The following is a 72,089-nucleotide window of genomic DNA, read 5'->3' on the forward strand; positions in this document are numbered from 1 at the left end:
AGAGATTGATATCGATGAAAAGGGTGGAGAGCATGCTCAACAGAGGCCTCTGACAATGAAATTTGAAAGCCCTGCATCCTATTTTTTTATAGTATCTTGAAGCCAATCACAATATTTTAGAGTTTACAGTAGTATCATCCCTATAGTTTCGTCTTTGTATATTTCAAAATACTGTTATGTTTAAATAAAGTTTGTGGCTGCAATAATATATCAGTCAGTCTTTTCATATTTTTATTTGTAAGGGCCCTCTCAATCTTGTAAAAAAAGTTGTAATTTTCGATATATGATTAGAGTTTGTGCAAATCTATGTTTTGATTAATCATGTCATTTTGAAATGTTATCATATTGTTGCAGTGATACTTTATGCCATAAAGTTATTTGTGGTTTTGTCTCATACAAACGATTCCCAATTGTATTCCCAAAATTTTAATTGTATATATTTTATTATATTATAAGATCAATTATTGATATCAACTAGGACAATTAAATTAAACTTCATTTAATATATTTTAGTCATGGGAATTTTGATTTTTATTCACATTCAAACCACCAATCATGATTCCTTCTGCCTAATTATTGGTAATCATAATTACCATAAAGCTGTATCACATCCAGCAAATATGCGTTCTTTTCGTATTTATCAGCAAATACCTAGTTTTAGGCTGATACCTTTAGTAGGTAATAAAGCAACAATCATGATTCCTTATGCAAAATTATTGGGAATGGTAATTACCATCGAACTGTATCACATCAAGAAAATACCTGTTTGCTCTATGTGTATGCATCACAAATACCTAGTTTTAAGCTGATCCCTTGGTGGTTATTATGGTACTTTAGATGCAAACATTCACATCCTTTAAAATCAAGTTGATACCTTAATAGCACATGAAATCATTTAAATGTAAATATTTAAATCTATTTATTTATGAAATCAAATTATATATATATATATATATATATATATATATATATATATATAAATCAATCTTATTTATAAATTTATCTAGTATTGATAGAGATCAAATTTCTCATTATGTAAATTTCATTTTGAGCAGAAAATATGAAAATATATTTGCATCTCAAGAAATTTTAGTTCTTAATAATATGATTGATATATATATATATATATATATATATATATATATATATATATATATATATAAAATTATAAGCTTGGCAAGGCCTTTTCATTCATTCATCTTTTAAAAAGCAGGTACCATCCATAAAAAGACATTCAGTGGCCTCAACCTGCCCATCAGGAAACCAGGTCTATTGGCCATTGAAACGCATTATATTTCATCTAAAATATCAATAATTTAATTCTATCAAACAAAGCATTATATGAATGAATGTATGGAAACCATTTATTATTTAAATGGCTATAATATAGACTACTAGCCAACATATACATCAAGAAAATTAAACAAAATTAGGTGCTACCATACCCATACTAACTACTACGCGTTAGAGGATTCCACACGAGTTGGGTCCTTAGCACTGGAGCCTAGTAGTTGAGACTGAGGAAGACATAGAATATGTTGCTCAATGCGGCCAAGAAGAACATTCTGCTGCTGGATTTGGAATTGGATAAGTTCAAGTTCTTTCTGAATTTCCTGAAAACCTGGATCAGATTTTCCAGAGCCTGCAAGAGAGGTCATGATAGCTCTGGCCATAATACTTTTCATTAGCCACTAGAGATGGACAATTTGTTTACATAAAGTAGTGTGGCCTCATGTATGTCCTGGGTCAGGAACTAGGACATGCCAGTCTTCGATCTAAACTTCTGCTTATACCCGTTGATTTAATTTTTCATCCCATGTTGACATCATTTGTTTAACCTGAGTTGGGGTGCTTGTATTATAATCCTAGGCTACCCTACTGATGATTTGAGCATCAGTCTTGCGACTGCTTCTCCTCAGTGGAGGGTTGAGGATATTCCTACTGCCACAGTTCCCTAATTGTCGACTACAACCTTGACCCACATTTCCGGACGAGCTAGCATCAAGGGATGGACACGCCATTTGAATTATCTAAAAAATAATAGAGTCACAAACTGCCAACTGAATAGGTCGAGCCACAGTCTAGAACAAGATTGTCTGCTTGCAGGAAGGGTGATTACATAAGTTTTGATAACCGACACAATAACATGAGAGAAAAGAAAGAGGCAAACTTTGTTAGGCTCGAACTAAGGGTTGAATTGGAAATCCACCTTCGACATACAATACTATGCTCCAATACCCTATGCTCAATTGAGTCAATATACAAAGAAAATCCAAGGTTAGTCCATCGCTTTAGGAAGAAGGCTCCACGGGCCGGCTCCTCGAGCCCAATAATAGTAAGGTCCACATGATAGATGTAATAAATCATATGGAGATAATTTAAGCTCATTCCCATGCTTAGGGCCAACAATTCAAAGATAAAATCAACCCTGACAAACATGTATTCCTCCAACAAAAGACTACAAACCAGAAAAATACCATACATGCCCATTCGAGATAGTAGAATGCTAAAGAAAATGGAGACCGACATAGAAACAATAGATATTACATATGACAAAACCATAAAAACTTTCCCATTTTCCAAACAATGAGTACCATTTCTCATGAGAATCGAATGGCTGAAATTATTATTATGATTTCGAGAGACATTAGAATATTGAGCAGGACACGATTGAAGGGGGTAGAAAAGGAGAACATACCTGACTACAAAATCCATGAACTGAAGAGGACTAGTCATGTCCTAGGAGAAGAATCACCTAACCTTCGTTATATACAAGAGAGTGATTTCCAACATCCTATTCTTACCTCCAAGAGTCGAACTCAAACACAAGGCAAATGCATGCATGGGACGTTGAGCCCTACCCACGTGGAGATTAAGAACCTCAAGGCTTGTCTCATCACCACTAGCACATCCCATGCATTCCACCCAACTCACCTCATCATGCATACAAGGGAGAGGGTTGTGCTACCCTCTGACACTTCCAACTATCATTTCACACATGATGAGAGTCCTGAGATGGAAAATGAGTTGTCTCACACCCCGATGAGGGAATATTTATATAAATATGAAACTTTTAAAATATTCTTTTTTTTAATTGTATTAAAATCTTAATCTCACTCTCACACACACTCATGGTGTTTATTGTAAATATTAAATTTTTATATACCTCTTAATTAATTTTAAATACAAAATTATGAAATATAATTGTTATGAAGAATCATTTTATTCATCTATATGGTTAAATCATGATTAATGTCCATTAAGAAAACTATTCTCTATCAAATTTTAAGAAACTAATAGAATAGTTGAGATTATTCCATACTTCTTTTCTATGATTGAAAATAATAATTTTCTAACTTAGTAAGTCAAGAAGATGTGTTTTATAATATATAAATCATACATATTTATCTATTTATTACCCATTTCTATATTTAAATATATATTTATTTTTAATTATGCATTTATTAAGTTTTTTATATGTTTGTTATTTTTTTTTAAATCCAAATCATTATGAATTAGCCTTGATGGTTAGCTCAGTTCATTGAGTTCCCATCATTAAAAGAACCTCTTATATTGAGAGGTCAAAGGCAATTATCTTGATGCTCTTGGAGTCAAGCATCATGGTTGAGCCAACAAGAAGTGATATTTTCAATGGTTAGATTTGTATGATAAAAATGTTCTCTAGAAATAATAGTCATCAATCGTTACGAGCCGTTAACCACATGGGAAAGAAATAAAGTAAATAAATAAATATGTACATATCGAATGCAATGGAACAAACGTTGGACAATGGGTATATCTAGCCCAAGTTATAACTCTGGGGAGTACCTATTTTATTCATGAAGAAGAATGAAGGCACCCTCAGGCTGTGTAATTATTAATGAAAATTGAATAAGTTATAATTAAGGACATATATGATCAAGCAAGGATTAATGATTTGTTTGATTGACTGAGGGGAGTTTCAGTCTTATCAAAGACTATTTTGAGGTCTGGGTACATTAGGTACACATCAAAGATGAAGGAATTCATAAAATTAAATTTAGAGCTAGGTACAAACACTGTGAATTTTTACTTGTGCCATTTGGGCTCACAAACATAGTAGCAACATTTAGATGTCTATTTTTTTTATTTTTTTTTAAGTTTGTATTTGGAAAAGTATGTATTGATTTTTTTCAAACACGTCTTGGTTTATTAAAAGACGAGAGGAGCATGAAAAACATTTAGTAGTAGTACTAAAATTATTAAGAAAGCATAAGCTCTACTCTAAACTCAATATGTGTGACTTCTTCCAGTCCCAAATTCAGTATTTTGGGCACATCATTTCCAAAGAGGGAGTAGTGGTATATTTAGAGAAAATTAGACCCATTATGGAGTGGCCCACTCCTAAGAACATGAGAAAAGTAAGATCCTTCATGGGATTGGCTAGTTATTATTGGGGTTCATTCACAACTTCTTGAAGATTAGGCATTCAATCATAGAGCTATAAATAAAAGGATTAAAATTTGTTGTGCATAAGTGCCTACATGGAGGGGCTTGATGGATTCCCAATGTAAGAAGAACATGTGGCATACTATGTATCTATAAATTTGAATGAACATGAGAGGAATTATGTCACATATGATTTGGAGTTGGGAACAATAGTCCACGCACTAAGGATGTAGAGGCGTTATCTCCTCGGAAGGAAATTTGTATTGATGTTCAATCATGGAGCGCTAATGTACTTATTTGATTATCTCAAGTTGAATGTGAGATAGGCAAGTTAGTTAGCCCTAATTAGTGAGACTGATTTTTAAATCTAGTACATCAAAGGAAATGAGAGTGAAGTAGCAAAAGCACTTACTCAATAATCTATAGATAGTTGAAGTGGAAGCTATAATTGCATATGAACTTAGCATCCATGAGAGTATTCACGAGGTTGTACATCAAGATAAACGCTACCATCAAATAATAGAATGCTTGCAGTAGGGACCAAAAGGAATATTGAGTAGGAATTACTCACTTATAGATGACGATTTGTTGAAAGTTAAATTAAAAGGCTATATACCATTTATGGGCGACTTGAAGTAGCCAATCTTGGATGAATTTCGTAAAATACCATATACTTGTTACCCTGGTTACCAAAAAATGATAACATCCATGAAAAGGATGTACTAATTAGCTAGTGATGATTAATGATGTGGCTGAATAGATTTCCAAGTGCATGGAATGCCATCAAGTGAAGGTAGAGTGCATCCCATGGGATTTCTTCAACCAATCCCCATTCTTGAGTGTAAGTGGGAAGTTATATCAATGGACTTCATCACTGGATTGGAAATAACATCTGGGAAGTGTGATGAAATAATGGTGGTGTTATATAAGTTGAGGAAGGTATATCAATTGATAGTCATTAATTCCACTGATAAGGAAAGTGACATTTCTTTGATTTTTAAGAGAAAGAGTGAGATTGCATGTACCCACAAATATCATCTCGAATAGGGATGCTTAGTTCACCTCTAATTTTTGGAAGACTCTATTTGGTGGCTTTGGGATAGAGTTGGACTTCAGCATAGACTCACATCCTCAAAGATAATGGTCAGAATATAAGAATAAATAAAGTGTTGGAAGACATGTGTACAATGTATCTCATGCATCAACCAAAGAGGTGGGAATAATTTATACCTCTTCTAGAGTTTTCCTAATACAATGGGTACCATGAGTCATTATTAATGAGTCCATTTGATGGTCATTATGGAAAAAAGTGTAATACACCTATCACTTAGGATGATCCTGTGAGTATAGTGTATATCAAGCCAAATATGCTAAAGAAAATGAACTAGAAGTAATTTCTATTGGGAAGAAATTGAAAATAACTCAGGATAAATATAAGAGCTATGCAGATCAATAGAGAATTCATGAGGAGTTTCGTGTGGGAGAACATGTTTATCTTTGAATTAGAAAAAGGAAGAATTCACTGAGAATTATGTCTTTTCGTAGCTAGAAACCAGATTCTATGGACCATTTCAAATAATTAAAAGGCTGGGGTTAGTGGCCTACATATTGAACTTGACAACTAAACTAAAGGCTCATGATTTCTTCCCTATGTTTTTTTTAAAAGGTATGTAAATTCTACTAATCATGTTGTTGATTGGTCTGTGATACACGTGGAATTTGGGAGAGAATTCTAACAAAAGCCACTTTTCATTTTGAATTAGAAGTAGATCATGCTATGATATTGCGTAATTGAGTAGGTTAATGTGTAGTGGAGGCACTTTGGACCAAGTCAAGCCAATTAGTAGATGCTAAGAAAATGAAGGTATATTATTCATTTTTTTTTATTATAGGAGAAAATATAAATGTAAAATAGTTGTTTCTATAAATCTCACTATAAATTTTGTGGTCATGTATAGAACACTGAGGATCTTGTTCCTCTATGTAGGTGGGGTCTATAATAACCCTTTTTCATTAGCCATCCTGTAAATATTTTCTGTATAATTGTAAATAAGTTGTGAACATGAAAATGACTTGACTGAGAGAGAGGTCACAAATTTGGAAGCTTTAGGACTAGTAGATTCTTGGGAATAGCTTAGGGAAGTAGCCATAATTTGAATCTAGTGACTAATGCTCATCAATATCACTTTTTCATCGTACAATATTTTACACTAATGTATGGATGTCACAGAAAAGGAAGAGATGGTTATGCGAAATGATGGACATTGGTCACATGCAAAGGAAGTCGCAAAATGAATTGGGGAAGAGGGGGGACACTCTCATGATGATGTAGTTCATGCATTATCCAAAAAGATGATAATAGAAAGTGACAACTAATGAGGAAGTTGATGATCATACCAAGGGACATGATTGTCCTACAACAAGAAGAAATTCATGGAAGCACTAGTCAAGGCTCAGTGTATTCTTAGGATTAGGATCTAGATAGGGAATCTTGTAGAAAGGCGATGCTAAAGTGTTAAGAAGGTATGGTGGTATTCGACTCTAGATTTCAACATAGTAAGTGGAGAGACTAACTATTATGGGAATTATATTTGTTCTCATAGGTGGAGACCTTAAAGGTAGTATATAGATTCCCATGAAAGTTATCAGATGGATGCATGGTGTGCTTTGATTCCTAACAGATTTCCAATGGAAGCATTGTGGGATCCTGTGGAGATCCTATAAGTTATTTTTGGGTGGACACATTCGATACTCTAGATTCTTGCCATATTGCAAGTGTAGACACTCTTGATTCTAAAATCTTGGAAGTGACTATTTGGGTGGAGGCATTGTCTGCCCTAGATTCTTACGAGAGTGCAAGTGCAAGTGAATGTGTTGTGTGCTTTGGATTCCCATGTGTTGTGAAATGTCAATATTAATTTTACTTAAGAAATTCACTCTCAAACTCTAAATGAAGCTTGAGGGTCATTAACTATTAGAAAGGATAGCGATGTAATGGGCCTACCATTGGGAGCAGAGTTGAAGTTCCTCTCTTAGTTTCCAATCATCTAATATCTAAGATAAGTTACTTATGACTTGTGCATTTTTATGAAATATGAATGATGATTACTATTATTCAATGGTAGTGGGTATATTAGCACAATCAATGAGGAATATGTATTGATGTGTGTTATAATGTGATGGTTGTGAATGGTTACACTAGTTATAAGGGACCTGCACATCCATATGATGTTGATATGACCTTGACTTTCAAGTTCTTCATATACTTATGTTTAGCTGTTGATATGACTAGTTGATTGTGGTTGTGATCAATTTCCATTATATGTTATGTGTGAATAAGTATTAATAAATCTCATTGAACTATTTGGTGTGCTTAAATCCATGTGTTGTAGGTTATGATGGAGTGGAAATATCCATGCCTTAGAGATGATGAGTTATTTTGATCAAATGTTTCTCAAGACATGATAAGATACCATCTAGGTTTATGTCATGTATGATGGAAACAATCTAATATTCGAATTTTAGGTTATAAAGTGTTGGAAAATGGGCATTTAATAGTGTTGACATTCTTATGACTTCAATCATGGGTCCTCGTACTAAAAAGACCCTGATGAATTTATAAGGAAGAATTGTGAAAGTTATTAAAGAACTAAGTTAACAAAGGGTGGGATGGGAAAGTTCCTATAACCACTACGAAATATTCATGTCACACCATACTAGTTATGGCACATAATTGTTTGTGGAAGGTGGCATGTTTGACTATGGGTGTGGTACGTGAAACTTCCCATCACCCATCGCCAATATTTTTGTTTTTTCATGGAGGTATGAATTGTGGATCTTCCACGATTTTGAATTTTTGTGTTATTGACAAAGGGAAGAACAAGGAGCTCCCTTTGTTCATGAATGGGAATCAATAGTTTACACAGAGGTTTGAGAAATTGGTGGGACCCAAGATCTAAGTTCAAGTGGAAGATGCCACACGGAGCATGAGTGAAATGTGCCTAAGATTTGAATAAATTGATAATGTGGCACGCTAATGGAATGACATGTGGCATGTAGATATGACCCTTTTAGGTCACTAAGTGACCATTGTTTGGGTGACACTTGACACCATTATGGAATTCCAAATGGTAGGATGAAGTTAACTTGGCATTGATGTGACATTAGCAAGAGGTTGTAGGAGTGGGTGACATGGAGGTTATTTTATGTGTCATCTACAAGACATATTATTTTTTATTGTGGTGAAACTTGGCATAATATTACCTTGCAACAATTGAAGGATGGCTCATGTGGATAAGGGTTATGTCATTGCAGATCGTGGGACCACAGAGAAAGGTATGCGGTGAATTTTTTCATATAACTTGTCATGGGATTGATAAAATACATGGAAGGGATAGAACTTGCAAGATGAAAGTATCTCAATTACATGACGAGAAGTAATTTACATCATATTGTGGGTAACAGTGTAGAAATTCTGCAAATTCTCTACAAATCTACCTCTAAGATCATGTAGAAAATCTGATTGTAGATTAACCTGATAATGTAATATACCAAAGCAAATACTATAATCTACTTCTACTATCAATTTTCTTTGTGAAAGATTAAAGAGCTAGCTGAATCAGAGCTGAACACATATAAGCGTAAGAAGAAGAATCAATGCACATGAAACATAGAAAATCCTCAGGGGAAAGCCTCAGCTAAAAACCCCATTATCTGTATTATCATACATTATGGAAATATATCAAGATTACACAAAACCTTAGCTCTCACATCTAGCCAGCTCTCAGTGCAATCCCTCACAGATGCTCATAGGCAAAATAGACTTCTCATAAGCCTTCCTCTTTGCTCTCCAAGCACTTATTTCCTTGAACAATTTCTCCTGGGTGATCCTCCTGTTACCAAGTGTAACACTGATCTTTCACATTGATCTCACATCCTGTCAGAACTTCGCAATCCTCAAGGAACCTTCTTCCTTCTGCATGCATGAGTTTCCTTGATAGGAGAAAACATGCAACTGATAGTGCACTGTCCTTGACTTTAATCTCCACTGGGTCTTTCTCATAATAGACATGCATGAGTTACTGATGAGAGAATCTTCAGTTATCTGGAGTACACTAGTTGAGTGCATGTATGGATCAACTGACTGATAACCCACAATTTGTTCCTCAAACAGTTTGGGACTAATTTTACTATACTTAACTCAGTTAACTGAGCTAACTAATTACAACTCAAATATAACTCAATCTTATCTCCTTAATTAAGGGATAATCTCCTTAATATAAGGGATTACTGTTGCATGACTTCAGAAAGACTTCCAACTTGAATTTCTCCAACTAATTAATCCATAATGAAGTAATTAATTATTTCCAAGTAGCTGGTGAGACTAAATTCGAATACTAATTCACAATTTTAATTCAAGGAAAAATTAAAAGTGGAATATTCTGGATTCTATTTTTATCATTTCTTGTTTCTTACCGATCCTAAACCTTTGAAATGTTATGCATGCAACACTTCTCCCTAGTGTTGTTTCTCCAACAACTCCAGAAACAAAAAAATATCCAACCTGAATTAGTATGATGCATCTGTCATCAAAGTCTCTGACTACTATTGCCTCTGTCAACTAAAAGCTTTGCGCTTCTATTGAATCTGCCTTACTGCACTATTGTCAATCCTTCTCTACACTCTTCAATATTTGACGTCTCTAGCCCATGTTACTTTGATCTTTGACTGCATCAATCCCACTTATTCCTCCCGCTACTCTGTACTTTGGGATCCTGTAGCAAGGTACGATCCATGAGATAAAACCTCTCAATTGAGCCTGCACGATTTCAGCCTTCTTGGGAATATCACTTCACATTGCCCCACCTCACACCTGGAGGTATGGTTGCATGTGATCCCTTTGCCCACTTGGCTCGAAATTTCCCCCTACTGGAGGTCTCTACATGAGTGGATGCCTCCACTCGGTCTCCTCTCAACATCTCCAATTGTGGCTCCTCCACAATTGTTTGAGACTTCTTCTGGGGCTGCATGTGGAGAGGTAATTTACTCTCCCTCTCAACCACCAAGTCTCGAACATTTTCCTTTCTCCTCAAGGCTTTGCATGCATCTTTAACGTCAAGAGCATACAGGTTCTTGACTGGTGAACCAATCTGTTTCACCTGTCCCATGGTGATGTGTCTGAGGAAAACCTTTCTCTTACTGAGGAAAACATCATAGCCTTTGTCCTCCAACATCGCGATCAATACCAATTTCGTCTTTAGTCCAGGAACATACTTCACATCTATCAAGGTGATAAGAGCTCCATGCTCCCTCTAAAAAGCAATCGTGCCCACTCCTGAAACACTATACCTTTCATCGTCACCCTTATCTATGTGCATCTTGAGGTCTTTCTCCTCCAAGGTACTGAATAAAATTTTATCGCTGATCATGTGGAATGAGGCTCCACTGTCAAGATACCAACCGAAACCCATCATCAATGAAACCGTGCATGTAATGAGGGTGAAGTCCATTTTGAACTGAGAGGCTAATGCCTCACCTTCAGATCCTTCTAAGGATCTGTTCTTGGACTTCCTTGATGGGAAATTAGTCACATAATGACCCATATCATGAAAATTAAAGCATCTCACATTATATTTGTCAACCTTCTTCCCCCCATGAGAATAATTCGATTTGGAATGGGAAGCCTTCCCCTTCCCTTTCCTTACCTTACCTGCTAAGGCCATATTTTCTTCATCATCATCCTTGGATGAAGAACCATCTCAAGTGCTCCTCCTAATCTCCTCCTGCATGAGATCCAACGACAATCATTCCGAATCTAGCAGTTTCTCCCTTCCATTCAGAGAGTCCTGGTAGCTATTCTAAATCTTTTGGAAGGCTGAGGAGAGCAAGGCTCACCATATCATCATTGGCAATAGTTATTCCCACATTTCTAAGCTCATCTCTGCAAGTGGTGAGCTTGTTTAGATATGTGGAAATAGTATCGCCATTCTCCATCTTGATTCTTCAAAGCTTATCCTTGAGTGCCAATTTCCTCTAGTCGCTACTATTCTGGTAGAGGTCCTTCAATGTCTTCCACATTGAATATGGAGTATCCTTCCCATGGAGACTTGAGAGAATATGATCTCGAACTCCCTTAAGGATGATCCGTCTTGCCTTTGACACACACTTCTTCCACTTAGCCAACTCTTGTGCATTAGTCGAAGTTGGCTTTAGGATTTCTTCATCAATGAAATCCTTCAAGCCATTGTCTTCTAATATAGCCTCCATGCGATCTTCCCATGCTATGTAATTCGAGCTACCTTCCAAGGCATACTCGTGTCTCAAGCCATAGAACGCCATTGGCCAACCTTGAAGTATGATATGAATTCGATTTGCACCTGCAACCCCGAATTTCAATCTTCAAATTCTCTTCTCTGTATATTGTTCATAGCTCCGATACCATGTGGAAATTCTGCAAATTATCTACAAATCTACCTCTAATATTATGTAGAAAATCTGACTGTAGATTAACCTGATAATGAAGTATAGTAAAGAAAAATACTATAATCTACTTCTACTATCAATTTTCTTTGTTGAAGCTTAAAGGTCTAGATGAATTAGAGCTGAAAACATATAACCATAAGAAGAAGAATCAATGCACATGAAACACATAAAATACTCAGGGGAAAGCCTCAGCTAAAAACCCCACTATCTATATTATCATACAATGTGGAAATATATCAGGATTACACAAAGCCTTAGCTCTCACAACTAGCCAACTCTCAATACAATTGCTCACAAATGATCAGAGGCAAAATATTTCTCATAAGCCTTCCTCTCTGCCCTCCAAGCTCCTATTTACTTTTTGCAATTTCACCTGGGTGATTCTCCTATTACCAAGTGTAACATTGATCTCTCACACTAATCTCACACCCTATCAGAACTGCGCAACCCTCAAGGAACCTTCTTCCTTCTGCATGCATGAGTTTCCTTTATAGGAGAAAACATGCAATTTATAGTACACTATCCTTGACTTTAATCCCAACTAGGTATTTCTCAGAATAGACATGCATGAGTTATTGATGAGAGAATATTTAGTTATCTGGAGTACACCAGTTAAGTGCATGCATGCATCAACTAACTAATAACTCACAATTTGTTCCTCGAATAGTTTGGAACTAATTTAGCTAGACTTAACTCAGTTAACTGAGCTAACTAATTACGACTCAAATATAACTCAATCTTATCTCCTTAATTAAGGGATAATCTCCTTAATTTAATGGATCACTGTTGCATGACTTCAGAAAGACTTCTAACTAGAATTTCTCCAACTAATTAATACATAATTAATTAATTAATTATTTCCAAGCAGTTCGTGAGACTAAATTTGAATTTTAATTCAAGGACAAATTAAAATTAGAATAATCTGGATTCTATTTTTATCATTTCTTGTTACTTATTTTCAATAAATAGAGTGGTGTACCCTTGTGGTGTGGTATATTGGCATGAAGTAAACATAGCTATAGGCTAGAGGTTGTTACCATAATTTGACATAAAAATGTGTGATGCACGAAAAAGGCTTGAATGTAGTGCCATTATTACGAAATGGCATTGACACTATTGCATGGAGGAATTGGCATGTGACATGGTGGATTTCACATGAGGAAGTGGTGCATGAAGGAATTTTGAATTGGAAAGTGGCATGGTGGATTTCACATGAGGAAGGGGTGCCATGTGGTTTCCATGTGTTGAATCCTTGTTAATGTGTTAAAGGTAACAATGGAAAGTCCAAATGGGCATAACATTCAATCTTGAGTTGGATTGAGGAAAAGAGTATGCCATTACAAAGATTTCAAAGACCTAAATGAAGTGATGTTATCCTAACTGAGTTTTGCATACATAGGGAGAGAAGGAATTTTGTAACCCCATCTTCCTAATGAAGCCATGGAGGCTAGGTTAGTTCAAAGTAGTATGTCCCATTCATCTAGGATTAATCCAAGGGGGTGGGACATAGTGCAGACTATTAAGAAATCTAGGACATAAATATTAAGTGATTTATCTTCTATGAGTAACTTCTTGTGTGTTATTTTTTCTTATTTAAATTAGGATCTTCTTTTACTTAGGTTATTAGTGTTCTTCTTCATCAAACAACTACTAATGCACAAGCCATAAAGAGACAAGAGACACAGAACATAGGTTATCAGCCAGGGAACAAGAAACTCTCACACTTTGAGTGGAAAACTCGAAAAAAATATTCTTATAGAGATTCCAGTTGATGAGTATCTAGACAAAGATCCTTGACATATCTTCCACTCCAAGACCAAGACACAAGATCTTTCGTCAATGATAGTCAACCTTCTACTCCTTCCTCCATCTCAACTTCTTCTTCAACCTTGGCTTTATTTTTCTTTAGACCTTCGACCTTCTTCCACTTCGGCTCCAAGGAGGATTGCAATTCTCCTTGGATTCCATTGTTGCAACAAACATCTTTGGCCTTCACTACTACAATAGACTTCTCCTTTCCTCAACATTTATTGCTGCAATATACTTCTTTTCATCCTTTACTATTGTAACAAAATATTAGCACGTATAAGGATTTTATACCCTTAAAATATTCCCATAAATTACCCTAAGAGCATCTCTCTTCTTGATCCAAGAGGATCCAAAAATAGATGTGGCCTTGAAAATAACTCAAAAATAAAATTAATTATATAGAAGTGAAACTAGGACTCGATCATATTGCTCATTGCCTCAATTCCAATGGTGTGAATGGAAATAAAATCTGAGTTCATATGCTCTAGTTATAGCTGGTCAGAGTTCGAATCAAACTTGGCCACTTGGCAGCGACCTTAATGAGGTAGAAAATTGGCAGAATCTCGATGCATGACATCCAGCCACTGAAAAGGTTTAATCTGTTGAATTGTTAATTTTTGTAATATAACCATTTCCCAAATTGCCAGCTCATTGGAATTTGACAACTCCAACCCACAGTTATATTTAAAATCCTTTTCATTTTCCCATACAACCAAACCAGTGTTGTAGGACAGGCATGGAACTCTGAGCAACCTAGATGCAACAAAGTCATGAGTAAGGAATACACAAGATGTTGAAAATATTCCCTTAGAGGGCCAAAGGTGTCACTGTTAGAATTTCATAAGTTTATAGTCATTTTTGCACATTTTCTTTCTAAGAGTCCAACTGTTTGGGTCATTTCCCCATGTGAGAAGAATAAATTCAGGAAACTAGTAACAAGGAATCTTGGCAAGATCTTGAGGAATCTAAAAGATTCCCTTGGAGGTTGATTTTTGAAAGAGTAGAATGATGCCAACTTTATAGTCATTTTTCATAGAATTTCATGTAGATCATAGTACTGTGCTGAGAATATTCATCTGAGTAGTGGATTTTCCGTTCCTCTTCAAGAAGAAATATTTGGGGGAATCTTTGACATTCCCGCAGGTTCATAATTTAGCGGTGCAAGAAAGGGAAAAAGTTTATATTCATTTGACACAATTTCTTGCCATGAATTCAACAGTGATGTTGGTTTCAGTAGCTAAGATTTGCATATTTTGTCCATCCCTGAAGGTGAAGGTATATGATGTAGTTATGCCATGTCTTTCTAGTGATTTGCTAAGATGATGTTTTCGTTGTCGATATCCTTGTTACCATTATGTTGAGGGATACTTGTATGCCACATCATGTGAGATTTTATTAGCTTGTCACATTGAAGGAGGGCCCATTTGAGTGAGTGTTCCTAAAGGGAGAACATCCCATGGAGAGACATACCTCTCTGATTGAAGACATTTATCCTTTAAATGACAAAGAATGTATTATGTACTCATTTAATGAATCGACCTCCCCATTCCTGACACCAAGGCCAAGAGATGTAACCCACACTGGGTGAACTCCATTATTAATGTGCATGTGTTCTTTTTTCCGATGGATGTCATTATGTTTCATCTTCCTTAAAGCATGCACATGTGGTTGTTTCATATTATTTCATATGAAATAATGCTAATATCATAGAATTAAAAGATTTTGGTTAATTCTGGTAGTTGAAGAGATCCAGATCAAGTTTGGTATCAGAGCAGTCTTCTCGATGATGTGAATTGTGAATGTGAATGATTAAACACACAATAAGAGGGGTAATGGAGAACACCAAATATATGTATGAGGACCTCGTTAGGATGGCAGGCATGGTGGAAATAATGCATGCAGATCATGAGGAGAATATGGAAAGAGAGGAACAGGAGAAAGAAAGGGAAGAGGTCAATGCTCCATCTACCCCTTTGAGTGAAAAGTATTCTTCTTCATCATCTTCTCATCATTCGGATGAGGAGATCAATTAGATCCTTCAAATAGAGAATGCTAGCTTGAGGAGACTTCTACGAGAAGAAAAAGAGGAGAAGCAGAGACTAAAACTTCAACTACAATCCGTGGAAGAGGCCTTGGAAAAACTGAAGCATAACGAAGGCTTAGGGAAGCCATCATCACCTGTTTCAAGATCAACAACTAAGGTAAATAGTGATTCGTCAATTTCATGTAGTTTTTATGATCATTATTTCATTGCTTTTGAGAAACATACTATAGGAATTGGACAAAAATTATTGAAGAAAATGGGGTATCAAGGAAAGGGCCTCAACATTAATGGCCAAGGCATTGTGAATCCCATCAAAGTGGAGTAATTGCCTCGTTATGCAGGACTTGGATATGTGAGAAAGGAGGTTGGGGAATGCTCCAAGACAACCAATGGACAACCAACAACAGATGATGTGATCACTTCATCATGTTCTAGTGATAGTGATGGCTCAATGGGTACTCCTCATAGGCGCACCAAGAATAAGAGTTTGAAGACGATCTCGAAATTTGGAGGAGAAAGATCTATTATAGTCACTGCAATGAGGGTCGACACCAAAGAGCCATGTGTGAGATGCTCCCAAAAGAACCTATGAAGAAAATAACGGGATATTTTTTTCATCAAGTGAATCAACTCGAGGATGATTTTACCTTCACTTTGTTGAGTAAGAGATGGTTTTACAAGATACAGTATCTTCTTATGGGCACATTTTATATATCATGTGTTGTGAATGATTGTAAAGGTGATGATGTGTTTTCCATCACTTATTAAAGCAACAATGATGTTTTTGGCCTTTTGTTGATAGTTGGCACCTTCATTTCTATTATTATGTAAAAATTTACCAACGAGTGTGTGTTATAAATGTTGACATTATGACACAGGTTTTGCACTATGGCACAAGTGTTGTCCTTGATAGAAACTCACTCAAATGGAAAATCACAGTTCAAGCTGTCAGAATGGAAGAAAAATACATATAAGTAGGTTCCTCTTGACAAGATCGTGCATACCCGTGGGATGGATGATCAAAAGTCGCGTATGCGTATGCACACACTTTCATGCACAGAAAAGCGCATACATGTGGGAAAGCTTATTTTTAGGTCCATGGTATTTGGACCTATGGTTTTGGACCTTGGTATTGCATCTAAAGTATTGAACCCAGGTATTGGGTTCCTAGTATTGGTTCTCTATGGTTTTGGACTATGGTTTGAGTAAGGCCTTAGACTATAAAATGGAGGAGATCATTTGGAAAAGGTATTGACTTAAGTATTGAATATCTTAGGAAAAGCAAGATCTGAAACACTAGTTATTGGTTTATGGTGCATAGATGAATCTGAATCAAGGAGGAACCTGAGTGCAAGAAGATGGATAAGTTCTATTGATGGGTCAAAACTCAAGTCTTGAATAGTAGTATCTTTGTGTGACTTTGATCCGTTATATTGGGCGCATGACTTGATCTATAAATATGATAATATGGGTATAACTGATGTTTGAATATTTGAAAGAGTGAATTATCCTTTATAGATCTTTACACAGGTTCGACACATCAGAGGCGCGTATACAGGCTGGTTCAGTGAGTCAAAACAGCGTATACGCTGGTTGGCCTTAATACAACAGTGTATGAACACAGGTTTCTACATATTGAAGTAGCATATGTCTCTTGAAATATGTTTTAGCTACTTTTGTTTATTGTTGCAGTGTTCTGGGTCAGAATTGGAGTCTGGTTTCTGTTACTATTTTCTTGGTACAATATTTAGAGAAGTGACTATTTGGTTCAGTTTTTCTGGTACAAAGGAGATTGGTTGGTGCATATATACTTGATATTTGATTGATGTTATTCATGGATTGAGTCTAAAAATTTATGAAACATGGTACCTGGAAGAAAAGAGAAGGTTGTAGCCTTCTGTAGGTCGGCACCTACGTACTAGTACCTCAACTATTACAAGAGCTAAGGGGGTTGTAGCTCCCTTCAAGGAGAATATGGAGAACGAGAGAAGGTTGTAGCCTTCTGTGGGTAGCAGCCTGTGTACTAGTATAAGACTGCACTAGTATAGAATCATTGTAAAAAGAAGTTTCTAATTAAAAGAGGATAAAGACAAATTGCAGCAGGTGGTTTAAACCCACATTGGGTTTCCACCTTACATCCTGGTGTTCATGTGTGTTGTAATTTGTTCTGCTTTACTGCTTTTTTTCACTATTCATATGGCTAATAATGTTCTGATGCACTCATTAAGAAGCCACTAACTGAATTATAAGTTTACTAGATATACGCTTGTTGCATTACACACTGTTTCATATACATGCAATTTTCCTTAACTGAAGTAGCGTATATGAATCTAAACTTGGAAATGAAAAATTTATATTGATTAAATAATACCGATTCACCCCCCCTCTCAGTATTATTTCCAACAATTGGAATCAGAGCAGGTCCTTCAGAAGAAGCTTGATCATTTGAAGGAAGATTTATCATCATGAGCAACTACGAGAAAGAAGCATCGATCAGGCCACCAATTTTTGATGGGAGCAACTTGGTCTATTGGAAGGTAAGAATCACAGCCTATCTTCAATCTCTTGGTACAAAAGTCTGGGATATTGTGGAAACAGGATACACATTTCCATTAACAACTCCTACAGATACGGCTGGTAAGAAGCAGTATGAAACAAATGCAAAGGAAAAGTGCGTACATGCGTAAATGCAAAGGAAAAGTGCATACATGTGGGAAAGCTTATTTTTGGGTCCATGGTATTTGGACCTATGGTTTTGGACATTGGTATTGCATCCGAAGTATTGAACCCAGGTATTGGGTTCGTAGTATCGGTTCTTCATGGTTTTGGACCATGGTTTGAGTAAAGCCTTAAACTATAAAATGGAGGATATCATTTGGCAAAGGTATTGACTTAAGTATTGAATATCTTAGGAAGAGAAAGATCTGAAATACTGGTGATTGGTTTATGGTGCATAGCTGAATTTGAATCAATGAGGAACCTGAGTGCAAGAAGATGGATAAGTTCTATTGATGGGTCAAAACTCAACTCTTGAATAGTAGTATCTTTGTGTGATTTTGATTTGTTATATTGGGTGCATGACTTGATATATAAATATGATAATCTGTGTATAACTGATGTCTAAATATTTGAAAGAGTGAATTGTCTTTTATAGATATGTATGCAAGTTCGACACATCAGAGGCGCGTATACAGGCTGGTTCAGTGAGTCAAAACAGAGTATACGCTGGTTGGACTTAATACAACAACATATGCATGTAGGTTTCTGCTTATTGAAGTAGTGTATGTCTCGTGAAATATGTTTTAGCTACTTTTGTTTGTTGTTGCAGTGTTCTGGGTTCAGAATTGGAGTCTGGTTACTGTTACTATTTTCTGGGTACAGCATTGAGAGAAGTGACTATTTGATTCAGTTTGTTTGGTGCAAAGGAGATTGGTTGATGTAGATATACTTGATGTTTGATTGATGTTATTCATGGATCCAGTCTGAAAATTTATGAAACATGGTCCCTGGAAGAAAAGAGAAGGTTGTAGCCTTCTGTAGGTCAGCACCTACGTACTAGTACCTCAACTAGTACAAGAGCTAAGGGGGTTGTAGCTGCCTTCCAAGAGAAGCTAGAGAACGAGAGAAGGTTGTAGCCTTCTGCAGGTAGTAGCCTAAGTACTGGTATAAGACTGCACCAGTACGGAATCATTGTAAAAAGAAGTTTCTAATTAAAAGAAGATAGAGACGAATTGCAGCAGGTGGTTTTCACCCACATTGGGTTTCCACCTTACATCCTGTTGTTCATGTGTGTTGTGATTTGTTTTGCTTTACTGCTCTTGTTCATTGTTCATATGGTTAATAATGTTCTAATGCACTCATTAAGAAGAAACTAATTGAATTATAAGTTTACTAGATATACGATTGTTGCATTACACACAGTTGCGTATACAAGCAGTTTTCCTTAACTGAAGTAGCGTATATGAATCTGAACTTGGAAATGAAAAATTTATATTGATTAAATAATACTGATTCACCCCCCCCCCCCCTCTTAGTATTATTTCCAACAATTGGAATTAGAGCAGGTCCTTCAGAAGAAGCTTGATCGTTTGAAGGAAGATCTATCATCATGAGCAACTACGAGAAAGAAGCATCGATCAGGCCACCAATTTTTGATGGGAGAAACTTCGTCTATTGGAAGGTAAGAATCACAACCTATCTTCAATCTGCTGTTACAAAAGTCTGGGATATCATGGAAACAGGATACACATTTCCATTATCAACTTCTACAGACACAACTGGTAAGAAGCAGTATGAAAAAAATGCAATGGAAAAGTGCGTACATGCGTAAATGCAAAGGAAAAGTGCGTACATGTGGAAAAGCTTATTTTTTGGTCCATGGTATTTGGACCTATGGTTTTGGACCTTGGTATTGCATTCGAATTATTGAACCCAGGTATTGGGTTCCTAGTATTGGTTCTCTATGGTTTTGGACCATGGTTTGAGTAAGGCCTTAAGCTATAAAATGGAGGAGATCATTTGGCAAAGGTATTGACTTAAATATTGAATATCTTAAGAAGAGCAAGATCTGAAATACCGGTGATTGGTTTATGGTGCATAGCGGAATCTGAATCAAGGAGGAACCTGAGCGCAAGAAGATGGATAAGTTTTATTGATGGGTCAAAACTCAAGTCTTGAATAGTAGTATCTTTGTGTGATTTTGATTTGTTATATTGGGTGCATGACTTGATCTATAAATATGATAATCTGGGTATAATTGATGTCTAAATATTTGAAAGAGTGAATTATCTTTTATAGATCTGTACGTAGGTTCGACACATTAGAGGCACGTATACAGGTTGGTTCAGTGAGTCAAAACAGCGTATACGCTGGTTGGCCTTAATACAACAGTGTATGCACGTAGATTTATGCATATTGAAGTAGTGTATGTCTCTTGAAATATGTTTTAGCTACTTTTGTTTATTGTTGCAATGTTTTGGGTTCAGAATTGGAGTCTGGTTTCTGTTACTATTTTCTGGCTACAACATTCAGAGAAGTGACTATTTGATTCGGTTTGTCTGGTACAAAGGAGATTGGTTGATGCAGATATACTTGATGTTTGATTGATGTTATTCATGGATCCAGTTTGAAAATTTATGAAACGTGGTCCCTGGAAGAAAAGAGAAGGTTGTAGACTTCTGTAGGTCAGCACCTACGTACTAGTACCTCAGCTAGTACAAGAGCTAAGGGGGTTGTAGCTCCATTCCAGGAGAACATGGAGAATAACAGAAGTTTGTAGCCTTCTGCAGGTAGCAGCTTGTGTACTGGTATAACACTACACTAGTACAAAATCATTGTAAAAATAAGTTTCTACTTAAAAGAATATAGAGACGAATTGCAGCAGGTGGTTTTCACCCACATTGGGTTTCCACCTTATATCCCGGTGTTCATGTGTGTTGTGATTTGTTCTGCTTTATTGCTCTTGTTCATTGTTCATATGGTTAATAATGTTCTGATGCACTCATTAAGAAGCAACTAACTGAATTATAAGTTTACTAGATATACGCTTGTTGCATTACACACAGTTGCGTATACACGGGGTTTTCCTTAACTGCAGTAGCGTATATGAATCTGAACTTGGAAATGAAAAAGTTATATTGATTAAATAATACTGATTCACCCCTCCCCCCTCAATATTATTTTCAACAATTGGAATCAGAGCAGGTTCTTCAGAAGAAGCTTGATCGCTTGAAGGAAGATCTATCATCCTGAACAACTACAAGAAAGAAGCATCGATCAGGCCACCAATTTTTTATGGGAGAAACTTCGTCTATTGGAAGGTAAGAACCATAGCCTATCTTCAATCTCTTGGTACAAAAGTCTGGGATATCGTGGAAACAGGATACACATTTCCATCAGCAACTCCTCCAGATACGGTTGGTAAGAAGCAGTATCAAACAAATGCAAAGGCTGTCAATACTCTATTAGGAAGTCTATCTCAATCAAAATTCGTCAAGGTTATGCAGCTCAAAACCGCAAAAGAAATATGGGACAAGATCATTCTGAGCTATGAAGGAGATGATCACGTAAAACTAGCAAAACTACAAACTCTCAGAATTCAATATGAAAATCTCAGAATGCACAATGATGAAAGCGTGGCTAACTATTTTCTACGTATAAATGAGATTGTTAATTGTATGAAAAAATTGGGTGAAGAAATAAAAGAAGTTGTTTTGGTTGAAAAGGTTCTAAGATCTTTGTCTTCTAAGTTTGAATCAAAAGTTTCTGCCATAGAAGAAAAACAGAATGTGCAGAGCATTACCATGTCACAGCTACACGGAATCCTAACTGCTTATGAAATGAGAAAAGGGGGACTATAAGACAAGAGAGAAGCAGCATTCAAAGCCTCAGGAAAAGGAGATTACAACGACTCAGGACATATGTCAGAAGAAGAGGAAGAATCAAATTTTGTCAAGAACCTTCAACGGGGTTTTGGAAGATTCAGAGGTAAGCTACCTTAAGTTTCCTCATAAAGATAACCTTGACAAAGGTAAGGAACCAGTTAGATGGAACAGAAAATAGAGTGTGAGTAAAAATATATATTAGACACATAAAGATAGTGATGGATTTTCAAATGGTGATGAAGATGAACAAGGTAATGATTATAGACTTTTGATGGCTTTTGAAGATGATGATTTCTTGGATGCTATAGATGAAGAAGGTCTTTATGAAGAAATTTCTAAACTCAAAATTTGTTTAGAAGAGAAGAATATGATTATAGATGCTCTGACATTCCAACTTTTTGAAAGGGAAAAACACAATGAAAATTTAGAATGTGAAATAGTGGGACTTAGAAAAGACATTGAGAAAACAAAAGCTCTTAATCTTAGATTTTCTAAAGAATCTGAAACTTTAGATGATATTATCGAAGTGCAGCATTCTCCTCTAATGAAGACTGGTCTTGGGTATACTGATGAAACATCTCAAGCACATAAGCCATCTTCCTCCAAAATTTATCTTGAAGCAGCATGGAGAAGTGAACAGTTTGACAATCGACAACAAAGGCACAATGAAGACCATCAGGTAAAATAGGGACAATTTACTTCAAGAAAGAAGCTACAACCAACCGTAGGTAAATCATTCTCAATTTGCCTCAAGAACGAATGGCTATTACAATCGCCTAGACGAAACATCTGATGATCATAGGAATTTCTTCAACGGCCAATGTTTCGCATGTCAAAACTTTGGACATAAAGCAGCTCAATGTGTTTCCTACATGACCATCATGACTAGAGAAGCAAAAAATCAAAGGAGTGTGACTGGAATCATGAAAAGAACCTACAATAACTTTTCTGCTATTGAAAATGAAATAGAACGTTCTATTTGTAACAACTTTGGTCATGAAGATTCTGAATGCAGGAGCAGGTTTCAGCAAACAACTCAGAAGGAGCAAGCTTCATTGAGTGCCAAAACATGGAGGAAGAAAGAACCACAACCAGAAAGATGTGGTATAGCCTTATATGTGGAAGGATAAGAAAATTAGTGGTACATCGATAGTGGATGCTCGAAACATATGAAAAGTGATCAAGAAAAACTTCAAACATATAGTGCCTTAGAAAAGGAAAAGAAGGTCTCATTTGGAAATGACACCCTTGCATTCATAAAAGGTAAGGGTTTTGTTCTTTTGAAAGAAAAGATCAAATTTGGGAATGTTATGTATGTTGATGGCTTAAATCATAATATATTAAGTGTCAGTCAAATTTGTGATCAAGGAAATGAGGTAATATTTCTATCAAATGGATGTATTTTTCGTGAGCTTGATACAGGAGAAACAGTGATCAAATGCATAAGAACAATAATAATTTATACGTACTTAAGGGAGGAAAACAACATTGCTATCTAAGCAAGAATGATGAACACTGGCTATGGCACAAAATATTGGGGCATCTAAGCTTCTCTCAGATAAGGAAACCATGCAAATATCAGGTGGTTCATGATCTCCCTGACATCAGAATTTGAGACAATACAATATGCAAATCATGTCAGTTTGGGAAGAAAACCAGAACTAATTTCCCTGAGAAGGAAGGATCAGCTAGTAGGCCACTTGAACTTGTCCATACTGATGTATGTGGTCCATCTAGGAAAAGGTCACCTTGAGGAGAAGAATACTTTATATTTTTCATTGATGACTTTTCCAGTATGTGTTGGATATGACTTATGAAGCATAAAGATGAAGCTTTCAAAAAGTTCAAAACCTTCAAAGCCTTCATTGAAAATGAATCAGGTCGCAGAATCAAATGTCTCAGGTCTGATAGAGGTGGGGAATTTACCTCGAATGAATTTTTTGATTTTTGTGAAGAACATGGAATTAGAAGGGAATTCTCTGCGGCAAGGACTCCTCAGAAAAATGGAGTAGTGGGAAGGATGAACTGAACAATTCAACAAAGGGCTCGTGCTATTCTTGTTGAGTCTAGAACTCCCGCAACCTTCAGGGGTGAAGCCGCATTTAGTGTAGTTACTATTCTCAACAAGACAAACGTCTGGGTAAACAACACTTAAACTCATCATGAACTTTGGTATGGTAAGACTCCCACAGTAAAGTACCTCAAAATTTTTGGAAGCAAATGTTACATCAAAAAGACTGATGAAAACCTTGGTAAGTTTGAACCTAGAGCAGATGAAAGCATTCTTCTTGGTTACTCTCCCCATAGAAAATCATATAAGTGTTACAATAAAAGACTTGGAAAAATTGTTGAAAGTATTGATGTAGTGGTTGATGAAGAAGGAAACATTCCTTGGCAAGTAAAAACTAAAGATTTCGAAGATGATGAGGACTATCCTTCAACATCAAATCAGAACTTTGATGAAGAAGAAACTCATGAGGCACCAGAAGAGCAGATAAGGATAGAAGAAAAGACTCCATCCAGATATGTTCAAAAGAATCATCCATAAACTCAAATTTTGGGGCAGAAAGAGGCAGGTGTATAGAAAAGAAGAATTATTTGAGAAGCTTCAAGCTATCTAGCATTGCTCTCCTCCATTGAACCATAAAATTTAAGTGAATCATGCAAAGATGAATGTTGGGTCAATGCCATGAATGAAGAACTTGAGCAGATTGAAAAGAATAACACTTGGGAGTTGGTTCCTCGACCAAATGATAAGAACGTCATAGGGACAAACTGGATATTGAAAAACAAGCTGAATGAAAATGGAGATGTTATTAGAAACAAGGCCAGACTTGTTTGTAAAGGGTATGCTCAACAAGAAGGTATAGACTTTGAAGAAAATTTTGCACCGGTTGCTAGACTTGAAGCCATAAGAATGTTCCTTGCTCTAGCTTTCAAAAATTCAAAATTTTTCAAATGGATGTGAAATCTGCCTTTTTAAATGGAGATTTGGAAGAAGAAGTGTATATTGAGCAACCAGTTAGATTCATCCTTGGAAATGCAGAAGGAATTTGAAATGTCCTTGCTTGGTGAGCTGACATATTTTGTTGGTTTACAAGTCCAACAAAATAAAGACGGTATCTTTTTATCACAAACTAGGTATCTCAAGCAGATCTCGAAGAAATATGGCATGGAAGATTCGAAACTAGTATGTACCCCTATGGTAACAGGATGCGGCTTCAACACAAATTATGAATCAACAGAAGTGCATCAACCAACCTATAGATCCATGATTGGTAGTCTTCTCTATTTAATAGGTACTCGACCAGACATTATGCATGTAGTGGGAATAGTTGGAAGGTTTCAAGAAAATCCAAAGGAAACTCATCTTCAGGCAGTTAAGATAATTTTCAAGTATCTTCAAGGAACTCAAAACTATGGCTTATGGTATCCTATAGATACAGATCTCACACTTCATGCATATACAGATGCAGATTGGGCAGGAAGCGTGGATGACAGAAAAAGCACTAGTGGTGGTGCATTCTTCATGGGTCCTAGATTAGTATCTTGGTTCAGCAAGAAACAGAGTTCAATTGCTTTATCTACAGCTGAAGCAGAATATGTGGCTGCTGCATCTTGCTGCACACAACTCCTTTGGATGATGCAAATTTTACAAGATTTTCAAATCACTTCTACTCCTCTCTATTTTATGTGATAATACAAGTGCACTCAACATTTCAAAAAACCCAGTCATGCATTCAAATACCAAGAACATACCTATCAAATATCATTTTCTCCGAGAACAAGTGCTTAAACAAAAGGTCAAAATGGAGTATGTTCCCTCCAAGGAACAGGTCACTGATATACTCACCAAACCACTGCCCAGGGAAACATTTGAATACCTCAGACAGAAGCTGGGAGTAGTTGATGCATCATCTTGCTGTTGAAACTTGTCTGGTTCAGAGAAAAGTGGGTGTATGTGAGTTTCATGAGGAGGGTCTACATACATATTCCGGTTTATGTGGGTACAGTCACGCATATGTTGGTTTGAAGACAAACAGTGGGCCAGGCTCATGATGAAAGGAGTCTGATATGGGTTTGACAGAGACCATCTGGCACAGGTTCAGGGGGAGCATATATATTCTTCTAATAATGCATTGTTGGCATTATCCAAGAAGATCTTGGTTCAAGATCATAGTGTTTTGGTTCCAGGAGGATCAGGTGCAGAAGGAGAACATGGTTTCTAGTCTGAATGATAATTGACAGATGTTGTTGATGATATTTGTTGATAACTATCATAGTCTGGTTATAGATATTTCGTCTCTATGTCATGTATTTCTTTTCTTATCAAGGTCATGTAACAGCCTACTTTGGTTTCCCCACTATGCCTGGGATGGATGATGTAATGTTCTTGTTTTATATTGTGTAAAGTTTTGGAGTATCCCCACTTGGTTGGGTGGATGAGTCAATATTGGTATATCCCACTTGGTTCGGAGATGTATGTATGTATGAGTCTTTGGTGATAGGAAGGTCGCTTATGATGTATAGAGTCATGGTCTTTCTTATAGATCATTTTTCTGCAGACCTTTCCTATAGTCAGGGGGAGCATGGACAGCATAGCAGAGCAGAGATTTCAACATGTACTCAGGGCAAGCATAGCCCTTTTCCCCTGATGTCAAAGGGGGAGAATGACTTTGAATGATTTGGAGTTGCCATCAAGTGCAAAGGGGGAGATTGTTGGCATTATGACACAGGTTTGGCACTATGGCATAGGTGTTGTCCTTGTAGCAACTCACTCAAATGGTAGATCACAGTTCAAGCTCTCAGAATGGAAGAAAAATACATATACACAGGTTCCCCTTGAGAAGATCGCATATACACGTGGGATGGATGATCAAAAGTCGTGTATGTGTATGCATACACTTTCATGCATGGAAAAGTGCGTACATGTGGGAAAGCTTATTTTTGGGTCCATGGTATTTGGACCTATGGTTTTGGACCTTGGTATTGCATCCGAATTATTAAACCCGGGTATTGGGTTCCTAGTATTGGTTCTCTATGGTTTTGGACCATGGTTGGAGTAAGGCCTTAAACTATAAAATGGAGGAGATCATTTGGAAAAGGTATTGACTTAAGTATTGAATATCTTAAGAAGAGCAAGATTTGAAATATTGGTGATTGGTTTATGGTGCATAGTTGAATCTGAATCAAGGAGGAACGTGAGCGCAGGAATATGGATAAGTTCTATTTATGGGTCAAAACTCAAGTCTTGAATAGTAGTATCTTTGTGTGGTTTTGATTTTTTATATTGGGCACATGACTTGATCTATAAATATGATAATCTGGGTATAACTAATGTCTGAATATTTGAAAGAGTGAATTGTCTTTTATATATCTGTACGCAGGTTCGACACATCAGAGGCGCATATATATGCTGGTTCAGTGACTCAAAACAACATATACGCTGGTTGGCCTTAATACAATAGCATATGCACGCAGGTTTCTGCATGTTGAAGTAGCGTATGTCTCTTGAAATATGTTTTAGCTACTTTTGTTTATTGTTGCAGTGTTCTGGGTTCAGAATTGGAGTCTGGTTACTGTTACTATTTTCTGGGTACAACATTAAGAGAAGTGACTATTTGATTCATTTTTTCTGGTAAAAAGGAGATTGGTTGATGCAGATATACTTGATGTTTGATTGATGTTATTCATGGATCAAGTCTGAAAATTTATGAAACGTGGTCCTTGGAAGTAAAGAGAAGGTTGTAGCCTTCTGTAGCTCAGCACCTACGTACTAGTACCTCAGCTAGTACAAGAGCTAAGGGGGTTGTAGCTCCCTTCCAGGAGAAGCCAGAGAACTAGAGAAAGTTGTAGCCTTCTACAGGTAGTGGCCTATGTACTGGTATAATACTACACCAGTACAAAATCATTGTAAAAAGAAGTTTCTAATTAAAAGAAGATATAGACGAATTGTAGCAAGTGGTTTTCACCCACATTGGGTTTCCACATTACATCCTGGTGTTCATGTGTGTTGTGATTGGTTCCGCTTTACTGCTCTTGTTCACTGTTCATATGGTTAATAATGTTCTGATGCACTCATTAAGAAGCAACTAACTGAATTATAAGTTTACTAGATATATGCTTGTTGCATTACATACAGTTGTGTATACATGTGGTTTTCCTTAACTGAAGTAGTGTATATGAATCTGAACGTGGCAACGAAAAAGTTATATTGATTAAATAATACTGATTCACCCCCCCTCTCAGTATTATTTCCAACAAATAAATTCTTGGCCAGTATGGGGTTGTTTGAGTCATGTGTGGTTTAGTATGTTATTTCAAAGAATGTACCATATTTCCATAAAATCCAAATGTTGAAAGTGTGGCTTGATGAAGACACATAAAGTGTGCAAGATCTGTTCATGCTTTTGGAGGGAAAAGGCTTTCCTCAGTGGGGAGGAATGATCTGGGAGGATCCATAAATAGAAATGGCCTTGAAAATAGCTCAAAACTCAAATTCATCAAATGGAAGTGAATCTAGGAAAAGATCATAGTGCTCATCGCCTTGATTCCAATGGTGTGAACAACACTCAAGTCTGATTTTGTATGCTCATGTTATAGTTGGTAAAAGTTCCAGTCAAACTTGATGAAGTGGCAGTCTTAATAAGGAAAATATTTGTCAGAATCCCAATGCACGGAATCCGGCAACAAGAAACGGTAAATTTGTTAAACTATTAATTTATCTTTATAAACATTTCCAAACCGCCAAGCCATTAGGTTTTGACAATTTCGCCCCCCACTTATATTTAAAAGCCTTTTCATTTGCCCATATGACTAGAACGGTGGTGGAGGATAGATGTGGAACTCTGAGCAGCCTAGATGCAATGGAACCATGAGTGCAAAGTCCACAAGAAGCTGAAAAGATTCTCGTAGAGGGCCAGAGGTGCCAGTGCCATGTTTTCTCACCAGGAGTCCAAATGTGTTGTATGTTTTCCCAATTGAGTAGCAAAAATTCAGGCAGCCAATAACAAGGAATCTTGGTAGAATCTTGAAGAATCTAAAAGATTCATTAGAGGCTGATTATTTAGAGAGGTGGGATGATGCCAACTTTCTAGTCATTTTTCAGAGAATTTCATAGGGAGTGTAGTGGTGTGCTCAAAATCTTCATCCGAGCAGCGGATTTTTTGCAATATTTAGGAAGGAATCATTGGGTGAATCTTAAGGATTCTCAAGGGTTCAAAATTTGATGGTATCCAAAAGGGGAAAATTTTATAGTCATTTAACACAATTTCACACCACGAATCCAGCAGTGATGTTTGCTTCAACAGCTGACCTTTGCATTTTTCGGCCATCCTCGAAGGTGGAAGCATATGATGTAATTAATCCATGTCTTTCTATTGATTCGATGAGAAGATTTTTTTTTTGTCAAGATCCGTGTTACCATTATGTTGAGGGATACTTGTATGCCACATCATTTGATATTTTATTAGCTTGTAATTGTAAAGGAGGGCCCATTTGGGTGAGAGTTCCTATAGGGAGAATGTCTGGTGGAGAGACATGCCACTCTGGTTGAGAGAATTATCCTTGCAATGACAAAGAATGTACTATGTACTCATCATCATATTCTAGCATTTAATGAAGTGACCTCCCCATGATTGACACCAGTGCCCAGAGACATAACCCACACTAGGTGAACTCCATTATAAATGTGTGCATGTCTTCATTGTTCTAATGGATTTCATTATGTTTCACCTTCCTTAAAGCATGCACATGTCGTTGTTTCATATTATTTCATATGTAATTCTCCTAACATCATAGAAGTAAAAGATATTCATTAATTCTGGTAGCTGAAGAGATCTAGATCACTTCTTCTTCTTTACTTTGCAGGTTGGGAGGCTTCTCCATTTACCCTTTTTGCACTTCTATTTTAGATCACTGTTCCATCAAAATTATAACTCAGAAATGATGTCGAGCATCCATATTTATATATGTTTCCTCCTTAAATAAGGCAACATGAAGAGGGTCAGTCAAGATGTCTGTTTGGAGGAGATAATTAATTCCACTTTGAAGTCAAATTGAGATTAATTCTTGTGCTTGGTCTTGGAGGGCTACTTGAAATTTTGATTGACTCATATACAAATATAATATTGCCAAGAAGGGTCCTTCATTCATGACATAGACTCAAATTGAATTGTATGACTAGATGAAAAATCCTAAAGCCTCACAATGGGATCCATCAATATAAATAAAATTCCTTGCTTATGAAACCCATGAGACCAACATTAATTATAATTTATTTTCTTTTTTTCATCAATTATGTTGTGGCTTTTTGTAGCACCTCTAACATATTGCATTATGAGATATATAAATATTCCTAGAGACAACCTCTGGGTTGATTGTAGACCAGTGCCTAGGAAATCTTAGATAGAGGAGTGTTGTGGAAGATTATAAATGGGGCTTTATACTACACTCCAATTGTCACAATGTTTGAAAAGATAATAAGTGGGGCTTGGTTCAATAGGCCTTTCATCAAGACGAGCTCAAGCCAATTTATGGATCCAAATACTTAGGGGGTAATTCAGGCTAATCTAAAAGGGGAATGTCTTGCTTTGGTGGCCAACACACAAGAATAAGCAACTTAATATTGAATTTGTAGTAAAGTGAAGAGGAGGAGGTAAAGAAAGGAATTCTATTGAAAGGGCTATGAACAATACAAAATCCTAAGCATTAATACCCAGTAGAAAGATGGAATACTGAAGAGATGGAATGTGAGGAATTGCAGAGCATGAATTAAGGTTTCATGCTATATACCCCATGGATACACTTATCACTAATCAACATGTTGAAAAGTGTGCAACATGAAATGCTAAATTTAGAATGTGCTAAAAATAAAACTCCTAAAAAAAGCACTTCTAAAAATAGCAGTTTGGCCAATGAGCAATTTTGGCCGCCTTGGGTGAGAGGTGAAACTGCTAAAAATAGCATTTATGGGTCCCTTCCTCTTTTTAGCAGTCCCTGGTCTAACTATATGAAGTAAAAACGAATTTGGTCTTAACAACAATTTAAAATATTAATTAATTAATCTCCATGTGTTAATTAATTATGGAAAATTAAACTTGAAGTTTTTGTGAGAACATGCAATTAGTTGTCCCACTAACTGAGGAATTTATCCTTGATTTTCTCGACTATTGAGGAATCAAGTATGAGTTCTATAATGAGAGGATCAGTTGACTTAGTTTTACTTAGTCAAGTCTAGTTAGATTATTTTAACAAGTTGTTAAATTAATGAGATATAGTTTTTTAATGCTTGCATGCATGTGACAACTATTATTTCAGATAATTGAGCATTCCCTCATGGATAACTGATGCATGTCAATTCAGACAGAGACCCATTTGAGTTCAGATGAGGGACAATGTACTATCAGATGCTTGGATATTTCTAGTAAGTATTCCTTGCATGGAGAAGGATCTATTTCGAAGATAAATACATAATATAGGAGATTAGAGGACTTGTGGCCTATATATTGAGGCCTAAGTAGTCTATGATCATCATCTTTTGATTGCAGAGAGTACATGATAGCTCTTGAGCTTATTCTTTTTGTAAACAGAAGAGGATTTCCACCTGATTGATAATACAGATAGGGGTTTTATGCTGGTGCTTTCCCGAGTGATATATCTTTTATTATGGTTGATTATTTCTCTTGATCAGTTATATGTGTTTATGCTTGATGTTGCTCATGAAATTGATTATGCTTCCGCTTAATATTTTGTAGAGCTAGATCAAGTATTATGCTTTAGTACATTACATATATCAGTTTGATCTACAGGTGTGAAATTTCTACATGGTATCAGAGCGAGCTGATTCGTAGAAAAAATTATACATGGTATCAGAGCACAGGTGATCAAGGAAGAATAGTATATAGGCAAGAGAAATTCGAAGTTTATAATTCAGGATATAGATCTCAAGTTCTTATCACATCTATTTCACCGATGGATTTCTATGGTTTGAGGCTTGAGTATGTCCTTGATGGTAGCTCAAACTACATAACTTGGAAGGATCGCGTGGAGGCAGTATTGGAAGATAACAGCCTTAAGGACTTCATTGATCAAGAAGTCCCTAAACCTATTGATGCTACTCAACTAGCGGAATGGAAGAAGTGTGTGGCTAGAGCTAGGAGAACCATCCTGGAGGGAGTTCGAGATCACATAATTTCGAGCCTCCATGGGAAGGAGACTCCACATGAAATGTGGAAAACATTGAAAATTTTATATCAGAATAGAAGTGATCAGAGGAAGCTGGCACTAAAGGACAAACTTCGCAATATCAAGTGTGAAAAGGGTGGCAATATCTCTACATTCCTGAACAATCTCACCACCTGCAGGGATGATCTTGCAAGTGTAAGGGTCATGACTGCTGTTGGCGAATGAGAATTTTTGGCCACCTTGGGTGAGGTGAAACTACTAAAAATAGAATCTTCTAAAAATAGCATTTTTGGGTCCCTTCCTATTTTTAGCAGTCCTTGGTCTAACTATAGGAAGTAAAAACGAATTTGGTCTTAACAACAGTTTAAAATATTAATTAATTAAACTCCGCGAGTTAATTGATTATGGAAAATTAAACTTGAAGTATTTGTGAGAACATGCAATTAGTTGTCCCATTGATTGAGGAATTTATCCTTGATTTTCTTCATTGATTGAGGAATCAAGTATGAGTTCTATAATGAGAGGATCAATTAACTTTGTTTTACTTAGTCAAGTCTAGTTAGATTAATTTAACAAGTTGTTACATTAATGAGATATATTTTCTTAATGCTTGCATGCATGTGACAACTATTATTTCAGATAATTGAGCATTCCCTAATGGATAATTGATGCATGTCAGTTTAGACAGAGACCCAATTGAGTTCAGATGAGGGAGAGTGTACTATTAGATGATTGGAAATTTCTAGTAAGTATTCCTTTCATGGAGAAGGATCTATTTCGAATATAAATATGTAATATATGAGATTGGAGGACTTGTGGTCTATATATTGAGGCCTAGGTAGTCTATGATCATCATCTTTTGATTGCACAGAGTACAGGATAGCTCTTGAGCTGATTCTTTTTGTAAATAGAAGATGAGCTCAAGCCAATATATGGATCCAAATACTCAGGGGATAATTGAGGCTAATCTCAAAGAGGAATGTCTTGTTCTGGTGGCCAACACACAAGAATAAGAAACTTGATATTGAATTTGTAGTAAAGTGAAGAGGAGGAGGTAAAGGAAGGAATTCTCTGCATAGGGTTGTGAACAATACAAAATCCTAAGAAATAATACCCAGCAAAAGGATGGAATATTGAAAAGATGGAATGTAAGGAATTGGAAAGCATGAATTAAGGTTTCATGCTATATACCCCATGGATACACTTATCACTAATCAACATATTTAAATATGGGCTCTTAAAGGTACATAAGTAAATACGTAACAAAGGTATTGTTACTACTTAGCAACATACACAAAACCATTAGATAATGAGACTAATAACTTCATTACACAATTTCAGTAGTAGAAAAACATACAAGGAGGAAAACATAATTCTTACTACCATGATTGGAATCACTAAAGAGTTTCATTAATCATAGAAATGAGTCCAATTCACTCATCCATTACATTTAGCAATACATAGCTCAAGTCCCTCATGAATAGGAAGATAGAACCAAAAGTGGAATCACAGGATTTGGACCAATACAGGTGCAAAATTCTAGAACCTGTTCTAAGTGTTTCGTCCCCCTATTCATACAGAGAGGGGGGGCTTTGGAAACTCATTACAAAATATCATAGCTTGAGCTCGAGCTAACTAATAGACTAGTTGTCTCGTCGTACGAAGGCTATTGCCCAAAATGATTTGGATCAAATTTGATTATGTTCTTGATAATACAAAAAATTACAAATAAATATGAAAAGGAAAGAAAATGATGATGTGAGGGAAATATCTCCTTGTCACCCTATGATGGCCTTTGCTCAGGCCACTACTCTTCCTCAGTGCGCCTTTCCTGCTACTCAGCTAGTTCATGTCGTCTTCACCTTAACTGTATGGCTTCACCACTCTCTGGAGTTGGTAGCGATCAACTGTGTTGGCTTGTCATAGAGAAAAAGTGGAACTCAACCTCACAGTCCTTCATTGCATCATTGGGTGGAGCTCCATGTCGAACCATTAAATATTTTTGACCTCCATACCTCCATTCCATACCTCGACTACCAACCCATTACATATTTAAAGCTCTATACCATGCTATCAGAAGATTACTACACCTGAAATTTTAAACTTGAGAGGATTTGAAAATTAGTAGATTCCAATTTACCTTGGCCCCATTTGCTTTGATCCCTTCTTGCATTATTTAACATAAGACCAATGGTTGTGGCCATTGGCTTAGTATTCTGGGTCTAAGGCTTTTATTCATTATTCATGGGCTATTTTCCCATATTAACTCCTTAGTGCCTTAACTCTTACTAACACACACCTTATATCAGAACTCCTCCCCATCATAGGTTTGCAGTAGGGTTTTTATATTAGATCTGCAACATGCTTGCAATCCTTGATTGTGATAACCCTTTGGTACTTAGCTTCTAGCTCCGCCTTTGGTCCCTTGTTCCCTTTGTGACTATGGGGATAGTCCCCAAATTAGAGACCCTTTATCCAAACTGTTTAAAGTGGCAAACATTACAAAACACCGATATCCCTCAACCTACTATTTGCAACCTCCTATTCTGACGTAAGATGCCACGTGGCACATTGTGAGTGGTGGCATGTGTCATCCTATTTTGATCCCTTAGAAATCCTAAAAATGACAGATCTACATGCCACGTGTCCATCGTAATGCCACATTAAGATGATTTCTACTATCACATGGCCCTTGTCGGAACTAATATCATTATGCAAGCCATATAGTTGGAGGAGAGACAAAAGGCCCACCTACCATTAGTTTTTCACTGATTGATTTTGTTGCATTCTTCGAGGCATTCCCGACGATTTTGAATTGAAGGCTCAAATCCAACGAATTTAATTGCAATCAGAGTTTTATGCGATATCACAACTTTTAAAGGGTGCCATATGTACGATCACCAATTGCGATGTGCCAATATCCTGATGCTTCGATGTCTTGGACCTCTGATATGTGAGATAGCTAATCGCATATTGGAAAAATGCTTCAGTTGTACGGTACTGCTAAGAAATTTTATTGCGGCTACTATGCCACAATGCCTAATTCTCTGGTCGCTGATATGCTAGGACTTCTGATATGTCAGAGCTCTTAATCCTAGGCATTTTCTCCTTATTGTCTGGTTTTCAAAGGAACATTACAATCTTCTATAACGTTTGATGTTCGGGTCAATTTGAGGAGTTACATATACCATTGGAAAGCTAATTCCAAGCACTATCCATTGATGGGGGCTCGATTTGGATTTGAGGGCTTATGTTCCTAGAAGATGTCTACAAATTCTCCTATAATTTTATACTTTGGTTAGTTGAAAACAAATTTTACAGTGGGTAACAACATTGGCTCCAATTGGGAATAGTGCCTTACTGGCAGGGTACTGACAACCTGAAGACCAGTAGACTTTATGATTGGGCATAGAGTCAAAAGTTATAATATACTTATATGACCATAAAATATCCATGGAACTTTCTTTACAGGGAGTCCTTTCCTCACCAAACTAAAATGCAGAAAAGTAAATTCATAGAACTAAAAATAAATGCTCAGTGAATGAGCTTATTTATATACAACTCCTACTTATATGCTAAGCATGAATTCACCTAAGGGAGTTCATTCTTCCAATGGTATCAGGTCAACATTTGGGTGCTAGACCTAATGCCTCCATGCTGTTGAAATTTAAAAATCAAAAGAGGCATGCACCATGAAAAGACTTCAAACAAAAAACCTGATACATGCTCCAAAAACAACCTTTGTTGCTGACCTATGAATGTGGTCATGTAATTAGTTATGGGGTCAATAGAACAAATAATAATAAAAATTAGCTTCCTTATTCTCATGAAAATTCGGCTAACAAATATCTTCTTGGTCAGGGCAGCCACAAATATTGTTTAGCTCATCAACCTTGTATTTTTCAAGGAAAGCCTATTGCTGATATTTTGCTACCCATTTGTCAACACACCAACTCTATTGGAAATATTCAATAGAATCTTAATTTCTTGAACAGTAAGAATCATAGATTGGAGAGTCTACTAAGAATTCTTGACAGGAACCTTTCTGCAGTAGGCAGTCATAGACGCTGCTTGGTTTCTTCAAATTTGGGCTCCTCTTGAAAAAATTGTTGTTGCAAGCTTGCTCCCCACTTGCTCATAAACAACTCCCTTTGAGAATCTGTAACCATCTCATCCTCCTTTGAATAATATGAATCATAAATCAAAGGAGGTTCTCTAAATTATCCTCCTGGTGAAGGATGTGCATCATAAACTTCTTGTGTAGCTTCCCACATCTGATAATTTTTGTGGCTCTGCATTACCTAACTCTCCATCAAAGTCATACGCATGATAAGGAGGAGAATCACCAAATTCGGCTGAATAAGATTTCTAAGGGTCTATTTCCAGCTTGGCGTGGTCTCCTTCCTTGATTTCTTGATCACTACGTGATGCTTCTTAATGAGAGTAGATATCTTCTTGTAATGGAGTCTCACAAACATCCTCAGCAAAGTCATTAACCTCAAGAATATTCTCATCATTTAAATATGAACAACATCTTCAAATAGATCATATGATGGCCATAATATTTTGCAATAATGGTTTAATGCCATATGAAAACTCTTTAAGGAAGATATGCTGCCACGAGGTATTGATGTGTACCAAATTCTAAAGTCGTCTTCTACAGAGTACTTGAACAATTTCATTTGTGCATCTTAAAAAATAATACCCTAGTGTTCCATACATTCATGAAAATCCTTAAGGTGTGGGTTTGGCCTTTTATCTGTGTTTCCACTAAATGTAGGAAAATAGGTATTCCATTCATGAAATGAAGGGACTTGATTGGGATAACCAACAATAGAAGAAACATTTAGTGGGGAAAATTTGTTAGCAAAGAATGCAGGAATGACGATTTTGAAAAACTTCTTTAGGTGATTAATCTCATGTTCAAATGCAAGACAATTTTTCTGTTATTTAACATCAAAGTGAGTATGAGGCTACTTGAAGGACAAGATGATCAAATAGAGATATAGACAGTGGACTCAATATGATGTTTAGATAAAAATTGAAACAATGGAGTCGCTAAGATGTTTACCATAAAATTGAAACAATGGAGTCGCCAAGGTCAGATATCTTCAACCCACACTTCACTTTCTCACCTAATAGAGAGAATGTAAATATTTCTCATACCCAGGAAAAAATATTCTAATCCGTTGCCCAAAAACAACGCTAAAAAAATGTTGTGGCTTTTTCTAGAACCTGTACCACAATGCTTTACGGGATATAGAAAGCTCCCTAGAGACAAGCTCTAGTTTGATTATAGACCAGTGCCTACGACATTTTAGATAGAGTAGTGCTTTCGAAGATTATCAATGAGGCTTTCTGTTGCACTCCAATTGTCATGTAGTTTGAAAAGATAATAAATGTGGCTTGGTTCAATAGGCATTTCATCAAGGCGAGTTCAAGCCAATCTATGGATCCAAATACTTAGGTAAGTGAGGCTAATCTCAAAGAGGAATGTCTTGTTCTGGTGGCTGACACACAACAATAAGAATCTTAATATTGAATTTGTAGTAAAGTGAAGAGGAGGAGAGAAAGGAAGGAATTCTATGCATAGGGTTGTGAACCATACAAAATCCTAAGCATCAATACCCAACAGAAGGATGGAAGACTAAAGAGGTGGAATGACAGGAATTGTGGAGAGTGAATTAAGGTTTCATGATATATATCCCATGAGTACACTTATCACTAATCAACATATGTAAATTTTTCCTCTTAAAGGTACATAATTAAATCGTTAAGTAACACAGGTACTCTTACTACTTAGCAGCATACATAGAACCATGAGAGAATGAGACCAACAGCTTCATTACATATTTTTAGTAGTCGAGAAACATATAAGAAGTCAAATACAAGCAGGAAAGCATAATACTTACTTCCATGATTGGAATCACTAAAAAGTTTCCTTAATCCTCAAAATGAGTCCAATTAACTAGTCCATTACATTTAGAAACACATAGCTCAAGTCCATCATGAATAGGTAGATAGAACCAAATGTGGAATCACAGAATTTGGAGCACTAGAGGTGTAGAATTATGGAACCTTGTCTAAGTGCTTCTTCCTCATATTCATACTGTTAGCCTCCTATACCAATAGGGTTTTATATTTCATGATTGACAGTGGAAATGCTAAAAATGATCATCTTTGACGAAACAAAGGTTCCATTTTTGGTGAACAAATCAAAACGCTTAAAAATGTAAAGAGGGTATGCCTTAAAAGAATAATCAAAGGGCAAGAAAATGAAATGGTCAAAAGAAAAAAGAATTGAAATGAACCCCAAAGAAAGACCAAGAAAGCGGCCAATCAAAATGCCACTGCTATCTTGATGGATGGCTCAACAGTTCAAGCTGGGCCATACCATGTTTTAAATTGATTGTTTTAGAGTAGGTAATGAGTACCTGTTCAAACAGTTCAAGCTTGACAGATGACTAGCTGGATAGAGAAAGAAAAGAGCTAACTAGCTTAATCTGGGCCCTTGGAAGATATAAGGGTAGATTTAGATAGGAGGGCAGCAAAAAGGAAAGAGCATATGAGGGTCTGCAAGTCTAAGTGCACCGTCCCTGAAGTAACAAAAAATGCTAGGTTCTAAGTTGGGTAGGTAGCCAGAAGTTGTAGAATCCCGATCCTATTCAGTTTTGGCCTTGATCAAGAAGGCATATGTTAGCAGTTACAAAGGTATCTATGCAGCATTTTGAAGGCAAAAATATAGAAGCATGTCTAACTCCCCTGTTTTCCCCCAAAGACTCTCTTTCTAACATCCCATGGAGGACTTCAGGACTTTCCTAAACAATCCTCCTTGTATTTCTTCTTGGAAATTTCATGACAAGTTTTAACTTTCTTCTCCGAAAAGAAGCCACATTTCTTGTGTAAAATCATTTCCCATCTACTTCTAAAAAATCTAAGTTTAATCACCAAACTTAGTTTTCTATTCCTCACTTCCAAATCTCTCATATCCCCAATTCACATTGACTTCTAACCCTATTATTTAACTCCCTATGTTCCCCTTTTCCCCTACTACTATATCACTATTGTGAAAAAAGCCCACAAAATATGTAAATACCCCCCCTTTGGCATTTTAGCCATATGTTCAATATTTCGAGAATCATGCAGAATCAAAAGTTTTGTTGTATTTGGTTCGTTTGAAGTCAGGGATTAAACTAACATTTGGTTAGTTTAATAACCTATTCCTACCCTTATCCCCTTTACAAACCCATCATAGTGCATTACCCGCGCCGTTTGCATAAAACCTTGTTAAAAACCCACTTTTTCCGCTTTTCCAAAGGTTGTGTTTCGTCGCGCTCACCGCAAAAAATAAAAGAAAAATATTATTAAAAACCCCGTTGGGACCCGCCGTATCCATCCATCACCTCCGCAGCCCATCGACCGTCGGATCCGAGCCCTCCCATCCGACGACCCATAGCAATATCGGACCACCCCAATGCCTGAACATTAGCGCCCGAAATCTGTCAGAGGGTGACGTCAGGGCTCGGATGCGTGTTGCTCCTGGGTTGTGTCGGGCGGCCTCCTGCCAAAACCACACCCGTACCATGAGCGGTCTGATATTACCGCTTACCGCCCTCCTGTTTCCGCCATACGTCACTCCTACATCACCCCTGCGTCATTGCCACTTCAGCATCGCATTACCACCCCATCTGCCATTGCTCCGAGCTGTCTGCCATGTCACCCGTCCATGTAGAGTCGCTCAGTGGCCGCCACGTCATCATTCCGTACCTGACCCCACCTATGATGTCATGTTGACGTCATCCAACAAAAGGCGCAAAAGGCCAAATTTTCCCTATTTTGCCCAAAAAACTCTTTTTTTCACATTATTTGCAAAAGTACTCACTATACCCCTGCATGAGCGGTTACATTGTTTGCCCACCAACTCTCAAGACTGCTTCCTTGCTGCTGCCACCTTGAATTCACCTGTATATCAACACCATTGTCCGATTGCACTAGGTATTTATCAGTTTCCCCCTCCGCGCCTTGGTTTTTGCATAATTCACCGAACAATCAAAGAAAGAGAGAAAAAACAGTAATTATCAGGAATCCTCACTGACCAATGTTTCTTTTCCACGCTGTAATCCCAAGTTCACCCATAGAGGTCCCCCATTGTGCCAAATTGCCACAAATTCACAACTTGTTTGCACATTCGCAAATCTAAACCTCTGCTAGATAAATCCACCGAGAAAGAAACTCTCAAATCCCAGCATTTTCTCATTGAATCTCTCCCAAGAGCATTTCGACTCAGTTTCACCCAAAGTTGCCTCTTCCCCTCTGCAAATTGCCCTACTTATTCAAAATCCACTGCTCTATATTGCTGTGCCCAAGAAACAATTTCAAATATAATTCCAAATACCAATTGACCATGGAGAACCCTGTGGCATTAAACATTGCCCCATTAAATGCCCCACACAAGAACCTGGAGTGGTTAGCCCTTGCTGACAGAGATTATCAGATGAGAGAAAATGTAGAGAGGTGCAACACATACCATATAGAAACAGTTTGTGAGTTGAGAAAGAAGCACAGAGATGGTACAGACCTCCTGGGAATCTGGAAATCCAATTTGCCAATTTACTATCTCCCTCAGGTCAATGAATTCCCTGACTTGATTCACCAATACTGCACAAACTATGACCCCAATCAAAGAGTTGTTTTGAGACCTTCAGGCTCTGTCTTGTTCCATATTACTCCTGAAGCCATAAACCAAATGCTGCAGTTCCAACCTACAAGGCCACTGGTCCCTCTTTCCATGCAGCTTTTATTAGAGCAGGGTGCCAAGCTCTCCAACTCACAAATTACAAGAATTGGTCAATTATTTATGCGCCCAGAGTACCAGCCCCTACAGCCTCCCCCTTATCTGCATGACTGGTTCAATGACATAGGGAGACTGCTGGTGGACATTATATCTTCCATCCTAGGGTTCAAGACCAGTGAGTTTGTAGATGAGACAACACTGGTGGTGCTATCCATTTTTACCCTAGGACAAAATTCATGAACAATTCATGAACTTGGAGAGAGAGAGGGTATTCAAGTACACCTCCTACATTATCATCTGCTTTTGCACAATCAGCCTGATAGCTTCCCTGTCTCCCTCAAGAAATTAGATGCAAAGGGAAACAGAAGATCTGTAATATTTTGGACATCAGTCCAACATCACATTCATTATTAACCGTACAACTACTGTGAGTTTATTGACCTATTCATTCATCCAGCCTTGTCACTGCTGCAGAGTTCCCCTCCTCCTAGACTCACTGATGATATGCAGAAAATCCTCCAGCTGTCCAAGAACTATAGCTTTGGGGATTGGTACTTTTACCAAGACCACACAGTGATCAAGATATATGGTTGTGAGTTAGCACCATACAGGCTACCAAAATATGTTCCCATGAGACTCTTTGCACTAGAATACTTTAGGCAGTTCGGCAATGCAGATATGATTCACTTCCATAGCAAAAACAAGAAGGCACAGCTGAAAATTAAGCATCAATTGGGTCCATTCATCTTTAATAAGAGAGAAGAAGCTTGGGATGAGGCAAACCAAATGCTAAAAGCCCTCCAGCTCAAGATAAGCTTCTATTGGGCACCCTATGACCCTAACCATTTCATAAGCCTCAGAAGAATCAAGCATAGGCTTGCTACATATGACCACATTAGCATACCAGAAGTTGAAAAATATGCTAATCAAATAGAGTGGAAAAAAGGCACATTAGTGGAAGATTATATTGAAGAAGAAATAGAAGAGAAAGCCATTAAAACTTTAGAAAAGGCAGTTGACTTGGAATATTTTGGACAGGTTTGGTCTTCAGGCATTCAGCATCATGGAGAAGATGCATCTTCATCCACCGTTCCTCAGCAGCCTGTCAAAACAACTGATCCAGCAGCAGACATGGCTAAAGGCAAAACAGTGCAGCAAGAAGAATCACCTCCAAATGTGGAGCAGCAGGAAGGCAGAGCCAAGCAACCTGCCTCCACAAAACAGCAAACACATGAGCAAATTCCTCCAAGGTAGGAGGTAACAGTTGAGTCCTCTGTTTTACAAACACCTGCTAATGAGGACAGGACAAGGAAAAGGGATAGGCAAGAGGACACTCCTCTTACTACCTCTACGGACCAACAAGGAGAAAAGAGACAGAGGTTAAACCCTTTTTCTGAGGAGGAACTACCAGAGAGGCCAACTGACAATGTGCCCCCTCCTAGTATCGAAACATTGACCAGTTCTTTACAGCAAGGACAGGACATCCCACATGGGACAGAGGTGAGCTCTTCAAGGCATAAATCTAAGGCGGACTCCAGCATCAAGCAGCAGTTCATAGATATCAAGAAAAGGAATGAGCCCCTCAAACACCAAATCTACAACAATCTCCTGAAAATGGCGCCAACTAATCAGCAGAGATTAATGTCTACTTATGACATTCAAGAACAAAAAATGACTCTTAGTCATTTCAGGCCTACCATGTAGCAACCTCAAACAGCTGCTGATTATATCAGAACTAATATGGAAATTTTGGCCAGAGACATCCACCCCTTGGATCAAATTGAGCTACACAGGCAAACCGGGGAAATGATATATTCCACATTAGCTGATAAGACCCTGCTGGCACACCAATTACAAAATTATCTACACAACACTGCTTCTCAACTGGAATTGGAGAAGGCATCATCTCAGGCCAAGGACAACAGAATCAAGTCCTTTGAAGAGATCATTATAGAGTTAGGTCATGATCTAAAGGACCCTAAGGGTATGCAGGAATTGTTAAAGAAAAGAGATGAAGACATAGCAGCTATGAGAAAGCATATCAAGCTGCCAGCTAGCCTTCACCCTCAATCTGGAGAAGTGGCAGAGCAAAAGAAGGATCAGGATGTAGTTGCTCTACTCCTGAGTTTATACAAGAGATTGATGGAAACAGAGAGTGCACTAGAGGTAGCACTGAAATCAAGAAAAGGTGAGGCACCAATGCAGCCAGCACAGATACCTGCATCCACTGAAGGTGTGCCACTTTCTACTACTACAGCAGCTCCTCCCACAGGACAAACATCAGAGGTTGGTCCTTCAACATCAGCGCCAGCAACTGCACCAGATCAGGGACCCAGCCTAAGTATGCAGAACATGATGAAGGAGCTGGAAGCTTTAGAAACACAGATGGCTGAGCTGCAAGAGACCAAGGATAAATTGGCTACCATTGAGGAAAAGTATGATAAATCAAAGCAAAGTGTAGCTGAAAAAACAAGAGAGGTAAGGGCTCTTGAGAAGAAAATAAAGGAACTAGAGAAGGAGCTCTCTCTTGATAAAGTTGTAGTTGAAATCAAGAAGATCCTGTGGGCCAATATTGGTCAATCTATTACAGACTAGTGGCAATATATTGAAACTATCCATGAACATATGGATCTCATAGGCAGGGCCCAAAAACAAAGCCAAAGAGCAAGGGAATCTCTAGGCAATATGCCTGAAATAGCCAATAGGATGATCAATGTCCTTAACAACCGCACTAGCCCTTAGCTGGCAGCAATGGGTATCACTAACAGAACTGATACCATTTTACTAGTGAAGAGAGTGCTCACTTTGAGAAATCATGTACAAACATTGGATAGAAGGTGTCAAGAGATGCAGACAGAGGTGAACAGATTCATTGAGAAAATTACAGCATTGCATAACAGAGGCCTTCCCAGCTTAGTAACCAGTGCAGGAAGGTTACTATCTCATGAAAACTATTGCAAGAGGGTCAATGCATATGCCACAAATCGGATCACTGCAGCAGCAAGCGTCGCAGAGGAAACAGGGCCTCCATCTGGGCAGTCTCTATGACAAACTGGAGAATTTTTTTTTTATTGTGAATGAAATCAGACATCTTTTTGAAGTGCCTCCAAACTATTACAAATATAATGAGGCAGATGAAACCTTAGGCATAATCTTAAGACACCAATTGCCTACTCAGGAATGGTGGACGGGCATGATACAAACACTGCTGTAAAGAAACAGGTTGTTCACCATATTTTTGTATTTCTGCCACAAATCAGTAGTTTTAGAAAATTAATATATTTGCTCTAACTGGGAAAGCAATTGAAAGGGCCAAATCAGCAATCCAATTTTCCACCAAAGCAGATGCCGACAAATGCAGATGACGGGGCTGAGATAGCTGCACCATGACAAAGAAGTAAGGGAGTATTACTCAGAATCAATACGAAGCACCCAACGGACCCAGTTGCCTCCAAAAGTCAAAGAATTACTGACAGAGCTGAAAAGTCATTCATTGTCCACTTAAAGTAGCAATAACTATTCTATCTGCTATTTTTGAAAGTTGGTAAAGACAGTTATTGAGCAAATGACTCATCGTTAAGATATTTTGTAAAACGATTGCATATATATCCCCACGCATAAACTTATTGGGGTTGTTGATTTTTCTTCTGGAGAAGCTATGGTGTAATTTTAGACTTTTAATACCAGGAAGCTAATGGAATTTCTGAAGTTCTGAGTTGTTGTGGTGTGCTTGCTTGCTGCTACAGGATTCCTACGCTATTTCGTGTCACAATAAGTTTTCTAAACCATCTTATTATGTATTTCGTTCTTTCATAATCCACTCATGCTCTATGTTTCACAGGTTTAACAGTACATAAAAAGAATAGTTCAGGATTTGTTCATTGAACACCCTAAACTCAATCTATGCTGTTATGAATGTTTTCTTCAGAATTAGTTATGAATGTGTAATTCTTAGTTGCTCACCTTCATACTAAATCTTTCATAGTAAATACTGTTCAGGAATTCTAATCTGCTCCTGAGTGATATTTCCTTTCTCCACATCACCAGCTTAGTGAAAGATTCTTAGTTGCCTGTCACTGGCTGGAAATAGTTCATATTTCACAATTTGAAGTTTGTTTCATGAGTATCTATATGGCCCTGTGGTTTCATCACTCTTACTCAATACCTCAAACAACACATAATCACAGACTCCATTGCCCAATGGACTGAACCTCCTGAAGATCACATCTCAGCTGCTGGAAGACATCATTCAACCAAAACTTTAAACAAAATTCAGTACATCATAACTAGCCTAAACCTTATCAAAACAAAGCTAAATCCTAAAGAGAGAGCCCTCTCTGATTGCAGGTAGGCTAGGACCTGTGATCCAAAGATTGGTCTGTGGTTACCTCGGCCGTATTCCCTTAGGAGTCAAAGGGAACAACCTGACTGATAACATAACTGGCGACTCCACTGGGGAAGAACTAATGTTTCAACTGCTGTCTGCTCTAGATAGTGGTTCCAAAATCTAAGCATTCCCTTGACCATTTTAAAAATATTCTAAAAATTACCAAAAACAAGTTCAGAAGCTGGTTCCTAAAAAGAGAACTAGGCATACCAGGTCAAATCCTGACCCAAATCCTCCACCTGTTTTTGATAACCCTAATTTGATCCCTAAGACTCTCAGGAACCAGAAGAATCTGCTGAGTCCAACCCTGAGGCAGTTCAGCAAAGTTATATCCCAACCCCTGCTAAACCATCAGTTCACCTTCATATAACCCATTCTCCCCCCTCTTCCTCATCCACTTCCCAAAACATACTGTCTACACCCCCACCCAATACACAAACTGCTATTATTGTCCCTGTTGTCCCACTTATTCCTCCAAATATGGCTAATAGTTATGCTCCCCTTCAGTTACCTGGCAATTAGGGGGCTATGCCTCAGGACTACCAAAGTAATATCACTTATTTTGATGGAACCAATACATACACTGCCTTGCATCATACCAAGAAAATGCAAGCTTACTTTGAAAACTATGAGATATATGATGATGATGTGAGAATGAAATTTTTTGTGCAAAGTCTGACATGTGAAGTAAGAACTTGGTTTAGAGCACTTGCTGCAAATTCTATACCTGATTCAGGCGCTCTTTATTAGTCCTTCCTGAACAGATGGGAAAAGAAAAAGGATCCTCTACACATTTTATCTGAATATGACACCATAAGGAGAGGCCCACCAGAAACTGTCTTGGACTATTGCACTAGATTCAACACTATCTATAATGTCGTTCCTCAAAATCTTAGGCCTCCACCTGATTTGGCATTAATTAAGTTCCCTGATGGGTTTGATGCTGATATGGCATACCAACTTAGGGAAAGAGCCCCTGCAACTTTGGCAAACATGCAAAACATAGCTGTCAGCATAGAGGCAAATCTGATTGCTAAGAGAAACCAGGCAAGAACTGAAAGAAGAACCACTTTTAAGGAAGAACCCTCATCATTTGAAAAAAAGATAGATGCAATCATCAAAGGTATGGATAGACTTTGGGACAGAGCGGAAACCATAGAAATAAAATCATCATGGGAAGGTCAAACAAGCAATATTAGAAACCCAAACTTTAGAAAGAATCAAAATCCTAATGTTGGAAGGACTGATCCTGACCAGCATGTTAGACCTCCTTTCCAAGAAAATTATGCTGAGGCTTTAACATCTAGTGAACCTAATGAGGACCCTCACATCAACCTAATGGGTTTGGACAGTGAACATCAAGTCTTCTTAACACAAGAAGATCAAGAGGTTTATAATGACAATCATTACCACACTAAGTCAGGAGAATCATTCGATTTCAAAGAAGGTTATGATGCAGCTATGTATGAGGTACACAAACAGTATAACTAAGGACTAGAAAGATAGATGTACCTGAACCTCTTAAACCAAAGGAAAATAAATAGCCAAAAAAGACCAATGATAGGACTACTCTCCCACAATCAGCTGGCAATTCAAACCCACACTCCTCAGAAGTCACAGTGGAGGATATTTCAGAACAACAGACATCTGGAAAACATCTAGTCCGACCCCATCCAACAAAAATACAGTCAGATAACACCCCTGGAAACAAACATGGTACCAATTTTACTCAAAAACATACCAACCATGAACAAAAGATCATTAATGACCCAGCTGAAAAAGAAAAACCTGTTGCACTTAATGCCAAGATGAAAATTGAAAAGCCCTTTAACTTGGAGAAAAAAATAAGTAAGCTCAAGATATCAGTTCCTCTTTCGGAATTAGTCAAACATGAAATATACAGACATCAGATTAACAAGTCACTCCAAGTATCAGACAATAAAGATGCTGTGAATGTCCTAGATGACCAACCAGAGTTGCTGTTCGGCCCTGAGGTTAATGGAAAAACAGAAAATGGAGGGGTTCCACCCTTCTATGTCAGTTTAAACATTCATGATAAGGTTCTACATAATGCAATGTTTGATTCCGGGGCCTCACACAACTTAATGCCCAAATCTGTAATGGAAAAACTCGACTTAGACATCACAAGACCTTATAAAGACCTATTCTCATTTGATTCAAGCCAAGTCAGATGCTTAGGATTGATTAAAGATTTATGTGTCTCCCTGGTCCAATACCCAACCAAAACAATCTTGATGGATGTGGTGGTAGCTGACATACCCCCTAAGTATGGTATGCTCTTGTCCAGATCCTGGGGGGCCAAACTCCAAGGATCTTTGCAATTAGATATGTCCTATGCAACCATTTCAGTCTTTGGGCAGCCAAAGAGATTATACCGTGAAACTTTGATGAAATATGTGGTAAGCAGTCAAGAGAAACCCTAAAACTTCCCAATCTATTCAATACACTCTGACATGGATTCGTTTATTCTCTACAATGTTGACACCTGCAGCAAGGCTTATTCTGAACTATTAATAGCAACAGAGGCAGAGAAATCAAATGAACAATATGCTCCCCAAGACCAAAGGACTGTAGGAATAGCTGAGGTAACAACAGAACACAATGTATCAACCAATCTGCAGGAAATAAATCTGCCCATGATTCAACTCTCTAAAAATCTCAATCCAAGTCTTGAACATGAAACCTTATGGTACTTAGAATTTGATGGCTCTGTAAACAAGTTAGGAGCTGGGGCAGGAATCTGGATCCATAATATGCACAATGACCAGGCTGAGGGTCATGCATATAAGTTAAAATTCCGATGTACAAACAACATGGCTGAGTATGAGGCCCTTTTGCTAGGTCTCAAACTCATAAAATATTTGGGCGCAACCAAAGTTTCAATCTTAGGGGATTTAGATCTAATCATACAACAAATCAAAGGAAACTTTACCACAAATGATCTACGGTTGAGAGCATATAAGGTAGCAGCTATTTAGGTACTTGATACCTTTTCACAATCACAGTTGACTAAAATTTCCAGAGAACTCAATCTACATGCTCACAGCTTGGCAACCATTGCCAGCACTTGTAAGCTGCCTTTCAAACCCAATCATACTTTTACTGCTGAAATCAAACACAGGCCGGCAGTTCCAGACAACATCAAAAACTGGCAAGTCTTTGAGAGTGATACTCAGATAAATAATTTCCTCACTCTAAAAGAGGAATTCTCTGGCATTAACATTGACTCAATCACTGGAGATGATCAACCACAAGCACACACAAATACACAGAAATTATCAGTTGAAACAGTTAATCTGGTTTTGCACTCTACCACCTTCAATAATGAAAGTATTCAAAAGTTGAGTCAAATAGATGAAGATGAACTGGCTGAAACAGAAGCAGAGGTAATTGAGTTAAAAGATAATTTTCTACCCACAGGTTTAACCCCTTTGGAGGATCTGTTTGATTCAAATGATATCTCAAGAAAACCAAAACTGCAACCATTGAATGCTGAAATTGAAGATTGTAACATTGGGACTATAGAAAATCCCAAAATGGTAAAGTTATCCAAAGCATTACCACCTGAGCAGAAACTGAAATACATTGAGTTATTTAAAGAGTTCCAAGATGTCTTTGCCTGGAGCTATGAGGACCTCAAGTCTTATGATACCTCAGTCATCCAGCACACTATACCTTTAAAAGAAAACCAAAAGCCTTTTAAACAAAAACTTAGAAGAGTGAACCCGGTGCTCCTTCCCCTCATTGAAAAGGAGGTGAAATGTATGTATCAAGCAGGAATCATTGCTCCAATCAGATTCTCAGAATGGATTTCAAACCTAGTGCCTACTAGGAAAAAGACAGGGGAAATCAGACTGTGTGTTGACCTAAGAAATTTAAACAAATCCTCTCTCAAAGACCATTACCCCTTACCAAAAATGGATCATATCCTGCAAAGGGTAGTGGGAGCCTCTAGGATCTCATTATTAGATGGTTTCTCAGGATTAAATCAGATTCTAGTACACCCAGATGACCAAGACAAAACTGCCTTCACAACACCTTGGGGAACTTTCAAATATGTCAAAATGCCTTTTGGGCTTAAGAATGTAGGGGCCACCTTCCAAAGAGCAATGGATATAGCCTTCGCCAAGGAAATTCATGATTTTCTAGTGGTCTACCTGGATGATCTAACTGCCTTCTCAAAATCAGATCAAGAACACTTAGAACACTTGAGGAAAGTCTTAACAATTTGTAGAAAATATGGCATATCTTTAAATCCAAAGAAATCACTATTTGGGCTAGAGGAAGGTAAACTCTTAGGACATATAATCTCAAAAGATGGTATTAGGATCGATCCAGACAGAATTCAAGCCATCCTACAAGTACCACATCCAAGAAACATCAAGGAACTCCAAAGATTTCTAGGAAAAATCAACTTCTTGAGAAGGTTCATTCCAAATTTGGCTGAGCTCACAAGACTGTTAAACAACATGCTAAAAAAGGACTCCAAGGTCAAATGGACCTTAGAAGCTATACAAGCCTTTGAGGATATTAAAAGAGCATTGACAAACACACCAGTCCTAACAAGCCCTAGATTTGATAGAGATTTCATCATTTTTTATTTTTCTTCTGAGCATACAATTGTTGTTGTTCTGCTACAAAAAGATGACCAAGGCTATGAAAAACCTATTGCATTCTTTAGCAGAGCTCTTAGGGATGCCCCCTTGAAATATCAGATCATGGAAAAACAATCCTATGCACTGGTGAAAGCAATCAAGGACTTTAGAATCTATATCTTGTACTCCCACATCATTTCCTATGTCCCAAATGCAGTAGTGAAAGACATTTTGACCCAAGAAGAAATTGAAGGTAGGAGGGGCAAATAGATCGCCAAAATATTAGAATATGACATGGAAATCAAGCCTACCAAACTGATAAAAGGACAGGGTCTAGCCAAGTTGATGGATGAAACCAATTTCCAAGCCCTTGACATTAATGAACTGGACAATGAACAGGAGATGGTGACTCCACAGATCAACCAAGCCTTTATGCAATCCCCCTGGTATACTGATATATGTTTTGTATTATTAAACCCGCAAGCTCCTCCAGGGTTGTCCAGAACTAAGAAAAGGTTCTTGAAAATGAAAGCATCAAAATTTTGTATTATTGACAGTGATTTGTTTTGGAGAAATCATGAAGAGATCTTGCTTCATTTCTTAACATTGGATGAAACCGACAATGTCCTCAAAGAATTTCATGCAGGTGACTGTGGAGGACACTTATACTGGAAATCCACAACTGATAAAATCCTAAGGGCTGGTTTTTATTGGCCCTCCTTGTTTACTGATGTGAGAAAATTTGTAATGTCTTGTCACAAATGTCAAACCTTTGAAGGGAAGAGAAAGCTGTTGCCTTTACCACTCAAACCTGTTTCAACTGAGAGACCATCCCAGCAATGGGGTTTAGAATTTATTGGTAAAATTCACCCCCCATCCTCTGGCCAGCATAGGTGGATTCTGACTGCTACATACTATTTCACCAAATGTATAGAAGTTGTCCCCTGTAGGAAGGCCAATGACTCCATTATCATACAATTTCTAGAGACCAACATCTTGTCCAGGTTTGACTGTCCAGATAAAATTATCACAGACAATGCTGCCACTTTCAAGTCCAAAAAAATGATCAACTTTTTGCCACAAATATCATATGACCTTAGGTCATTCCACAACTTATTATCCTCAAGGCAATGGCCTAGCTGAGTCTTCCAATAAAAGCCTAATCAACATCATCAAAAAAGTTTTGGAAGAAAAAAAAAAGAATTGGCATAAGAAGTTAATGAATTCTCTATGGGCAGATAGACTAACCACCAAAAGATCCATTGGTACAAGTCCATATGAACTAGTTTATGGAATGCAAGCAAGGTTTCCTTCATCTTTAGGTGTCCTTGTAATCAAGTTGCTGCAAGAAATACAAGCTGATCCAAATGACATTCAAAGAAGGATCAATCAAACAATTCACCTACAGCAAACAAGGGAGGAATTCTATGAAAGAACCCAAGTACTGCAAGAAAATCTCAAGAGAATATTTGACAAAAGAACCAAAGCTGAAGACTTCTCTATAGGAAACAAAGTGCTAAGATGGGATTCCAGGAGGGAGGAAAAAGGAAAACATGGGAAATTTGACTTCATATGGAAGGGACCTTATGTAATTTATGTTTTACAAGGTAATAACACCTATTTTCTAAAGAGCTTGGACGACTCAAACGCTGAGGAAGGCCCAGTCAATGGGAGGATGCTCAAGCATTACTTTGATCCCCTCTGATCAAGCACTGCTCAATTGCATATTGTACATAAATTTGTAATTTCAGTATGTTTATTTCAGCGGATAGATAGAGCTCCAAATGAATCAGATTTTGAGAAAAACTAAGGTGCTTCACTATTTTGATGAATATTATTCACTTTGGCATGGGAAAATAAGAGAAAGTACTTGTAAACTATCTGGGAGATGAGAAACAATCAGAGAAGCAATGTAAAACAGGGTTGTAATTTCAGAGCAGATCAACTTAAGGAGTATTGCATGCAAAGTTTCATGGATTCAGATGTTCAATCTTCAACAAAAGGAAAGGTTAAACTACAGAACGGTGGAAAAAGAAGGCAATTTGACCTGCTGATCTTGACTTTTCATCTGGAAAAGTCATCCCCAAGTGGAGCCACTGTTAGCCTCCTATACCAATAGGGTTTCATATTTCATGATTGACAGTGGAAATGCTAAAAATGATCATCTTTGATGAAACAAAGGTTCCATTTTTGGTGAACAAAGCAAAAAGTTAAAAAATGTAAAGAGGGTATGCCTTAAAAAAATAATCAAAGGGCAAGAAAATGAAATGGTCAAAAGAAAAAATAATTGAAATGAACCCCAAAGATAGACCAAGAAAGCGGCCAATCAAAATGCCACTGCTATCTTGATGGATGGCTCAACAGTTCAAGCTGGGCCATACCATGTTTTAAATTGATTGTTTTAGAGTAGGTAATGAGTAGTTGTTCAAACAGTTCAAGCTTGACAGATGACTAGCTGGATAGAGAAAGAAAAGAGCTCACTAGCTTAATCTGGACCCTTGGAAGATATAAGGGTAGATTTAGATAGGAGGGCATCAAAAAGAAAAGAGCATATGAGGGTCTGCAAGTCTAAGTGCAGCCTCCCTGAAGTAACAAAAAATGCTAGGTTCTAAGTTGGGTAGGTAGCCAGAAGTTGCAAAATCCCGATCCTATTCAGTTTTGGCCTTGATCAAGAAGGCATATGTTAGCAGTTGCAAAGGTATCTATGCAGCATTTTGAAGGCAAAAATATAGAAGCATGTCTAACTCCCCTGTTTTCCCCCAAAGACTCTCTTTGTAACATCCCATGGAGGACTTCAGGACTTTCCTAAACAATCCTCCTTGTATTTCTTCTTGGAAATTTCATGACAAGTTTTAACTTTCTTCTCCGAAAAGAAGCCACATTTCTTGTGTAAAATCATTTCCCATCTACTTCTAAAAAATCTAAGTTTAATCACCAAACTTAGTTTTCTATTCCTCACTTCCAAATCTCTCATATCCCCAATTCACATTGACTTCTAACCCTATTATTTAACTCCCTATGTTCCCCTTTTCCCCTACTACTATATCACTATTGTGAAAAAAGCCCACAAAATATGTAAATACCCCCCCTTTGGCATTATAGCCATATGTTCAATATTTGGAGAATCATGCAGAATCAAAAGTTTTGTTGTATTTGGTTCGTTTGAAGTCAGGGATTAAACTAACATTTGGTTAGTTTAATAATCTATTCCTACCCTTATCCCCTTTGCAAACCCATCATAGTGAATTACCCGCGCCGTTTGCATAAAACCTTGTTAAAAGCCCACTTTTTCCGCTTTTCCAAAGGTTGTGTTTCGTCGCGCTCACCGCAAAAAACAAAAGAAAAATATTATTAAAAACCCCGCCGGGACCTGCCGTATCCATCCATCACCTCCGCAGCCCGTCGACCGTCGGATCCGGGCCCTCCCATCCGACGGCCCACAGCAATATCGGACCACCCCCGATGCCTGAACATTAGCACCCGAAATCTGTCAGAGGGTGATGTCAGGGCTCGGACGCGTGTCGCTCCTGGGTTGTGTCGGGCGGCCTCCTACCAAAACCACACCCGTACCATGAGCGGTCTGATATTACCACTTACTGCCCTCCTATTTCCACCATACGTCACCCCTGCGTCATTTCCGCTTCAACATCGCATTACAACCCCATCCGCCATTGCTCCGAGCTGTCTGCCATGTCACCCGTCCACGTAGAGTTGCTCACCGGCTGCCACGTCATTATTCCGTACCCGACCCCACCTATGACTTCATGCTGACATCATCCTACAAAAGGCGCTAAAGGCCAAATTTTCCCTATTTTTCCCAAAAACTTGTTTTTTCGCATTATTTGCAAAAGTACTCACTGTACCCCTGCATGAGCGGTTACGTTGTTTGCCCACCAACTCTCAAGACTGCTTCCTTGCTGTTGGCGCCTTGAATTCACCTGTATATCAACACCATTGTCCGATTGCACCAGGTATTTATCAGTTTCCCCCTCCGCGCCTTGGTTTTTGCATAATTCACCGAACAAACAAGAAAAGAGAGAAAACACAGTAATTACCAGGAATCCTCACTGACCAGTGTTTCTTTTCCACACTGTAATCCCAAGTTCACCCACAGAGGTCCCCCATTGTGCCAAATTGCCACAAATTCACAGCTTGTTTGCACATTCGCAAATCTAAACCTCTGCTAGATAAATCCACCGGGAAAGCAACTCTCAAATCCCAGCATTTGCTCATTGAATCTCTCCCAGGAGCATTTCGACTCAGTTTCACCCAAAGTTGCCTCTTCCCCTCTGCAAATTACCCTGCTCATTCAAAATCCACTGCTCTATATTGATGTGCCCAAGAAACAATTTCAAATATAATTCCAAATACTAATTGACCATGGAGACCCCTATGGCATTAAACATTGCCCCATTAAATGCCCCACACAAGAACCTGGAGTGGTTAGCCCTTGCTGACAGAGATTATCAGATGAGAGAAATTGTAGAGAGGTGCAACACATACCATATAGAAAAAGTTTGTGAGTTGAGAAAGAAGCACAGAGATGGTACAGACCTCCTGGGAATCTGGAAATCCAATTTGCCAATTTACTATCTCCCTCAGGTCAATGAATTCCCTGACTTGATTCACCAATGCTGCACAAACTATGACCCCAATCAAAGAGCTGTTCTGAGTCCTTCCAGATCTGTCTTGTTCCATATTACTCCTGAAGCCATAAACCAAATGCTGCAGTTCCAACCTACAAGGCCACTGGTCCCTCTTTCCATGCAGCTTTTATTAGAGCAGGGTGCCAAGCTCTCCAACTCACAAATTACAAGAATTGGTCAATTATTTATGCGCCCAGAGTACCAGCCCCTACAGCCTCCCCCTTATCTGCATGACTGGTTCAATGAAATAGGGAGACTGCTGGTGGACATTATATCTTCCATCCTAGGGTTCAAGACCAGTGAGTTTGTAGATGAGACAACACTGGTGGTGCTATCCATTTTTACCCCAGGACAGCCCCCTGTTGTCCAGTATGACTATGCCTCATTTATAGCCAACAAAATTCATGAACAGTTCATGAACTTGGAGAGAGAGAGGGTATTCAAGTACACCTCCTACATATATCATCTGCTTTTGCACAATCAGCCTGACAGCTTCCCTGTCTCCCTCAAGAAATTAGATGCAAAGGGAAACAGAAGATCTGTAATATTCTGGACATCAGTCTGTCATCACATTCATTATTCACCGTACAACTACTGTGAGTTTATTGACCTATTCATTCATCCAGCCTTGTCACTGCTGCAGAGTTCCCCTCCTCCTAGACTCACTGATGATATGAAGAAAATCCTCCAGCTGTCCAAGAACTATAGCTTTGGGGATTGGTACTTTTACCAAGACCACACAGTGATCAGGATATATGGTTGTGAGTTAGCACCATATAGGCTACCAAAATATGTTCCCATGAGACTCTTTACACTAGAATACTTCTGCAGTTCGGCAATGCAGATATGATTCACTTCCATAGCAAAAAAAAGAAGGCACAGCTGAAAATTAAGCATCAATTGGGTCCATTCATCTTTAATAAGAGAGAAGAAGCTTGGGATGAGGCAGACCAAATGCTAAAAGCCCTCTAGCTCAAGACAAGCTTCTATTGGGCGCCCTATGACCCTAACCATTTCATAAGCCTTAGAAGAATCAAGCATAGGCTTGCTACATATGACCACATTAGCATTCTAGAAGTTGAAAAATATGCTAATCAAATAGAGTGGAAAAAAGGCACATTAGTGGAAGATTATACTGAAGAAGAAATAGCAGAGAAAGCCATTAAAACTTTAGAAAAGGCAGTTGACTTGGAATATTTTGGACATGTTTAGTCTTCAGGCATTCAGCATCATGGAGAAGCTGCCTCTTCATCCATCGTTCCCCAGCAGCCTGCCAAAACAACTGATCCAGCAGCAGACATGGCTAAAGGAAAAACAGTGCAGCAAGAAGAATCACCTCCAAAGGTGGAGCAGGAAGCAGAGCAGCAGGAAGGCAGAGCCAAGCAACCTGCCTCCACAGAACAACAAACACACGAGCAAATTCCTCCAAGGCAGGAGGTAACAGTTGAGTCCTCTGTTTTACAAACACCTGCTAATGAGGACAGGACAAGGAAAAGGGATAGGCAAGAGGACACTCCTCTTACTACCTCTACGGACCAGCAAGGAGAAAAGAGACAGAGGTTAAACCCTTTTTCTGAGGAGGAATTACCAGAGAGGCCAATTGACAATATGCCCCCTCCTAGTATCGAAACATCGACCAGTTCTTTACAGCAAGGACAGGACATCCCACATGGGACAGAGGTGAGCTCTTCAAGGCAGAAATCTAAGGCGGACTCTAGCATCAAGTAGCAGTTCATAGATATCAAGAAAAGGAATGAGCCCCTCAAACACCAAATCTACAACCATCTCCTGAAAATGGCACCAACTAATCAGCAGAGATTAATATTTGCTTATGACATTCAAGAACAAAAAATGACTCATAGTCATTTCAGGCCTACCATGCAGCAACCTCAAACAGCTGCCGATTATATCAGAACTAATCTTGAAATTTTCGCCAGAGACATCCACCCCTCGGATCAAATTGAGCTACACAGGCAAACCGGGGAAATGATATATTCTACATTAGCTGATAAGACCCTGCTGGCACACCAATTACAAAATTCTCTACACAACACTGCTGCTCAACTGGAATTGGAGAAGGCATCATCTCAGGCCAAGGACAACAGAATCAAGTCCTTGGAAGAGATCATTATAGAGTTAGGTCATGATCCAAAGGACCCTAAGGGTGTGTAGGAATTATTAAAGAAAAGAGATGAAGACATAGCAGCTTTGAGAAAGCATATCAAGCTGCCAGCTAGCCTTCACCCTCAAACTAGAGAAGTGGTAGAGCAGAAAAAGGATCAGGATGTAGTTGCTCTACTCCTAAGTTTATATAAGAGATTGATGGAAACAGAGAGTGCACTAGAGGTAGCACTGAAATCAAGACAAGGTGAGGCACCAATGCAGCCAGCACAGATATCTGCATCCACTGAAGGCGTGCCACTTTCTACTACTACAACAGCTCCTCCCATATGACAAACATCAGAGGTTGGTCCTTCAACATTAGCGCCAGCAACAGCACCAGATCACGGACCCAGCCTAAGTATGCAGAATATGATGAAGGAGCTAGAAGCTTTAGAAGCACAGATGACTGAGCTACAAGAGACCAAGGATAAATTGGCTGCCATTGAGGAAAAGTATGATAAATCAAAGCAAAGTGTAGCTGAAAAAACAAGAGAGGTAAGGGCTCTTGAGAAGAAAATAAAGGAACTAGAGAAGGAGCTCTCTCTTGATAAAGTTGTAGTTGAAATCAAGAAGATCCTGTGGGCCAATATTGGTCAATCTATTACAGACCAGTGGAAATATATTGAAACTATCCATGAACATATGGATCTCATAGGCAGGGCCCAAAAAGAAAGTCAAAGAGCAAGGGCATCTCTAGGCAATATGCCTGAAATAGCCAATAGGATGATCAATGTCCTTAACAACCGCACTGGCCCTCAGCTGGCAGCAATGGGTATCACTAACAAAACTGATACCATTTTACTAGTGAAGAGAGTGCTTACTTTTAGAAATCATGTACAAACATTGTGTTAGTGTCAGTCTTTCCAGCCTTTCTACAGTGATCAAATATGCTCTTACAAAGTGGTCTCAGAGTGTCAAGGTCGAATTTTGTCATTTCAGTGAGTCTTCAAGCAAAATTTGGTCACTAGGCATTAGGTCTAGGGTTTTCCCAAATGTCAGTCCATGTCATCATTCAGCTGATTCTATCATCATTCAGAGGGTTGTCATTATCATGTCAGTGTCGAACGAGTCATTTTACACCTTATTCATGCTTTAGTTGCGCCTAGGCAAGCTCATTTCCCTCTCCCAGGGTTTTGAAGGCAATTTCTCTTGGATGGTCAAATCACCGGCAAAACTTGTTTCCTAATGTTCATACACCTTCCCCTATCCTTAAAGTACCTTATCAAACACTTGCCATCCCTTAGATCTGCCAAATTCCTCATTTTTGCACAAACCCTAGTTTCTAGCTACAACCTGGCAATTTTCTAGGTTTGGCCTGTGTTTTGCCCTTTTGGACCCCTTCCCCTCGCTCAATATTTGAGATTCCATTTTCCCCTACTTCCCAACATCCCTCCCTACTTCCAAAAATTTCCCCAAGAATTTAGAAGCCCCCTATCCCCTTCATTTCGCTTCATTTCGACAAAATTCCTTGTTTCACACATCGGGACAAGTTTCACTCAAATGATGTTTCAGAGCAATCAAAGATGCATTTTGGGAAACTGAGAGAATTTTTTGTCCACAACACTCCAAGGAAGAAAAACCTCCTTCTATTTTTGCACAGGTGTCATGGTTTGAGAGAAATTGCGAGAATACAGTTGCCTCAAGAGAATCAAAGACACCTCTGAAGTGGCCTTGGGAAAATCCAGGTTTTCCTAGCTTGGTGGAGCAAATGAGTTGCCTGATGGATAAAATGATAACTAGACACAAATAGCTTTCCAATGCGCTATCATGAGCTCAATTTGGGGTTGAGGAAGGCATTCAAAAGTTGACTGCAACAACACTCTTCCTTGAGGCAGCCTCATTTGGTACTTTTTGACTAGTCTTGGGAGATTTGATTTTTGACTAGTCGAGTTTTTCCAGTTGGGTTGGCAAGTAGACTCAAATACCTTTCTAACGAGCTATCATGTGCCCAATTCTGACACCGGGAAGGCCTCCAAAATCCTCCTGAAAAAGTGCGACCCGTCGAGAGAGGTGCGCGACCTGTTGGGTGGTGCGCGACCTGTTGAGAGCCCTTCTGCAGTTCAGAAAATCAACGTGCGCGACCCGTTGGGAGGGGCGCGACCCGTTGGGGATTTCTCCACAGAAATTTGCCAGTAAGCTGCCAAATGACCCCAAATCTCTTCAAGGTTGCAGGTAGGCCTTTGATCATCAAAGTATTTTGCTTGATAGAGAAAAATGAGCATGGGAAATGTGTTTTAATGCCATCAAGTTGAAATGAGAAGTTCATGTATATTGATTTAAAAATGTCAAAATGCAAGTAGAGATAGGGTTTTTTTTTGCTGCTCTAAAGGTTATCCCTTTCACCCCCTGAGGTTGTTCATGACGAGGGAAGGCCATCACAGTAGCATGATATTCTTTAGACCCGACATGTCAGCTCCACTCCTCTGGTCACTTATCAGAAAGGCCCAAGGGCCTTATTTGCAGCAGCTAGGCGAGTACTATCTCCACAGCAGGTGGAAGGGGTCTCACCTTCATCTTCAGCTCAACGAGTGTTATCTCCACATCAGGTGGAAGGGGCCTCGCTTTCTTCACCAACACAGGTACTGCAGAGGGGAAAAGAGCCCATGATTCATGAGGGTCCGGTGATTGATCTTGAGGCCAGTTCTCCTAGCCAAGAGGCGAAGGAGATCATTCAGCATCTCAGGGCTGAGAATGATGTTTTACAGAGGAGACTTGAGGGTGCCCAATGGACTATTACTTACCTAGAGCAGCGGAACAAATAGTTAGAGGAGGAGAAAGCACTCGATGAGCTATGGAGGATTCGTAGTGACCGAACCTTGAATCGAAGAAGGCCCGGTGACCTATTGCCTAAGGAGAGGGAGTCTATGCTCATCCGGGTCAATGCACACTTGGAGAGGCTGTTGGCTAAGGCTAACCAAGAGAAAAAGATGCTAAGAAACATGAAGAACCATTACTGGGAAAGAATGCATGTGTGCAAGGCCAAAATGAAAATGTTCCAAAGGAGTTTGGCCAAGGCACAAAAAAGGAGAAAGATTCCCGATCCCCTCCATATCTTGGCTGAGGCATCCCTCAAAGATCATGGCACTCACTAGCATCAGCTACAACACAAATCCCAAAAAATTTTGAGAATTTTTTGGAAATTTACAGGTTTTGGCTTCTCAACGGGTCTCACCCCCGGTGAGACCCTTTATCGTCGTAGCTCCATTTTGCAAAAACTCAACATTTCTAGATTTTTCATGCAAAGTTACATATACCTATGGATGGACTTGAGTTTTTATGTGGTTTTGGGCGTCCAGAAGGTCAAAATACATGCAAAATTTGACTTTCTGCCCCTTTTTTGAGTTGCAGAAGCAGTCTTGGGTGAATTGACTTTTGACTAGGAAAATGACCTCCAAATCCCAAAATTCTAGTTGGGTTGGAAATTAGACTCATATATCTTTCCAACGAGCTATCCTGCACCTCATTCTGACATCGGGAAGGCCTCCAAACAGAGCTCCAAAGTGCGCGACCCGTTGAGGAAATGTGCGCGACCCGTTGAGGAAATTTTGCCAGATTTGACCAGTTCAGCCCAGAAAACGCACTTTGGCTCCATTTTGACTTTTTGAGGTGGATGGTTGTCCTATTGGATGTAATTGTGACACTTTTTGGATACTTTTACTCTTTTTTAACACTTCTAGAAGATTCATTCATGTCAAGGGTAAATATTTAATGAATGGATTGGTTTCCTAGCTTATAGAGGCAAGTTATTTTGACTGCCTAGATTTTAGTGCTCAGTTTAGAATTAGTTGAAACAGCTCCTAGAAGGATGAGCTCGACCCCTAGAGGCAAGGGAAGAGGTTGGCTTGCCTATATTATGTATTTTCTTAATCATTTTCAGAGGTTGGAAGGTTGGACTCTTGAGGGACAAGCTATCATTGTATTATTCACTTGTATCTCTGCAATTTTTGGCTAAAGACCAGGGTTTTGCAGTCATCTTTGGGATTCTTGTGGACTCATGTGTTGATGGTGTGTTTCTTCATGTTCTTGTAAGCTTTGTTATGTGATTCATTTCCTTTCTTTACTGCTGCACATTAAACAAATGAAGTGTTAAAGTATGAATTCATGCTAGCCATGCTCTGCTTTTAAATTTGTTTAATTTCAATGTTTTCTTCTGTCTAAAGAGAATTCAAAGTGATTGTTTGCTCTCTTTAGCTCCTCATCTTTCATTCCTGATCATCCATCTCAAGTTAAGGCATCAATACTGTCTCCTACCTCGCCCCAAAGACCCCCCTGCAGAAACTGTGTCAAAACCCCGCACCCAAAATTGCAATTCCTCAATTTGCCACCAAAAACCGAAAAAACCCCAAATCAACCCTTTTTAATCAGTTTACTAGCCTAATATCAGTGTTACCTTGTTGATCATCTCATCCCATTGAAGATCTACCGAGATTGACCGGAGAGAGCCTTCTCCTGCCCCGTAGGGCTAGCTATGAGGCTGAATGGTTTGATGTAGCTTTGAGGTTTGCCTTTTTCAGCCTGAGGTGAAATTTCAAGTGCTAACATACTGGCGACCATACTGGGGAGAACAAACTTGTTTGTGGGTTGATGTGTTTGTTTCATAAGTCTTATACGGAGCCTGAAGTTACGCGAGGTAGCCTTCGAAAATGCTCTTGCTTTGCATCAGCGCAAGTAGATAAACGCTGCTTCAGTCAATCTTCGTGAGCTTGTGAATACGACCACTTCATTTGCATTTCACCCCAGCACATATATCAAGTTCAGATCTGGTGGTTGATGGTGGACAACGATCAAACACTTGAAAGGCTGAAATCATTCACCTGGCGACTCTAAATCAGTTTTGAGATCAGATCCAAAGACTCCACTGGAGGATGATCCCGACCAGCAAAAACATGAAAGGAGAATATGGACAGATCAGGTACTCAAGTTGGAATTTCATCCAAGATATTTTGTTCTTTGTTCTAAATTATTTCTCCTCTTTTCCTGAGAATGTAAAAAGGTCTTTGCAAAGTAGACTGTATTTGAGAAGAGATCATCGACCTACAGTTAATTCTTTTCCTTCGAAGATTGTGAATACCAAAGATTTGCATACCTTTGAGCTTGACCAAGACCTTTCTTCCGAATTTTGTGATGGCCATATTCAAGTTGATGAACCTCAAGTGACCAAAACTGATTCTATACCTACTGTACATACCCCTATACCTTGTAAAATTCCAGATCGGTATAAGCCTCTTGTTTTACCTTCTGTTCTTCATGCTTTCCCCAAAAGCTATGATCTATACTTGCCGCTGTTTGATGGTGAATGTAAGAATGTCAACGCTCAGCAACATGTCCAGAATTTTGAGAATTTTCTAGATCTTTTTGAAGTTGATGAAGAAGATGTTAGTATAAGGCTTTTTTCTCTTTCTTTGCAAGCCAAAGTGAAGAGTTGGTTCAAAGCCCTGCCTGATGCGAGCATCTCAGATTTCCAGCAGTTCGTCAAAGTTTTTCTCGATAGGTGGATGATTGGGCAGAACCTTTTCCTGATTGTAGAAGAGTATAACCATTTAAAAAGACTGCCAGGTGAGACAGTACAACAGTTTTTGGCCAGATTTAATCAAGTTTATTATTCGATGCCAGTTGATATAAGACCTTCTCCTAGATCTTCTCTCTTGCACTATCCGGGTGCCTTTGATCCGGAGATGGAGTTTCAGCTGAGAGAAAAGAATATTGCAACACTTCACGAGATGCAGAACAATGCCGTAGATGTAGAGGCTCATTTGCTGATTCGAAGGGCAAGAATGAAGGAAGAAGAGATGAAAAACATAGATCCGGCCGAATCAACATCTTTAGAGGTGAAACTTGACATTTTGGTAAGTGCAGTGGAAAAGATGATGGACAAGATCAACGCAAGGAATGATTATGATGTTCAAACTCATGGCTCGTTGATTGAAGAAGAACAAGTTGCTGACCCAAAACATTTCGTTTCTGATCCCAGTTGTCATAGTGATTGTTTTATAGATCATTGTGAAGAAGAAAGAACTGTTGATATGACCTGCATGCTTGATGATGTGTTTTATAGTGATGATTTGCCTCATTTTGATCAGTATGATGATGATTATGTTCTCCAAACAGAAGCTAATCTTGCAATCAAACAAGCAGCTAGTTTGTGGGAGGAAGAAGTTCATTTATACAATGTTCAGCCATCACATATCAGCTATGATAGTGATGAGGAAAGTGCAGCAAATTTTGAAGTAAGTGAAGGATCTTTGCCTTTTTGCTTTGATTCGTTTTAGTTCATCAGAGGTAACTACTATGCAATCAGAAATCAAATGTCAACAAGTCTTGATTTGGACCATCTTGAGAGCAATGAAAATTTTGTTCAAGACTTCTCATATTCAGATTTGCAACCCCCGAAAGCCATTGATTGTCAAGTTGCAGATGAAAGCATGGAAGCTGACATATTTGATCAAATCATACAAGAAGGTGACTCTGTACCATTCTGTTTTGAAACATTTCAGTTTTTGAAGGGTAGATTGCATAGTAAATCTTCAAATGAACAGCCTATAACAAATCAGTAATCTCTCAGTGTTAATGTTGAGGATGAGACAAATAACAAAATTCTTGAGCTGCCTGTAGCATCGGATTTGCAGCCACCAAATGAAATTGAAGGGCAGATTATAGATGAAGGTGTGGCAGCCGAAATACCTGATTTGATGATGCAAGAAGATTCTATACCCTTTTGTTTCGAAACATTTCAGTTTATAAGGCAGAATTCTCGTAAAATCTCTCAAGAACAAGATGAGCAGCATGTAGGCAATCATGTAATCACAATGGAACCAATAGAAATGGGATTGCAGTAGTCTTTTCAAGTTTTTCATGATCCAATAGCTGATGTTTTGGATGAGGTGTGTAGTCAAAATCTATCTCCATTGTCTATATGTGAGCTTGAAACGTGTATTGATACAAGCTTGATCCGGCAGCCTTTCAGCAGAGGTCTCATCACAAGGCTCAGATCAAAGTGTGCATTCATGGTATGAGGAGAAGAGAAGTAATCCATTGGATGAGCTAAGTTCCAGTGTGCTTGAATTTCAAGATCCTTATGCAGTGCTTTTGGAGGTGGATAGAGAAGCCATATCATTCAGCGGATCTGTTTCTAAGTTGTCATGGGAGTTGCCTTTCAGTAGTTCTCTTTTGTTGTTCATAAGTGAGCACTTGTGGATAATTCAACCAGCAAATGTGATACTTACTTGGTTGCATTGGTTGTTTCATTTCACTTGATCAGGTGATGAATGAAACTGTTAGAGTAGGTTGTGATGAATAAGCTCCCTTTTGAGCATCTTTCTAGTTTGTCGGTTGTGTTTAAGTATTGAGTAAGTTTTTAGTTGAGAGAGAGTCAATTTGTGTTGTCAAGTCATCAGTTTTCAGTCATGCATTTCAGCTTGAGTTTTTGACTCCATTGCCCAATGGTTGAAAGCATTGGTCTGCTCTCCCAGAGGTCTGAGGTTCTTGAAACCTCCAAGGAGCTACCATCCCCATTGGAGCCAATGTTAGTGTCAGTCTTTCCAGCCTTTCTACAGTGATCAAATATGCTCTTACAAAGTGGTCTCAGAGTGTCAAGGTCAAATTTTGTCATTTCAGTGAGTCTTCAAGCAAAATTTGGTCACTAGGCATTAGGTCTAGCGTTTGCCCAAATGTCAGTCCATGTCATCATTCAGCTGAGTCTATCATCATTCAGAGGGTTGTCATTATCATGTCAGTGTCGAACGAGTCATTTTACACCTTATTCATGCTTCAGTTGCGCCTAGGCAAGCTCATTTCCCTCTCCTAGGGTTTTGAAGGCAATTTCTCTTGGATGGTCAAATCACCGGAAAAACTTGTTTCCTGATGTTCATACACCTTCCCCTATCCTTAAAGTACCTTATCAAACACTTCCCATCCCTTAGATCCGCCAAATTCCTCATTTTTGCACAAACCCTAGTTTCTAGCTACAACCTGGCAATTTTCTAGGTTTGGCCTGTGTTTTGCCCTTTTGGACCCCTTCCCCTCACTCAATCTTTGAGATTCCACTTTCCCCTACTTCCTAACATCCTGCCCTACTTCCAAAAATTTCCCCAAGAATTTAGAAGCCCCCTATCCCCTTCATTTCGCTTCATTTCGACAAAATTCCTTGTTTCACACATCGGGACAAGTTTCACTCAAATGATGTTTCAGAGCAATAAAAGATGAATTTTGGGAAACTGAGAGAGGTTTTTGTCCAAACCATGCCAAGGAAGAAAAAAATCCTTCTCTTTTTTCACAGGTGTCATGGTTTGAGAGAAATGTCAAGAATACCATTGCCTCAAGAGAATCAAAGACACCTCTGAAGTGACCTTGGGAAAATCAAGTTTTCTCCTAGCTTGGTGGGCCAAATTATTTGCTTTATGGGTAAACGGATAACTAGACACAAAGAGCTTTCCAATGAGCTATCATGAGATTAATTTGGGGTTGTGGAAGGCATTCACAAGTTGACTGCAACAACACTCTTCCTTGAGGCAGCCTCATTTGGTACTTTTTGACCAGTCTTGGGAGATTTAATTTTTGACAGGTCAAATCAACTCCACATTGCAAAATTCTAGCTGGGTTGGAAATTGGACTCAAAGACCTTTCCAACGAGCTATCCTGTGCCCAATTCCAACACCGGGAAGGCCTCCAAACGCCTCCTGCAAAAGCGCGACCCGTCGAGAGAGGTGCGCGACCTGTTGGGTGGTGCGCGACCCGTTGAGAGCCCTTCTGCAGTTCAGAAAATCAACGTGCGCGACCTGTTGGGAGGGGTGCGACCCGTTGGGGATTTCTCCACAGAAATTTGCCAGTAAGCTACCAAATGACCCCAAATCTCTTCAAGGTTGCAGGTAGGCCTCTGATCATCAAAGTATTTTTCTTGATAGAGAAAAATGAGCATGGGAAATGTGTTTTAATGCCATCAAGTTGAAATGAGAAGTTCATGTATATTTGCTTTAAAAATGTCAAAATGCAAGTAGAGATAGGGTTTTGTTTTGCTGCTCTCAAGGTTATCCCTTTCACCCCCTGAGGTTGTTCATGAGGAGGGAAGGCCATCACAGTAGCATGATATTCTTGAGACCTGACATGTCAGCTCCACTCCTCTGGTCACTTATCAGAAAGGCCCAAGGGCCTTATTTGCAGCAGCTAGGCGAGTACTATCTCCACAGCAGGTGGAAGGGGGCTCGCCTTCATCTTCAGCTCAGCGACTGTTATCTCCACATCAGGTGGGAGGGGCCTCGCTTTCTTCACCAGCACAGGTACTGCAGAGGGGCAAAGAGCCCATGATTCATGAGGGTCTGGTGATTGATCTTGAGGCCAGTTCTCCTAGCCAAGAGGCGAAGGAGATTTTTTTAGCATCTCAGGGCTGAGAATGATGTTTTACAGAGGAGACTTGAGGGTGCCCAATGGACTATTACTTACCTGGAGCAGCGGAACAAACAGTTAGAGGAGGAGAAAGCACTCGATGAGCTATGGAGGATTCGTAGTGACCGAACCTTGAACCGAAGAAGGCCCGGTGACCTATTGCCTAAGGAGAGGGAGTCTATGCTCATCCGGGTCAATGCACACTTGGAGAGGCTGTTGGCTAAGGCCAACCAAGAGAAAAAGCTGCTAAGAAACATGAAGAACCATTACTGGGCAAGAATGCATGTGTGCAAGGCCAAAATGAAAATGTTCCAAAGGAGTTTGGCCAAGGCACAAAAAAGGAGAAAGAGGCCCGATCCCCTCTGTATCTTGGCTGAGGCATCCCTCAAAGATCATGGCACTCACTAGCATCAGCTACAGCACAAATCCCAAAATTTTTTGAGAATTTTGGGTAATTTTGGAATTTTTTGGAAATTTACAGGTTTTGGCTTCTCAACGGGTCTCACCCCCAGTGAGACCCTTTGTCATCGTAGCTCCGTTTTGCAAAAACTCAGCATTTCTAGATTTTTCATGCAAAGCTACATATGCCTATGGATGGACTTGAGTTTTTATGGGGTTTTGGGCCTCCAGAGGGTCAAAATACATGCAAAATTTGACTTTCTGCCCCTTTTTTGAGTTGCAGAAGCAGTCTTGGGAGAATTGACTTTTGGCTAGCAAAATTACCTCCAAATCCCAATATTGTAGCTGGGTTGGAAAGTAGACTCAGAGACCTTTCCAACGAGCTATCCTGAACCTCATTCTGACACCGGGAAGGCCTCCAAACAGAGCTCCAAAGTGCGCGACCCGTTGAGGAAATGTGCGTGACCCGTTGAGGAAATTTTGCCAGATTTGACCAGTTTAGCCCAGAAAACGCAATTTGGCTCCAGTTTGACTTTTTGAGGTGGATGGTGGTCCTCTTGGATGTAATTGTGACACTTTTTGGATACTTTTACTCTTTTTTAACACTTCTAGAAGATTCATTCATGTCAAGGGTAAATATTTAATGAATGGATTGGTTTCCTAGCTTATAGAGGCAAGTTATTTTGACTGCCTAGATTTTAGTGCTCAGTTTAGAATTAGTTGAAACAGATCCTAGAAGGATGAGCTCGACCACTAGAGGCAAGGGAAGAGGTTGGCTTGCCTATATTATGTATTTTCTTAATCATTTTCAGAGGTTGGAAGTTTGGACTCTTGAGGGAGAAGCTATCATTGTATTATTCACTTGTATCTCTGCAATTTTTGGCTAAGGAAGACCAGGGTTTTGCAGTCATCTTTGGGATTCTTTTGGACTCATGTGTTGATGGCGTGTTTCTTCATGTTCTTGTAAGCTTTGTTATGTGATTCATTTCCTTTCTTTACTGCTGCACATTAAACAAATGAAGTGTTAAAGTATGAATTCATGCTAGCCATGCTCTGCTTTTAAATTTGTTTAATTTCAATGTTTTCTTTTGTCTAAAGAGAATTCAAAGTGATTTTTTGCTCTCTTTAGCTCCTCATCTTTCATTCCTGATCATCCATCTCAAGTTAAGGCATCAATATTGTCTCCTACCTCGCCCCAAATACCCCCCTGCAGAAACTGTGTCAAAACCCCGCACCCAAAATTGCAATTCCTCAATTTGCCACCAAAAACTGAAAAAACCCCAAATCAACCCTTTTTAACCAGTTTACTAGCCTAATATCAGTGTTACCTTGTTGGTCATCTCATCCCATTGAATATCTACCGAGATTGACCGGAGAGAGCCTTCTCCTGCCCCGTAGGGCTAGCTACGAGGCTGAATGGTTTGATGTAGCTTTGAGGTTTGCCTTTTTCAGCCTGAGGTGAAATTTCAAGTGCTAACACATTGGATAGAAGGTGTCAAGAGATGTAGTCAGAGGTGAACAGATTCATTGAGAAAATTACAACATTGCATAACAGAGGCCTTCCCAGCTTAGTAACCAGTGCGGGAAGGTTACTATCTCATGAAAACTATTCCAAGAGGGCCAATACATATGCCACAAATCGGATCACTACAGCAGCAAGCACCCCAGAGGAAACAGGACCTCCATCTGGGCAGAGTCTCTATGACAAACTAGAGAATTTGTTTTTTATTGTGAATGAGATCATACATCTTTTTGAAGTGCCTCCAAACTATTACAAATATACTGAGGCATATGAAACCTTAGGCATAATCTTAAGACACCAATTGCCTACTTAGGAATGGTGGACGGGCATGATACAAACACTGCTGTAAAGAAACAGGTTGTTCACCATATTTTTGTATTTCTGCCACAAATCAGCAGTTTCATAAAATTAATATATTTGCTCTGACTGGGAAAGAAATTGAAAGGGCCAACTCAGCAATCCAATTTGCCACCAAAGCAGATGCTGACAAATGCAGATGACGGGGCTGAGATAGCCGCACCACGACAAAGCAGTAAGGGCGTATTACTCAGAATCAATACGAAGCACCCAACCGACCGAGTTTCCTCTAAAAGTCAAAGAATTACTGACAGAGTTGAAAAGTCATTCATTGTCCATTTAAAGTAGCAATAACTATTGTATCTGCTATTCTTGAAATTTGGTAAAGACAGTTATTGAGCAAATGACTCATCGTTAAGATATTTTGTAAAACGATTGCATATATATCCCCACGCATAAACTTATTGGGGTTGTTGATTTTTCTTTTGGAGAAGCTATGGTGTAATTTCAGACTTTTAATACCAGGAAGCTAATGGAATTTCTGAAGTTCTGAGTTGTTTGAGGTTTTGTGGTGTGCTTGCTTGCTGCTACAGGATTCCTACGCTATTTCGTGTCACAATAAGTTTTCTGAACCATCTTATTATGTATTTCGTTCTTTCATAATCCACTCATGCTCTATGTTTCACAAGTTTAATAGTACAGAAAAAGAATAGTTTAGGATTTGTTCATTGAACACCCTAAACTCAATCTATGATGTTATGGATGTTTTCTTTAGAATTAGTTATCAATGTGTAATTCTTAATTGCTCACCTTCATACTAAATCTTTCATAGTAAATACTGTTCAGGAATTCTAATCTGCTCCTGAGTGATATTTCCTTTCTCCACATCACTAGCTTAGTGAAAAATTCTTAGTTGCCTGTCACTGGCTGGAAATAGTTCATCTTCCATAATTTGAAGTTTGTTTCATGAGTATCTATATGGCCCTGTGGTTTCATAACTCTTACTCAATACCTCAAACAACACATAATCACAGACATCATTGCCCAATGGACTGAACCTCCTGAAGATCACATCTCAGCTGTTGGAAGACATCATTCAACCCAAAATTTAAACAAAATTCAGTACATCATAACTAGCCTAAACCTTATCAAAACAAAGCTAAATCCTAAAGAGAGAGCCCTCTCTGATTGCAGGTAGGCTAGGACCTGTGATCCAAAGATTGGTATGTGGTTACCTTGGCCGTATTCCCTTAGGAGTCAAAGAAAACAACCTGAGTGATAACACATACAAAGGGAGAGCTTTGGAAAATAATCACAAAATATCATAGCATGAGGTCTAACTATGTGATAGACCAGTGGTCTTGGCGTGGAAAGGCTAATGTCCGAAATGATTTGGATCGGATTTGATTTCGTTCTTGAAAATATAGAAATTACAAATAAATAGGAAAAGGAAAAAAAAATGATGATTAGAGGGAATATCTCCCCTACCACCATGTGATGGCCTCTCCTCAGGCCATGCCTCTACCTAAGTGTGTGTTTCCTACTGCTCGTCTAGATCTTGTCACTTTCACCTTAACTGTTTGCTTTCACCACTCTTTAGAGTTGGTATTGATCAATTGTGTTGGATTGTCATAGAGGAAAAGTGGAACTCGACTTGGTAGTCATTGGTTGCATCATTGTGTGGAGCTACATGCTGAACCATTAAATATTCGTGACCCTCGTACCTCCATTCAATACCTTAGCTATTGACCCATTACATCTTTAAAAATTTGTACCACGCTATCGAAACATTACTACATCAAGACTTTTAAACTTGACAGTCTTTGAAAAATAGTGGACTCCAATTTACTTTGGCCCCCTTTTCTTCAATCCCTTCTTGCATTATTTCACGTAAGATGAAGGGTTGTGATCATCAGCTTACTCTTCCGGGGCTAAGAATTTTATCCATTGTTTGAGGTTTGTTTTCTCTTGTAATTGCTTAGTGCCTTAACTCTTATGACCATGCACCATATATATGAAATCCTTCCCATCAGAGGTTTCCAGTCAGGGTTTTTATATTGGAACCACAACTTGCTTGCAATCTCTGATTGCAATAGCCATTTGGTATTTTTCTTTTAGCTTCACCTTTCATCCATCATGCCCTTTGTGTTAGGTCCCTATACTACTAGTGTAACCCATTATTGTTATTAGTAAAACCCCCTTATATATTTTTGTGCCCATGTAGTCCCCATATTGTTATTATTGTGCCCCATAGAAGCCCACTATTGTTATTATTGTGCCCTTACATTATTATTGTATGTTGGCTTCGATTATATTATGACCCCTTAGACTCCTATATATAGAAAGGAGGTCTTGTCAATTTTATCATGCAAGAATTGTTCATTTCTGTAATGTAAAGGAGGTTGACTCATCGAAGATGCTTATTTCTAAGGTGTCCATCTATCATTTCTATCTTCTTGTGATTTGGTTTCATAACATTTGGTATTAGAGCTTTGGATTCTAGGGTTTCGTTGCTCCAAACAGGCCATTGCGGAATTCATGCTATAACTTTTTTTCTGCGATGTTTTAGATGCTAAAAAAAAACCCATTTGGGTTGAAATCATTTTGAAGCTCAGGTCCAAATTTTATAGCTTTTTGCACTATATTGTGGAGATAGGATTTGAGGAATTTGGCCTTTTTGGAGACTCCCGAATTTGACCTGGGGAAAATCATCATAACGTTTGTTTTGAGCATTAGATTGAAATTTTTTAAGAAGTTACAGAAATAGGATGGACTGTAGTGTCCTGTCTATATCTTTAGATACTAAAGTTAAAACAATGACACGTGGCACTTCATACAAGTTCGCCCTTCAGAAAATGTATATAATCAGGTCATCTTGGGAGATTGTGCCTAACTCTTTCTTGGAGAATCTAAATTCGGTAAGACTAGTGGAATTGGAAAGAGGATGCTGAGGGCTACTGCGGGTTGCAATTTCAGAACTGGAAGAACTACAATTACAGATTTCTAGTCGCTTAAAGATCAAGCTCCTAAAATCAAGAAAAGGCTATATGAAGAAGTTTGGTGGCAAGGATCCAGTAAATTGGATACTTCAAATGGAGCAATATTTTGATCTACATGGTGTACCACTTTTACAAAAGGTATGTATTGCATCTTCATATTTAGAACTGGATCAATTTTTATGGTATAAAGGGCTTTGTTCTCGTAAACAACTTGTTACTTGGTCAATTTTCATGGAGGAAATGACAGCACATTATGAAGATACAAACAACAAAACCTTCTTTAGAGCAACACCACAACAATTGGAAAGAGAAAAAGGGCTTTGTTAAAAAGTGGAAAATAAAATTATGGAAACAAGGATGTCTACCCCTCACAACTATAATAATGGAAGTGTTGTTTCTCCTAGCCTTCCACAACCTACAAGGTTACACCACAACAATTGGAAGAAAAAAGAAAAAAAGGGCTTTGTTACAATTGTGTTAGAAAATGCACTAAAGGTCATAAGTGTGGTGAGAAGAAATTATTTTACATAGAGTGTGAAGAGGAGGAAGAAAAGGAT

Source organism: Pinus tabuliformis, chromosome 1_1, assembly GCF_031772625.1.
Source record: "Pinus tabuliformis cultivar Carrire ecotype Pingquan chromosome 1_1, CPIR1, whole genome shotgun sequence".
Classification (NCBI taxonomy): Eukaryota; Viridiplantae; Streptophyta; class Pinopsida; order Pinales; family Pinaceae; genus Pinus; species Pinus tabuliformis.